Source organism: Chenopodium album, chromosome 10 (genome assembly GCF_948465745.1).
Source record: "Chenopodium album chromosome 10, dcCheAlbu1.1, whole genome shotgun sequence".
In the NCBI taxonomy this organism is placed as follows: Eukaryota; Viridiplantae; Streptophyta; class Magnoliopsida; order Caryophyllales; family Amaranthaceae; genus Chenopodium; species Chenopodium album.
In genome coordinates this window covers 50,360,760-50,431,708 of record NC_137843.1, presented here as the reverse complement: position 1 = coordinate 50,431,708, position 70,949 = coordinate 50,360,760, and the positions used below count along the sequence as shown (strand labels likewise).

The window sequence follows — 70,949 nt, the reverse complement described above, 5'->3', positions numbered from 1 at the left end:
TATAACATCCTAACATGATTTCTATATCAAAAGAAGAACAATTAAAGTACTTACTTCGATGCCTCGTATCTCTTTCTAATAACAAAATACACGCGTTACTAACTTCAAGGAAAATAATAAAACAAGCAATTAAATTAAATAATTGAAACAGGGATTAGGGACCAAACCCTCAGAAATTACAACCTTTCACGTCTAGGGCGAAGGCAACTTCGAACTTGGCTAGATGTGTCTAGAGCTAATGTATGTGGAATTTTGTAAAAGGGAAGGTTTAGAAAAAGAATAGAGAGAAGAAACTTCTAGCTTTTTTAGAAAGAGAATAGAGAGAGATGATTGATGTGAATAATGATTGTTGATTATGTCTGAAAATGGAGGAGATACGACCCTTATTTATAAAAAAAAAATAACTCGGGATCGAAGAAAATCAAATTCGGAATAAAATACCTCCTGTCGCCAACAACAGGAGTCAGCGCCAGACGACGAGCTCGTCGCCAGGTGACGAAGGTCAGCGCCTGGCGACGACTTTGTCGTCTCGCGCTGGTTTAAAAATCAATGCGCTTTCCCACGCGTAATTACCTTTAACACCGGTTGCAGGTAACTAAGCGTCCAAACAGTTTTCAAAATCAAATTTAATATTTTATTCTAAATAAAACCTCTTTTAAAAAATATAATTATCAATCCTAATTTAATTAGAACTAAATAAAACCTTCTAGATATTCCTAGAAGACTAAAATCAATCCTAATCACTTTAGGAATAATAATTAATAGGCCCTCCTCTAGATCATTGGGCCACTTTGAAAATCATTGGGCCTAATTTAATTTAATCCATAACTTCCTCATAAGTCATCGGAATTGGGCTTATAATATATCGTTGGAAAGCTCTTTTCGGGCCCAATCCAACTACACTATTATTGGACCTTTATCATGGACCAAGCTAAATTAGACTGGCTATTTTTCGTAAATAGGAGTAAGAAAATAAATATTTTAGAAAACAGAAAGAGAAATATTTTAATAAAAACGACCACATCACTGGACCTTTCCACACTCACTTCGTTCGATAATCAAATGACGTGAAAGGTATTCATCACTGGGTTTGGTTTTGGGGAGACACATTTGGATGTCTACAGAAGCCCCCACTTTGACTGAGTTTAGAGAAACACATGTTTCGAAAACAAAAGTCAAAGTAACGATAGGGACGGAGAACGATTCAGAACGTTCTGCGATCCTAAACATTCTTGTAACGCTTATAACTGCAAACTAGTGTTAGTTAAACAGATTAAAGAGTTAAGAAACGCGTATCTTGCACCGTCGAGCACACGTCTATGAGGGTAATCGATTTGTTGCTGTATTTGTTGTTATGACAACCTTCCACAAGCTAGGGAACACCATCTTGCTATTTTGATGTTGTGGTCGTGCTTTGCCACTGTTGATGTTCACTCGTCTCTGAACAAAAGAGCTTCTTTTTGAGGATTGTTCACTCGTCTCTGAACAATGGAGCTTTGATAGGATGTTCACTCGTCAAAGAGCTTCGAATGATATGCCCACACGTCTCTGAGCAAAAGAGCTTTTTGATATGTCCACGCGTCTCTGAACAAAAGAGCTTAAATAGGATGCCCACGCGTCTCTGAGCAAAAGAGCTTGATAGGAATGTCCACGCGTCTCTAAACAAAAGAGCTTAAATAGGATGCCCACGCGTCTCTGAGCAAAAGAGCTTGATAGGAATGTCCACGCGTCTCTAAACAAAAGAGCTTAAATAGGATGCCCACGCGTCTCTGAGCAAAAGAGCTTGATAGGAATGTCCACGTGTCTCTGAACAAAAGATCTTGATAGGAATGTCCATGTGTCTCTGAACAAAAGAGCTTTTTGATATGTCCACGCGTCTCTGAACAAAAGAGCTTAAATAGGATGCCCACGCGTCTCTGAGCAAAAGAGCTTGATAGGAATGTCCACGCATCTCTGAACAATGGAGCTTTTTGATATGTCCACGCGTCTCTAAACAATGGAGCTTTTTGATATGTCCACGCGTCTCTGAACAAAGAGCTTTGATACTTGAATGTTTGTTGCGATCGTTCGGTTGGCTGCGAACAAGAGCTTTGCTGAATGGTTGTATCCTATAAAAATCAAAAGATTGCCAAAAGACTTTACTGGTGTTTTTTTCTTTTAGGATTGACCTAAGGCTTGATGTTTTTCTTAGGGTTGACCTAAGGTGATTGACTGACTTGAGGTTGACTCAATATGACTGACACGCGTGACTCATGACTCGTGTGTGCATTATATTGTGATGTGCTTGACTCAAAATGCGAAAATGCAAAAATTTTCCGTCATTTTTGTGGAGGGTACCGACTTTCTCCCGAAAGAAAAGGATGCAAAAAAGAATCGAAGTGTTTGATGGTGAATGTTGAATGAGCTTAATCCGTTAACGTTGTCTCTCATAGTACAAGGATTGTAACATCTTAGACTATCCTAGTTGACTCGATAATGAAAGCATTTAGGTAACTTAGGCACGGAGGCTAAGTACTTCTTACTTAATGATGCAATGATGATTGATGTTGATATGACAAGGCATGCTTCAGCGTTGTGTTAAGATTTCATGACAAAGGGTTCGTAAGGGAAGTATACTTGGTCATGTATCTGTGATGTGTGTGATAGTGACACTAAAGCTAGGCTGCAAAGGCTAAGTGTATGGAATATATATTTTTTTGAAAAGAGTCAAATAATGGTGACACTTAGGCTAGGTAAGCTAATAATGTAGGGATCAAGCCCCCAAGTCTAGCTTCTAAATGGATAGGGATGAGCATTGGAGATCCCTTGATATGATCATGTATGAATGTAAATATGAATGTGAATGAATGCATTTTTATTACGGCCACACCTCGATGTGAGGTTGCCTACGTATCCGTTAGGAATTAGGCCGAATGTAGCTCTAGCCGAACCTCGCACAAGTATGTGTATACCTCAAAGAGGTTTTTTAAGGGTTGTAACGTGGTTAGGCTAAAGGTTGAAGAAGAAGGGGATAAAGGCTCAAGACCCTAGATACGCCCCCAAGGTGTACAACCTTGCTTTTGAATCTTTGTAATATTATGCTTGACGTTTCTCACTTTTGAGCTTTTTCTTTTTCTTTATTTTTGCTCTCTTTTTTTTCGCTTTATCATTTTTTATTTGGATAAGTGTGGGCAATCCCGATCATGTGGTCTATCACTCACTTGGCATTCATGTTTCTCATACACGGTACCAACCACTCGATAAGAGACGCAATCTGAGACGTATTCTTATCAAAGATATATTCATATCGAAGACATTGGAACACTTGCCCTTTTGTACACTTTTATTGTTTTTGCTATTTTAATCTTTTGATTCACTCAAACTTTTGTTCTTTGAAAATTGCATAAGTTACACACCATCCTATCCCAAGGTTAGGTAGATGTTGGTTGAAGAAAGAAAGGTCTATCGTTAGACGAGGCTCAAAGTGGTTTATCAAGAAAAGATTGTATATTTGAAGGGTGAAAGGTATAACATGGCTACAAGAGGTGCCTCTAATCATGGGTATACCTTGTGCTTAGTTCGAAATGGTTTTTTTTTTTTTGTGACAATGCAATGCAATGATCATATGCAAGGAAATAAATGCTCATTTTATCAAAGGGAGAAAAGAAACATACAAAATAAAAATCTAAGGAAAAAGGTGCCTATTGCTAGACTTATTGGGGAAAGGAAAAATGAAAAAAAGAAAAAGAGGTCACGAAATCTTGTCGCTGAGGCTTGCCTTGTGTCTTATGCTTTATCATCACTCGGACTTCTTGTCGTTTAGAGGTATGGAAAGCTTGTTATTGTCAATTAGATATTGGATGACTTCTTTTAGCTTCCAACAACTCTCAGTAGTATGACCCCTACCTTGATGGTATTTGCATTGTGCATCTAGATTCCAACTAGGTAACCTCTTCTTAGGTGCGAAATCTTGAATAGGTCCAATGGGAGTTATGATTCCTTTAGCATGAAGGCGATCGAATGTTGTGTCATAACTTATGCCAATAGGTGTAAAGGTTCTCTTTTGCTCTCGTTTGTTCATGGCAAGGACCTCATCCAAGTTAAACGTGCTAACGTTGTTTGAGTGGGTAGTTTTGGAAGAAGAAGGATTGTCGTTCTTCTTTCCTTTCCAGCCACTGTTATTATTGTTACTATTCTTGGCCTTCCTGTTGATAAGAGGAACATTAAGGTGATTTGAATCAATGAGTTCTTGAATGCGATCCTTGAGGGTAAAACACTTTTTGGTGATGTGACCATGGCCTCTATGATATTTACAATAAGAGTTTGGATCCCAATTGGGAGATCGTTTCTCAGGTGGTGAGTCTTGACTGGGGCCGACGGGATGAATGAGACCTTGATCATGAAGATAGTCAATAGCTTCATCATAAGTCATTCCTATTCGGGTGTATTCTTCAATGGTCTGTTTTGCCCGTGGCTTAGGAGCATTGAGTTCTTCATTAAATCCCTGGTGGGAATTTTGTTCGATAACTATCATCCGATTTGCTAGTCCTTCTACCACATTCAAGAGCATAGCAATGCCATCTTGCAGTTTTCGAACGTCTTCTTTTAGACTTGAAAAATTTTCCCCGGTATTATCTAAGAAAATTCTTTCATCCTCCTCAATCATGGCCACTTCATCAATAGAGGTTATATAAGCTATCTTGATCATGGGCTCACCTACAGGTGTGATAAGGAGTGAAGGATCGAAGGATGTTTGATCTTCTGCGATGGCTAGAATCTATTGTCATCGATCAAGTCTTGAATAGATTCTTTGAGTTTCCAACACTCCTCAGTGTCGTGACCCTTTCCTTGATGATATTTGCAGTGTTTATTAGGATTCCACTTAGGTGGCCTGGCTTCTAGAACTGGGTCTTTGATAGGTCCTATGGGCATGACTAGTCCTTTGTGGTGTAGCTTTTCGAAAGCTGTTTCATAACTCATACCAAGCGGAGTGAACACTCTTTTCGACCTTTGGATTCGTGGTTTAGAGGTGTTCGTAGCATGTACTTCGTTAATGGGAGAGGAAGAAGAAGGATGGTCGTTCTTCTTTCCTCTCGCACTATTATCTTTCAGAAGGTCATCTTCAATGTCAATGCCTATATTATACACAGCCTTGAAAGTATTCAAGTTGTGTTGGTATTTTAAGTGCTTTGCATATTTTTCTTGAAGGTTCTTGATGAACATCCTTAGAGACTCTTTTTCGGTAGGAACCTTAACCATATTAGCAGAAGTTTCCCTCCATTTGTTGAAGAAAGAAGTGAACCCTTCGTTTTCCTTTTGTTTTAACATCTCAAGTTGTCTGTGGTTTGTTTTGTCTTGGATGTTGCACTTATATCTATCTACGAAAGCGTTTGTTATGGAATCCCAAAAAGAGGTTTTCTCTTTTTCAAGAGAAAAGAACCACTGTTGACAAACGGTTTCTAAAGATAGTGAGAACAAGGAATGAAAAATCTTCCTATCAATTCCCTTAATATTCATTATAGTTTCAAAGGCCCTTAAGTGAAAGTAAGGATTGTCAGTTGGCTTAAACTTAGGGATGTCACTGGCATTGAACTTCTGCGGAAGAAGCTCCTTGTCCACTGAGACTCCTTGTGAGCTAATGCCCTGAAATCTATAGTCACTGGATATTTTGCTCAAGCTTTCTTGCATGAGCTCCATTTGTTGTTGCCTTGCAAGGTCATTGACTTAAAGAGCTATACTCTTCATTAATTCAGTTAGGTTGGCCACATCCTTCTTGAGTTCATTAACTTCTTCCTATTTTCTTAGCCTTTCTTTTCCGACTAATTGGTTTGTCAAAAAGGAGTACTTGAACAAAGGTGTTGTCCTTAATTAATCGCCCTTCTCTCCTTGACCAAGTGTTGTGGAAAGGGAAGTTAAGGGTAAGTTTTTCATTTTTGACTTAAGCTCTATTCAACATGTGATGGACGGGAAGGGATTATGAAAGAAAGGGGAGAATGATAGGTATGGAGAAAGTATGATAGAAGAATTTTAGGAATAAAGTGGACCCCCAACTCAAATGACGGAAAAGACGACTCATACGAGACTCTCTAGACATGGTCAAGACGTGACATATTAGGTGTGTGCTTTAATAGTGAATTTTAGTGACATACTTTGACTCTTATGTGAGACCATGGGACTATGTGCCTAGACTCAATTAAGGACTGAACATGATTATTGCCATTAATAAATCGATTAAACCGTTTTAGCCAATTGATTAAACTGACACATCGTGAAGACTCGAGCAAAATTACAGGCTATCGTCAGACGACAGTACCGTCGCCAGACGCTGATAGCCAACGCCAGACAATGAGATCGTCGCCTGGCGCCGGAAACTAGCGTGTAGCGCCACAGTCCAAATCTTTGCGCCAATCTGGAACATTGATTTGGGACTGTTTCCAGTATTTTTCTCTAAAAGGATTAGCCTAAAAGTCGTACTAAGTCAAGTTTGATCAATTTATTAGACTTTAATCATTTATTAATTAATCAATTAATTAAATTAGAAAAGTTCTTTAGTCATTATTTTATTTATTTACCTCATACACAAGTCAAACAAACGGTTAGGAAAAACACATAGAGTATGCACAACAAATAATGCACAAGTAGTCATATAGTCACGATATGATGCAATGAGTTTGCAACCTAACCATGGCTCTAGTTCTCTAAAGTTCTGGATATGGGTTAGTCAAAGAGGGTCCATGGTTATGAGTCCGGATGCACCGCGCGAAAGCCTTACCTTTGGAAGGGTTGGCGCGTGTGGATGGGACCCTGCGAGTTAAACTCGCTTCCATGGTTAGGTGAATTCAACAATCTTAGATGTACCCTTCGTTGCCAGGAGCGTTCGATTGGGTAGATGGAGCATGAATTCCCAGAGGGTTATGTCCATATGTAGAACACATATGGGTTTCAGAAAATAGGAAAAAACTCAATAAGGAAGTAAAACCGAGCAAACAGTACTAGAAAACTAGTCGAAACAAGAAGGTAGATTTCTGGCTTGGTAGTGGAAGAATTTGGCGCGAGAAAATAGAGTTGTCGCCATACGACAAGCTTGTCGCCAGGCGACAGCGCCGTCATTAGGCACCGACGTTGTTTTCTCAGCGCTAATTCTTACATGCCTCGACAGCTTTCTGTTATTGAATTTTTCATTTTTTTTGTAGCATTATTTTCGATTTTAATTGTGAAAGATATTTCCCTAGATTCCTACGTGTAAAAATCCTATGTTTTTTACTCATTACGAATGGTCTTTTCAATGAGAACCTTTTTATGCATATGCCACAATGTTAATCAAAATTGCGCACATGAAATACTTAGAACTTTTCGAGTCTCATCCACTCATTCTAAATCATTGCCAAAATAAATTTTAGGAATTAAAATAGAAATCCTCCCTGGTGGAGTCGCCAAAAAACTATAGGGAATATTTCAAGCCATCCCACACTTGAACCCCACTGTGATCATACACTTAAGCATGGTGGCGTCCAAAGGGAAGGAAGGTAGAGCAAAAGAGTCGCCAACAAGTTTTAGGAACTTGTAAACCGTTCACAGGGTGAAGGTTACACCCCTTAACGATCCAGGAGATCGTTAACTCCAATAGGTCTGGAACCATGACTGGAAGTTCGGGGATGAAGGTATAAATCCAACCTAAAAGAGATTGAACCTGCCCTAAATAGGCCTCTACTTTATTCTTCTAGTATTCATGTGCGCTTTCTGAATAACATACAATCAATAGGTTAACCCTAAACCTGTTTAATCTATGTTGGTTGAATATAATGCACAAACAACTCTATTATTGGCGATCACTTGAATTATAATCATATTAGTCTAAACAAGATTATTCATTATCTTATTAAGCGTGATTACAAGTACAAATTCCCTTTAAACATGCATAAAAAGCGTGATCAAGCAATAACAATAATATAATATCAAGCAACATAATAACAACAATCATCATCATATTAATAATAATAATCTCAATCTCATTAAAGCATAATAATAATAGCAAGATCCTAGGCATGATACTAACAAGATTAATAACAAACCCTAGCATATCACTAAACAATAAAGATCAAAGCTTTATTCCTAGCATGATACTAACATGATATTAGGAAAGAAATAGGAAGCATCATAATAATACATGATATTAGAAATTTTAGTTATCCCTAAACATGATACTAGGAAGCAATATAACATCCTAACATGATTTCTATATCAAAAGAAGAACAATTAAAGTACTTACTTCGATGCCTCGTATCTCTTTCTAATAACAAAATACACGCGTTACTAACTTCAAGGAAAATAATAAAACAAGCAATTAAATTAAATAATTGAAACAGGGATTAGGGACCAAACCCTCAGAAATTACAACCTTTCACGTCTAGGGCGAAGGCAACTTCGAACTTGGCTAGATGTGTCTAGAGCTAATGTATGTGGAATTTTGTAAAAGGGAAGGTTTAGAAAAAGAATAGAGAGAAGAAACTTCTAGCTTTTTTAGAAAGAGAATAGAGAGAGATGATTGATGTGAATAATGATTGTTGATTATGTCTGAAAATGGAGGAGATACGACCCTTATTTATAAAAAAAAAATAACTCGGGATCGAAGAAAATCAAATTCGGAATAAAATACCTCCTGTCGCCAACAACAGGAGTCAGCGCCAGACGACGAGCTCGTCGCCAGGTGACGAAGGTCAGCGCCTGGCGACGACTTTGTCGTCTCGCGCTGGTTTAAAAATCAATGCGCTTTCCCACGCGTAATTACCTTTAACACCGGTTGCAGGTAACTAAGCGTCCAAACAGTTTTCAAAATCAAATTTAATATTTTATTCTAAATAAAACCTCTTTTAAAAAATATAATTATCAATCTTAATTTAATTAGAACTAAATAAAACCTTCTAGATATTCCTAAAAGACTAAAATCAATCCTAATCACTTTAGGAATAATAATTAATAGGCCCTCCTCTAGATCATTGGGCCACTTTGAAAATCATTGGGCCTATTTTAATTTAATCCATAACTTCCTCATAAGTCATCGGAATTGGGCTTATAATATATCGTTGGAAAGCTCTTTTCGGGCCCAATCCAACTACACTATTATTGGACCTTTATCATGGACCAAGCTAAATTAGACTGGCTATTTTTCGTAAATAGGAGTAAGAAAATAAATATTTTAGAAAACAGAAAGAGAAATATTTTAATAAAAACGACCACATCACTGGACCTTTCCACACTCACTTCGTTCGATAATCAAATGACGTGAAAGGTATTCATCACTGGGTTTGGTTTTGGGGAGACACATTTGGATGTCTACACCCTCAAAGCTTGAATTATTGTAGAATAATCAAAAGGTCAGATTAATAAAAAAAAAGGTCACTCAAAGGTTGGATTATTAGAATCAAATTTTCTTTTTCTATTTTATATAAGGTCACTCAAAGAATGCTATACCCTATACTTTTTTTTACTTATTTTTTTAGGAAATGCAATATCCTATACTTCTTAATAAAATACTCCGTAGAGGATACCTTTTTTTTTAGATGATACATTTTTTTTATCACATTTGTCAATACATAAATTAAACTGTAAATATATCTAATTACGAGTATAAATAAGTAAAAATTATAAAAATTTGATATTTTGAAAATACTTATTGAAAAGATTCCAGTAAGATCTCACATAACTAGGAGTATGTTTAACCTTATTAAGTATTTATAAATCACAAAAGCTAATCAAAGAAACATATATAAATAATATCCGTATTGAAAGTCAAAATATATCATTATTTTTTTTTGAAAAATTGCCACCATTAATCCCAACTTTGTTCCATCCGCCGATATTAATCCTAACTTCCGTTTATTCCCTATCACTCCCAACTTTGCACCTACTATTTTTTTATCACCCCCAACCGGACATTTAACCTAATATAACAGGTTACAAGACACGTGTCAGCGTATAATTGACTTTTTTTTTTTAAAAAAAAAAACCCTAAAACCACCCATGCTCAGCTTGCTGCCACCACGACCACCCCAACCCCTTCCCCCCTCGGAGCGTCGGCAGCCGCCCAATCCTCCTTCCTCTACCCCGGTGCCGGCGCTTCCCCAACCACCTATCCTCTCTCCGGCTCTTTCCAACCTCGAACAACAACACAACCCATCCCCTCTCCCCAGCCTAGACCACCAGAACCCACCCACCTCCAATTCCTACATCCCTAAACTGTCCAAAACGAAACCCATTTCCCTAAAACGGCCACAAAATTGGCCACTAACGGCCGAAATCAGCCGATAAAGGGTTGAAATCAACCATTCAGCCCCAGCATCGGCCGATTTTGGCCATTTGTGGCCAATTTTGGTGGTCGATTTTGGGAGGGGGGTTGTTTTTTGGTGGGGAAATGGTCGTTTAGGGTTGGGATTGTTTTTTTGGTAGTGGTGGGCTAGGAAGGGAGTGCGTGTGGTGGCTGGGCTGTGATGGGCTGCACGTGGGGAGGGTGTGCGTCGGAGGTGGGCAGGTGCTGGGTTGCGCTACGCTGTCGGTGGTGGTGGTGTGGTGGTTGGGTTAGTTTTAGGGATTTTAATTTAAATTTAAATTTTTTTTACATTTTTCTTTTGTTTGTTTTTTTTTCAACCAATTAAATATTGACACATGTGCAAAAAAAATCTAATTCACAAATGTTAACCTGATTAACCAATTGCATATCATTTGGGAGTGATATGAAATAAACGGAAATTGGGATTAATATCGGCGGATGGAGCAAAGTTGGGATTAAAGCGAGTAATAGTGACAATTTTTTTTTTTTTGAATAATCAAAATGTATCATCTTAGGCCCCGTTCTCTTCACCTTAATTTTGCTGAACTGAAATTATTTTTACTGAAATGAAATTATTTTTACTGATTAAAACTGAATTTTACTGATTAAAACTGAATTTTACTGAACTTATTTTTATTGAACTTATTTTTACTGAACTGAACTTATTTTTACTGAACTGGACTTATTTTTACTGATCTGAACTTATTTTTACGGAACTGAACTTATTTTTACTGATTTACATAATATATCTACTGATTTAATATATAGATATATTAGGTAAAATAATCTATTTTTGTAATTTATATAGTTGGCATATATAATCTATTTTGATATATATGATATATTTACATATACTTGTATATGGTATTACGTATTAAAAGTCTAAGGCATCTTTTCTATCCTACTGGCCGGCCATAGGTTTTAGTAATTAAAATGCCTTTCGTTGCCTAATTTTACCACCAAATATACTAAACCAATAGAGCTAATAATCTAATAATAATAATAATAATAATAATAATAATAATAATATTATTATTATTATTATTATTATTAACAATAATAATAAAATCATAGCTTTATTATAATCATAAATTATTACAAGGATTGCTTCTTATTGCATATGACTATTTGAGTTTATTAATCAACATTCATATGATGATCTTCTTCCTCCATGTCCCTAACTGATTGCCAAATATCCTCTGCTATCTCATTTTGTACTGTATCCATTTGAGCTTTCCTACCTTCATCAAATATGGAGTATTCCGCTCTAGGCTCAACATTTGCAACTCTTTCTGAAATTGGTATCCCTAATTTGTACAGGCGGATAAAATTATGAAGAGTAAACGTTGATATGATGATTGATAATTGATATGTTTGAGACATTTGAGGCATGTTTTTCAAAATTTTCCATTGCCCCTTAACGTTGCCAAAGCACCTTTCAATTGTAGTACGCAATGAAGAATGACGATAATTGTAATGTTCTAGCATTCCTTGAGGTGGAGGACCATTGTGTAATTCCGGCATATGATACCTTACTTGCTTGTCTTTAATTGGACTCAAATAACCGAGTGTGTTAGGGTAACCTGAATCCACTAAATAATATTTTCCTGATAAGAAAATAAAAAATTTATTATAATAAATTTTCCTGCTAAAAGAAAATTATATTAAAGAATGACCTACATACCTAGAGGAGGGTGTGGAAATTCAAATTTAGGATCAGTTAAGCAATTTCTCCACACCGTTATATCATGAGCACTTCCTTGATATCTAACATTGACAAATGTGAATAACCTATTAAAAGAGCATGAGGCTAGTACATTCCAAGTTTTAGTTCCTTTACGTCCTCGAAATGGTTGACCCTCAACATCGGACACAACTGCATCAATATGAGTTCCATCTAAAGCACCAACACAATCCTAACACACGAATTTTTTTTTTTTTTTTATTAAACTATGCTTTTATAAATGCATTTATATAAAAATTAAATAACATACTAACCTTAAAAAAAAGGCCAATATAATGAGTTTTGTTGTACCTCTGGTGGTGTCTCAGCCAAATCTCGATAAGGACGTATTAAATCACATGACAATATTGTCAATGCTCGCAACACCCTTCTGAAATATATGCTAATTGTTGATATTGAGTGCTTAAATGTGTCAGCAGCTTGGCGTTGAGATGCCCCTCTTGCCAAAATAAATAGACCAATTCCTACTTGTTCAGCCACTTTTACAAACCTTCCGTCCGATAATAAATTTTTTTCTATCATCAATTGGACTAGTCTCACAAACATATCTCTATCCAATCTTAGCTGCTCTTTAAACAAACCAGGATGAACTGTTAACAACCTTGTTATATATGCTGATCCACTTTCACCCCCAATTCTTAAAGGTAAGCGATGAATTGGGGTGAGGAGTCTCAACAATTCATATAGTACCAAAAACAGTATGCATTTCTGAAGCAACTCATTGTCCATTCTACAATATAAAAGCAACAACAAGAAGTGAGATCTCAAATTTAAACAAAAAATATATAAGAATATATATATATATATATATATATATATATATATATATATATATATATATATATATAATATATAAAATATATATAAAAAATATACATATAAATAAAAAAATATAACCTTCAATATGCAGATGATTACAAAAAGTATTGTATATTTTTATGATTGTCCAATTCGTCCCACCCAAGTAGTATATATATATATATTTGTTTTACCATATATATACAAGGGTATTATTTGTTTTACCATATATACGAAGAACGCAAAGGAAAGAGATAAGAGATTGATTTGCCCATATCTTTTCCAATATCTCGTATATATCATATATATTTAACTTTTTTTTTAGGGAATATATATTTAACTTGGTTATATATATTGTAAAATTTGCATATAATGTTTTCATCGACAAATACATATATGGTAAAATTACATGAATGACAAAGTATATACCAGAAAAATAGTATTTACAAAAAATAACAAAGTTGTATTCAGGAATGTTAATATTTTGCTCCTTAATATGGATGATGAAATAAATGAGTACATATATATATATATATATGGTTAGAATAGTGTGTGTAAGATTTCACAATATTGTATAATTTTTTTTTTTTTGGAAAAATAAAGATCATAAATTATATGTCAAAGTATCTTTATAGTACTCTACAGTGCCTATAAAAACCTCTTTTTCATAGCTCTAGTTCATCCAAGTTGAGCTCCCAGCCTTCAAAACTTCATGGGTTCAAGAACCAAATTCACCAATGACAATACTAGAAAATTTTTGGAGATTCTTCTCCAACACAAAATAGATGGAAACTCAAAGTTAGATTGGGAAAAATTTGTGCGTAATTTGAATGCGCAAACTGGACAAAATTTTGCTGAGAAACCCTTGCAAAATCATTTTGCAGATTTGAAAGGAAAATATATAGCTTGGTATGAATTGAAGACGTGGATGGGTATTGCTTTTGATGCAGTGACTGGCTGCCCTCTCATCAAACAAGATGATAGATAGGCAGCGTTTGTTAAGGTATTAAACTTTGTTTTTTGTCATCTATTATTCAAATTATGTTAATGATGTATGGTAGTAATTTTAGTTAATGTAATTATTTTGTTATACAGAAACATAAAGGAAGACCCATACAATTCTTGAAGAGGCCATTGGCTAATGAAGATTTGTTGCATGCTTATTTCAAGGGCACATTTGCAACCAATAAATTGGCTATCTCCCCATCATTGGCAAAAAATGCATCACTATTTTCTGATTATGAAGATCAAGAACCCACAGGAGACAATGATGATGAGAAAGATGATCATTTAAATTTAAACTTAACCCCGAGGATAACAATATAAATCATGAGAAGGAGCCGTCTATAATATCACCTATTCTAGGAAAGCGTAAGAGTTTGGGGGAAACTAGTAAAATTAATAAAAAGAGGATGAATGACATTGATAAGTGTCTAGAGGTTGTGAAATCAACTATTCAGGCTGAGTCATCAAAGGTACAAAGCAATCCAGTACAAGAAAAGTTCAATCTCCTTGCTGCAACTCTTAAAGAGATTCCTCAAATGAAAGATTACACTGATGATTTTTATATCCATGTTTTGGAGTACTTAACTCAAGATCACAATGGGGAATTTTTCATGGCACTTGCTACTAATCATCAGAAATTGCTTTGGTTAAAGACAAGGGGTATAAATTTTCCTGGAGACTTTAATACTCCCCAATTTGATGATGAAATAAATGATGTGGACTTGGAAATAAGCAGTAAAAACTAATGTAGTGGAGATTATTATGCCTTATGTTTATGCTTCAATAAATGAGTGTTTATTTTAATAAAAACTTTGATCCTTCGTTATTCGTTATAATATGAATAAAATAATTTTATTTTATTTCTTTTGACGTTGTATGTTTATCTTTTTTTTTCTTTAAACATATACGGAGTATATTTTTTTGAACGGTTTTTTCTTTAAGGAGTTGCAGCTAGAGTATGTGAATACAATATTTTTTGGTAAATATATGGTACTTTGTATCATATAATTAAAATGCTTGTACAATGCTATTAAATTCCTCGTACAATATAATTATACATAGCTTTTCGTCTTCATTCCCTAATTAATGATAATAGTGTAGACAAAAGTGATGGAAAAAAAAAATTATATATGTCAAGAATATAAAAAAAATTTGTATGACAATATTTTGCTATATATGGAAAATTTAATTTACATAAAAAAAATCCCACTTAAAAAAAATCCTAGTTAATTTTGCTGAAATTATTTTTTTTTAAACTGAAATTATTTTTGCAGAACTGAAATTATTTTTTCTGAACTTACTTTTACTGAATTGAAATTATTTTTACTGATTAAAACTGATTTTTACTAAATGAAATTTCCTTAATTCATATCCAACGCCCAATAACCGTTTGATTGAATCCAACGGCACAAAATAGATGGCGCGGCACCGTGGCTTCCACCTTCTCTCTCCTCCGATCAATATCCAATGTAATCGAATCAAGCCCTAAGCTCACACCAAAACACTGACCAAAAAAGTTCAATCAATTGCTTACCAAATTCCCCAATTTAATCGCAATTAAATCCCTAAAATCTTCAGAATTCAGCGAAGATCAATCGAGGTAAGCTTAAAATCCAAATTCATCTTCAATGTCAACAAAAATGGCGATGATTTCATTTGATATTGATTTTGATTTGAATAGAATTTGATTGCAGAACAGTGCTGGAAGTAGAACAATGAACTTTTTGCTGAGGGGACAAAACCCTAGCTCCGCCGCAGCACCACCAGCAGCCGCCACTGATCAGCTCCCGCCGGTATCGCCGTGGCTGAAGAAAACTCCGTCACAAAGTGTTACGACATTAGAAGGATTGATTGCGGAAAATAAGTCGAATTCAGTGGATCATTCTAGTACAAGCAATCGTGATTCGTTTACTGTTGATAATGTTGATATGATTTCTTCTGCATCTAGTAAGGATTTTGCTCCTCTTGCTGATAAGCATGTTGATGTTATGGAAGATGAAGGCTGGATCACAATTCCTCATAGTATGTTGATTTCTCTTTCCTTTAATTTTCAGTTTAAATTGTTGAGTTTGATGATGATTTGTGTCATTGGATTTATTTGCCACCGATGATCATAGTTTGTAATTTTCGTTTCGTATGCACCGTGCTCTTTTATTTTTTTGCTCGTTCGTTCAAATTCCCATAACCTTAAGGAAATCAATTCTTTGGATTATTTACCTTAATCAATAGATTCTTCTTGATGTCTGCCTATTATTAATCTGTTTATTAGTAGTGAAGATGTCACATTAAATCTGATTTGCATACTTTTCAAATATGTTGATATGTTTCATAACCATTTGGTAAATGTTTTGGGGAATTTTGTTTCCCTATCTCTATTCCTAATGCAGCACAGATAGCGTATACCACTAGTGTATGTATACAAGAGTAAATTAGAAACAACAGTTTGTTGTCACAAAGAAGTTATGTAGTTTGGGAATTGAAACCCCTATTGTGCCGAGAGCTAGTTGTGTCACAGGAGAACAGAACATTACTGTAGGGTGTGGAGAGGTGACATTTATGTTAGTTTTGTTTCGAGATCATTGATCATTTTTCCCTGTTAACTTCTTCATTGGAAAAGCATTGAATAGGGTTTGGAAAGACCTTTCCATTGTTGGAAACTTATTGACAACTACATATAGGAAATAGACCATTGTCACACGAGGTCTGTAATTTAGCTTGTTGAAATGCAATGCTGAACAATTGCCTGTTAAAGGCCTTTTTGAATCTGTTTGTTGCTCAATACAACATTCTATCTGTCACGTGCTCAGTTGCTCACACAGATTAGAACTAGTTTAGGTACACTACTTGGTGAGTAATGGGAGTTTATAGCAGGTTCTGAACATTTCATTTGTTTCCAAGTTTTGGTTTGTTTTTACATTTCGTTTATTTGACTGACAACTAGAGCCACATTTTGACTTTCAATTTCTTGTCAGTCTATCTCTTTGAGTTTTTTATACTAATGTTAAAGGTCATATCCACCACGAGTACATTTGTCTTCTTCGCCAAATTCTGATACGCCCTTATGCTTTTGCTTTATATTTTGTTGATTTTGCAACATTTTGACATGCTGTTACCATGCTTAATGGGCTGGATAGTGTATGTATTTTTTTAAACGAGTCAAATAGTCGATTCAGATGGGTTCTATCTGGTTGCTTTATCTCTCTCTCTCTCATCTCTCTCTCTTTCTCTCTCTTCCTTTTCCTGGTCTGTTTGTAGATTGTAAATTGTTCTTAATCCACGTTGTTTCTAATACCTAGTACGGATCTGCAGAGAAACTGCCTGATGATTGGGATGGTGCTCCTGATATACAATCATTTCACTCTTTGGACCGCTCTTTTGTTTTCCCTGGTACCATCCTCTTGTGATCTTGATTCGTACTATTCTAATGTGCATTTTTATTGTTTGCACATTCTGTAAGCTGAGTGTGAGCCCATACCTGATAATGCAGGGGAACAGGTACATATATTAGCATGCTTGTCTGCATCCAAACAGGACACTGAAATCATAACCCCGTTCAAAGTTGCTGCTGTGATGAACAAAAATGGCTATGCACAAGGTCCCAAGGTCCAAAATAGAAATGTTGCAGAACAAGAATCACATTCTGGAACTCAGCCAATGGAGCTTGATGATAACGTAGATGCAAAGAATTTTAATAGGCATCAAGTAGATGTATCCGCCAGTGAGTCTTACCTTAGAATGGAGAATCATAGAAGACAAGTGCAAACATTGCTACAGAGATTTAAGGAATCCCATTTTTTTGTGCGAATTGCTGAGGCAGGAGAGCTTCTATGGTCAGACAGAAGCACAATAGAAGAACCTGATACAGTAGATGACACTGATAGTATGGATAACAATAAAACTGCTGGCTCAAGAACCTCTATAAGTGCAGTAATTGATAGTGGAAGGTTTGATGCCCGGGCTTCTGGTGGTGTGGCGAGAAATTCTATTAAGTGCTGTTCACTTGCTAATGGAGATATAGTGGTATGTTTCAAAAAATCTTATTGCATCTCCATGTCATTATGATTCCTAATTTCAAAAAGTATTTATCAGAAATAATGCTGCAATACCTTTATGTAATTTGTATTTCCTATTTATTGGATATTATAGAGGCTACAGTGTGGAGTTTGTGGCTGATGTTGTGTGCACAAAATTAGTAAATTTGTTGGTGAAGTATTGCTGTTCTAGTATAAATGGATAAAGTTTTGATAATATGACTGTAAATAATATTGAGGAAATGGAAAGTTTTTTGGTTTTAAAAGAATCTTCTCATATAAGGGCAAATTTCTGGTAATAATTTTTTTGTTTTTAATTTTATTGCATGTGATAATACTATTTTCAATCCTTTAACTATGTTTCTTTTTGATACTAGACGATATTATAGTTTTGTTTTGCCTGCAATCGAGTTTGTATGAGTCTAATTGTCTGGACATTTCAGGCTGCAGCAGGATGCTCTATGATAAATGTTAAACTTGAATATTGCTGCTTGAAATATAGGCAGTTTTCTACCTCTATTTCGGTTGTCGTGCTTTTTCTTTACAGTTTTATGTAGTGTTTTTAGGCTGCTAAAGATAGACTTATTTTGGTCTGTATAATTCTTATGCTTGAGGCAGAATTTTCTTGAATGTTTCCTATATGTGCTGGTAATTTTTGTCTTGGTATGATTACCGTCCTATTCATGCTTCCCTCTGTGTGCTTACATCTTTTCTGTTATGTTTGTATGGATTTTATGTTGCCTACAGTTTAATTTATTCTTCGTTTGATCTGAAATTGACATTTTGTTTTCTTATTCTTATCTCACTTATTTTCTCTTATTCCCATTCTTGTTTGGAAGGATGCAGGTTCTTTTACAAGTGAATGTTGGTGTTGATTCTTTGAGAGATCCTACACTAGAGATTCTTCAATTTGAGAAACATAATGATATACCTACGACTTTAGACAGTGATTTACCAGTTAAAGAAGAGCATAATACCTGTGGGGAATTGTTAAAATGGTTGCTTCCTTTGGACAACTCTCAGCTTCCTGTAAATCGACCTTTATCCCCACCTTTGCTTAATTCGTCCCACAAAACGAGTTTTTCTGCTTCAAGTGGTTCACAGCTTTTTTCATTTAATCACTTTAGAAGCTACTCTATGTCATCTCTACCACAAAATACTGCACCTTCTGCATCACCATCAGGTTCTACTGCTTCTGCGAAACCAAACGTTGATTTAGAAGATTGGAATCGTTTTGGGTCTCAAAAATCCCTGAAGAGTCCAAGAACTGGATGCCAAGGTCGGCTGTCCTTCCGAGGAGTTCCGTTAGAGCCTGAAAGGTTCTCTGTTTGTTGCGGATTGGAAGGCATATATATACCAGGAAGAAGGTGGAGAAAGCCGCTTGAAATCATTCAACCAGTTGATATCCACTCATTTGCTGCAAACTGCAATACAGATGATTTGCTTTGTGTTCAGATAAAGGTAAGTTGTCAATTTTAACAGTCAAGCTTTTGTTTTTATGTGTATAATAAATGGGTTCACCCATAATGTCATTACAGGTGGTTTGAAAATTCTGCTTTTGTTTGCAGAATATATGTCCAGCACATGTTCCAGATATTGTTGTATACATAGATGCTATAACCATTATCTTGGAGGAGGCATCAAATGAAGCAGGTCCACCTTTGTCTGTTCCAATTGCATGTATTGAAGCTGGAAATTATCATAGTCTTCCAAATTTGGCCCTGAGGTTCTTATCCTTTGAAGCTTTTTAAATTTTGGCTGTTTAGGGAATAGATTCACAGTGTCTCTTAATTTGCGGGGTGGGGTATTGAGATAAAAGAAAGGGAAAATTGGTAAAAATAATCCTTACTTTCTCGTATTCGCTTTAAATAATTCCAACTTTGGATTATTTTTAAATAATCCAAACTTTTGGAATCATTCGCTCAAAATGGTCCCTGGTACGGTAACCTATTAAAGAGATAATTTTTTTTAAGTTTAGGTGACACGTGTCACCACATGATTGGTTGAAATGTTAAAAAAAAACGGCAATTTCACCAAATACCACTGAGTTTTTTAAAAATTCACTAAATACCATGATGTTTTAACAAATTCACCAAATGCCACCGAGTGTTAAAAAAATTTCACCGAATGCCATTAATGACTAACGGCCGTTAACTTCGTTAGTCATTAGGATTTATATCATGACACGTGTCACTATATGATTGGTTAATTTTAATAATTTATTTTAATTAATAAAAATAACATTGTATCTCGATTTTCGTGACGATAATTGTTCGGGTAAAGTTTTGGGGGTCATTGACCCTTTTTATGGGTTCAAATTAAGCTTGGAATTGGCAAAAAAAATAAAAACGTAAGTAGCTCGTTTTATGCATCAAAAAATATCTCAATTAGCACGTCGTTATTTTTTAACCGTGAAAATTGATCGAGTAAGGTTTTGATGGTCATTTTTATGTTTTATGAGATCAATTTAAGCTCAGAATTGGCAAATAAATAACATAGATGTCCTGTTTTGTGTCGAGAAATATAACAATTTTCATATCGTTTTTTTAACTATGTAAATTGTTCAGTTAAGGTTTTGGCGGTCATTTGGGCTCTTTATGGATCCAAAATAAGCTCCGAATTGGAAAATAAAAATGTTAATGCCCTGTTTTGCGTGTAAAGGGGAGCTGACCGACGCAAGGGAGGCCGGCGCGTGGGTGGGGAAGAGGAATTTGGCCGCCATGGTGGTGGTGGGGAAGGTGGTTCACGGGTGGAGGTGCTGGACAGTTTTTTTTTTTTTTTTTTTTTTTTTTTTTTTTTTTATAATTTTATAATTTTTTTTTTCAATTTTCTTTAATATTTTTATCTTAAACTTTTAAAAAAAAAAAACATTTAACTAATTACGTGATGCCACGTGTCCCAAAAACTTTTATAACAGGTTAGTAACCGGTTAGGGACCAAAGAAAGCGAATACACCCTAAAGTTTGGATTTTTTAAAAAAAAATCCATACTTGGGATTATTTAAACAGAATACGTGAAAGTTGGGATCATTTTTACCAATTTTTCCTAAAAAAAATGTATAAAAAATGTATTCAAGTGTTGTAGTATAGGGCTATGGGTAGAACACTATCCTTTAATAAGCACCTTGTGTGGCTGTTCTGTCTTGTGGAGCCGGTTTATGTGACAACTTTACCCGTTTAAAAAATTGCTCTCCTGCTTGTGTGAGTGGGCCTTGGAAGTGGACCCATCGTGATGTGCCCCAACTCACATCCCGGTGTGGTTGTTTAGATTTACATTATTTTGGTTTCTTATCTTATTTCTCTCTGCATTAACGTTATGCTGGAATTTCAAATTCAAAGGACTATTGTTTCTGGCCTTTCTTGCTGTAGTGCCTTTAATGAGGCTACACATACACTCTGGGTAACTAGAAGGTGCATATATGTTACCTTAGCCCGGAAATAGGCAAGAGGTTTGTTTGATTTTGGAAAATTTGTTGAAAATTTGTCCGAGTAACCCAAGTTAAATGCACTACCTATTTCTCCCTCCCACAGTCTTGCCACTGTAACCACCTACTCTCTCTCTCTCTCTCTCTTCCATCTCCCAATTTCCAACTCAGGTACTCTCTGATCACCGGTTCTTCTCTCATCTCCTTCACCAAGTCACCATGGCTTTCCTCCCTACAATTGTAACCCTCTCTTTATCGTGATCTCCCTTTTTTTTTGTTTGTTTGTTATGGTCAATAGTATGTTGGTTTAGGTTAAAATTTTGGCAGATGTAGCTATTTTTATTTGATAAAGGACCTTGCTACCATCACTAGTTTGTGAGAAGACATGCATAATTTTATGTATTCCCTACGTTTCCTAAAGTTCGACACGATTATTGTAGACTCTTGTGTCTTTGACTGTTTGGAAAAAGTGAGTGAATGTACGAAAAAATTGAATAAAGTATGAGAGATGGAGTTTAAAATTGGGTGGGTCTAGGTAAAAGATTAAGTGGAAAGGGGGAAATATTGCAGGGTAAAGGGGATAAGTTAGTAATATGGGGTTGTCAAAATTAGTAAAAGTGAGTTGAACCTTTAAGAATGGAGGTGTTATTTGTGACTTGAAATCTGGTAGGGCTGACTTTGAATGCACGTATCTCTAAATCTATAAGTGATCTTGAGGTGATTCATGTTGAATGTAATAGCTTGTTTCAAGAGCATTCCAATGACTGGTCATATGCCTAATTCCTATTAGATAGTTATGGCTGTTTTACGAAGAATTGACAAAGCTGGAATTTGCTGGTGCTCAACCTGAGGGGCGCGTGGTCAGAAACTTCAGTTTTTGAGCCTTGGCCTTTTGGAAGGGGCACGGACTTGCTCCTTGTCGAGTGAGGTGTTTTTTAGTCTGATACTCTGATTTAAGCATGACGTGTTTTATGGAATGTTTACTAAAACCATATTTCATCTATTATGGTTATTTGAGTTACACTTGGGAGTACTTAAGGGTTTTATTAGGGTTTTCTTATGTTATAAAAGGACCCTTTAGGTGATCAATTAGATTACACCCTTGAGAGCCATTAAAATTAGGGCTCCTTGTATATTCTCGTTGTTTTTCTCCATTATAGTGAAGAAGCTCTTGAATACCCAACTGTCTAATTTGACCAAACCACATAAATCCTTGTGTCCTTGTGATCAATTAGATCACACCCTAGAGAGCCATTAAAATTAGGGCTCCTAGTATATTCTCATTGTTTTTCTCCATTGTAGTGAAAAAGCTCTTGAATCCCCAACTGTCTAATTTGACCAAACCACATAAATCCTTGTGTCTTTGTTGTTCATTTTCTAATGTTTTTTCTCTTTCCTATTTTTCATTGACTTGTTCCACATTAATCAAATACTACACCACCCTCTTTCCTAACAAGAGCCAGGACGAGGTTAATTATATTTATTAGTTGAAGAAGCTTCATATTTTTAATTTTTTTTCTTTTTTTAGTTGAATGGTAGAATTGATGGAAAATGTTAAATAGAGAGGAAAAACAGGGGTTACAAAGATGAGGGAGATTTATTAGATGGGTTTTGGGGATAATTAGTGGATCTAGGGATGTTTAATTATTGAAATTGACGTGTGTGAGTCATTGTAGGCATGTGGTGGACATAAGGATACAATGAAACTTTCTTTAGTTCTTTAATTAAGTCAATGATCTTCTCAAAGCTAAAGAATAATAAATCTTTACACTCTTTCAAATCAGTAATCATTTTCAGAGGTGCATAAATTTTGTGGCCCATAAGTTTGACTTGTAAATCTTTTTCGTTATCATCAAAGCAGGGGCCACAGGAAGGGCTGGTTTAGAGTATCTGCACTAGCTGTTTTCAAGCTATAAATAGCTTGAACATGCCCTCTCCTTGTGCTCTGTCTATTCTATATAAGCTGACTATTTGTGTAGCAGACCCAGGGAAACAAAGGTGTTTTGTTTTTCCCTGGTTGACACATGATATATTCTGACATGCATCTAGCTGTGAACGTAAGGGTTTTTTTTTCTCCTTTAATGTAAATATTTTAACAGCATCTCAGCCTTTACTTTGAGACGCTCATATTTTCTCTCCTTCCTTTCAACAAGTTACCCCCGGCAAATTTTGATCAGATCCAAAATCAACCCTATAACAGTTTTCGTCTTAAACTAGGATCCCAAATTTAGAAACAAACCAACCTGAAAAAAGTGTGTCAAATCCGACCTGGCCCTGCCCAAAATTTTAAGTTGAGTAACTTATTTGATTTCAAATATTCCCCCTACACTTTGTGTACCAACATTAAACAAAGGAAAAAGAAAAGTTATATTGTAATTTTGTGCCTTATTGTTTAATTAATGTGAATTTTTATTAAAAAGAATAATAATAATAATAATAATAATAATAATAATAATAAAAATGTTGTGAATGATTATGTTGGTTTACCATTTTTTTCACTTGGATTTTGAAAATTTCAGTAGCTTAGTAATAACAACTCTTTAAAAAAAAAATTATGCATTTGCATTAGGTTGTGCAGTTTTAAAAAAGATTTTACAATAAAAAGGAACACCAAAATTTTGCCAAAATAGATATTACCTTCTTGAAAATAGATATTTTTGATATGGCTATGCCAATTTTATTGTTAGCAAATTTATGTTTGGAAAACCATCTCTTTGCAGGAGAGGTGAAGAACACTCTTTTATTCTCAAGCCAGCAATTTCAGTTTTAAAGAAATCTAAGGTACCTGATGATAAACTTACTAAGTTGCATTCAAAATCTGGAAGCAAAGCAACAAGTATGCGGCTACCTCCCGTAGCTGTTGAAGAAACAATGAATACATCTACTTCTCACAAGTATGCCATACTGGTATCATGTCGTTGTAACTACTCTGGTAATCCTTGTAACTCTTAAACTTGTCCAATTTGATTACTTCTGTTAATGGTTCTTTTAGTTAGTTTGTGTAATTTCTATAGAATCAAGACTATTTTTCAAGAAGCCCACTGATTGGCGACCACGCATCTCAAGGGACTTTATGATATCAGTTGCATCTGAAATATCAAATCAGACTCTTGATTTTACTGGAAAAGTCTCTCAGCTGCCGGTTCAGGTCTTTTGTCGACACCAACTATAAATTATCTTTGTTATATTCGAGTAAGAATTGCATTGGCTGATGATTTAAAACATTTCAGGCGTTGACCCTTCAGGCATCAAACCTTACATCTGAAAATCTTATGTTGACTATACTTGCTCCAGCATCCGTTGCACCTCCACCTTCAGTACTGTCACTAAATTCTACACCATCAACACCAGCTAGCCCATTTAGGGGAATTTCTACAACTCAAAGATTAAGCACAGTAACTCGTTCTACGGAGAATAACAAACAAAGTGGTGCACAGTCTCTCTCTTCTGATCAGCAAGGCGTTCCAGTTTCTGATGTCATTCCAACAACTGCTCTGAGCTGTACTCACTTATGGTTGCATAGTCGAGTTCCGTTAGGGTACATATTAAACTGCTTTTATGGTTTTTATCCTGATTTTGATTACCTTATTAAGCTGTAATGTAAGTGTTTGGCTTTGACCTTGGTGTATGGTGGTCTTATCAGATGTGTTCCTTCTCAATCCACTGCCAAGATCAAGCTTGAGCTGCTTCCATTGACTGATGGCATAATTACACTTGACACTTTGCAGATTTATGTTAAGGAGAAAGGTAATCTTTATATTTATATAATTAAAATTGAAGTCCTCTCTGTGACTATAAATCTTCTTGGCCACTCTATAATTTCTGCCAGATTGCAAGCTTCTGCTGTGTGGTGCTCCCTTTATATTGCATACCTTGTATCTTTGGTTCATTTGGAATTCTTTGTAACTTTAACTTTGTGTAATTTCTCAATGTTGCATGAACTGTCAAGAGAGACTTGATCCTGTAATTATGGTGCTGCATTTATATGACTGGGCCTCTCTCTCCCTCTCTTTCAAACCCACAAATGCCTGCATTTTTTGCTCCTGGGGATTAAGAGTGTAGGTTTTAAGTTTTGCATTGCTAATTTTTAACTTGGATGAGCACCATGGGACCAACTGACAGCTCTTTTTCAATTGTAACATATATTTCATTTGACCATTTTTGGTGATAATATGATTTATACAAAGGGAAAAAAATATACTCCCTCCTTTGTTCTTTTTTTACTTACTTTCCATTTTAGGTCGTTCTTTTATGTTCAACTGATTTTGCTTCATTCTATTTATAGCATACCCCTGTAACCATGTTACTCCTTCAATATCCACAATAATTACACCATTCCATACTCTATCTTTGCCTTTTTTTTTTTTAATACAAACCCACTTTTTAACATTTTCTCTCTTACTTTATCTTACTCCCACTCGTATTCTTTTTCAAATTCTTAAATTGCTAATCTATAGTAAGTGAGGAGAACATAAAAGAACAGGGGTAGTAGTTAAATAGGATCTTGTTGTATCCATCTTGATATACACTTTTAAAATCCAAAATGGAGACCTCCAATTTAGTTTTGCTAGTTCCAAATGGTTGAAATCTATCTTTCAATACCATGGCGACCTTGTGTTTTTGTTTAACATTAATCATGATCTTAAATAATTTATTCCATCAAAGATTCTGCTAAATAATTGTTTTGTTTGAAAAATCTAGATGGTGACCTGCAAACTTTTAGATGGCTAAATTCTTTATTTTTAAAAAAAAGAAATCATCTCAATTGTCCATGAATTACCACCCCTTCCTCATCTATGCCATGCCAGTCACCCAACCCACCTTCCCTATTAAAACCCCTTCCTCTACCCTCTTCAAATCTATTTTACTCTCCTCCTGCATCACCTCCACCTCCCTTCACTATCTATCTCTCTTTATTATCATCCTTGAACCTCCTTAGGATATCCTTCCTATACTTGCACCCCACCAACTTCGTCTTCTTCTTTCAACCCTCTTCCTCTGCTATGGTGGACTCTTGATGATACAATCACACACATCAATATCAAGAATTGACGGGTTTTGTGGTTGCAAGGTTTGTTGAAGTTGTGTTGGCGTGATGGATAGTGATACTTGGGTTGGTGGAGAGGAAGGATTCAAGAAATGATTTTTATCAGACTTTACGAGGTAAGGTCATGGATACATATTAATCAAAATTGTAGGGTCACCATGAAAATTCAGGGAAAAAAAAATTCACCATTTGGAATATGCAAAATTAGAGGTCACCATCTAGAATTTTCTGTTTTTTTAGGACCTTTTATGCTTTCAGATGCATGTGACTAAGCCCCTTGTGCTCAAATGTGTATGAGAGGCAAAATGTGCTATTTGTCGAGGTTTGTTTGATTTGACCCCAAATAATGTGCTTTACACTTTGTTTGGATTGAAGGAAATGGAGGTAAAGGAAAGGAAGGGAAATGTAGGGATGGATAATCTTTCATTTGGATAACAAATGAGAAAAGAAGGGAATCGGAGGGGAGAGAAATAGAGGGATTAAATTGCAAGAAGTTAATCTTTCCAATAATGGATAGATTGGGAAGGAAAACTCATCATTTTACTCTACCCTTTCTCTTCCTTTCCCTTTCTCTATCCAAACACAATGTTAGTGTCTATGCCCACATTACATTCTTGCACTTTTTTTTGTTGAAATTCTTGCACTTTTTTTTGTTTAAATGAAGAGTTCGAGTAACATAGTTTCATATATTTCTGCAAACAAGAAGAATTTCTATAAAGTTACATTCGTTAGGCATAAAAAAAAGGGGTTTGGGGAGGGGGATTCTATGAGCTAGGTGTTTCCTCAAAATTCTTGAAAAATGGAAAATTCCATATGCAAAATTTCCTTTGCTAAAGTTTTTCTCAAACTTTTATGTTTTTTACTCGTATGTTTTTACCACTGCTTTAAGACTTTCTTGAATTTTATTCTTGGTTATCTTCAAACTCACTCGACTTTTACTTGGATGCTCATTTTTTTTTCTCACTTTACACACCTATTTTCAAACTCTGTCAATTGATTACCTTGCTATGTCCCCTTTTCTATATCTTACAGTTCTTTATGACGATTTGTGTAAACCGATCCCAATTTGAGACTAAGGCTTTCATTTAAAAGAAAAGAACATCTAAAGAGAATGGGTGGCTTTTGGGAAATGTGAATATCACTTCTTTTTTTTTTTTTTTTTTTTTTTTCGGCTTTGAGAAGTAGAAAATGAGAAAGTAAAGGGAGTATTAAGGGTATTTGGAGAGTTATGTGATCAATGGTGTTTAAAGGAATGTCTCTTAATATGGAGTTTCAGCACTTGGTCTTCCTCGCAATGTTAAGGTGCTCCTCATGTCCTCATGGAAGTTGTGGCATCTCTTTTAGGGATGAAGGAATAGGATCATTTTCAAAGCATTGCGTCTTTCCATATTTGTGTGGATGCTCTATAGAAATCCACAAAATAGCAACATAATGACATCAATGATTATATATATATATATATATATATATATATATATATATATATATATATATATATATATATATATATATATATATATATATATATATATATATATTTCATGATTTTGAATAGATTAGCTTAGTCTCACGACAGTCATGCTAGACAGATTAAAAGGTCAGTGTTATATGCTATTACCTAGTAAGTTACAACTTTCTTCTAAGAACCCATGCCTTATTGATTTCCTATGATAAATTTTTTCAATCATTATGTTTTTTACTCACACGTTTTACCACTCCTTAAAACTTTCTTAAATTTTATTCTTGGTACACTTTTAAAACTCTCTTAAATTTTACTTGGATGCTCTTTATTTCTCTCACTTTAAAAACCTTTTTTCAAACATTTTCAACTGGTTATTTTGTTATGTCCTTTCTTCTCTGTCGAACGGTTCCTTATGATGATTCATGTTAGCCGACCTTTTGAGACTAAGACTTTGTTTTTGTTGTTGTAGTACATTTTGTTAAAATGTTCTCACCCTAATCAAGGTTTTTGAGAAACATCTATTGAAGATAAAAGACCATAGTAAACTAGTAATGAATTCAGCATTAACAAGCATTATTATCGGTTTCCTACAGTTTAGATGCCTTTCTATTTTACCAAGTTTAGTTGTGTGTCTTTGTCTTGTTTAATATTCCTTCTAATGACAAAACTGAGTTATGTTTTGAGGTCTTGTGATTGAAAGATCTCTAAAGGTGGTGGGGGTGATGATAGTCATCTTTGAAAGAGAGTATAGATCAACTTATTATCTCTTTTTTGTTTTTCTTATGTCTATTTTCCCCAACATGGTGAAGAGGGTGGGAGAAGCTTATGACATAATTTAAATTTTTAGGTGTTCTACATAATCTGTTGATCATCTCAACTAAGAAGGCTTGTAAACCTTAGTAATGTTTGGTTGTTTTGTTTGGTTCAAGGGATGTTGCTTATGTTCAGTTTTCAATATCTCTCATTTGTTGGAATTCTGCTTTGTGGGATAAAATTCATTTGGCTCATTTCTGGTGTTGACTAGATAGGAAAATTGACTTTTTTAGAAACTTATCTTTGACGTAGCAAAATCATATTGGAATGTTTATCAAAAAATCTTGTGATTCAAATTGATAAATCAGCTCTTCCAAGCATTGATCTTATAGGGTTAACAATAGATGTATATTTGACGGATTGATTTCCATTTAGTTCATTTGATGTAGATATAAATCAAGGTTTTTCAATCCACTTGTGCAAGCTCAACTCAACATGTCCAAACCTCTAGTTAAGCTTAAGTTGAACTGGGCAATATAAGCTTGATGCTTGTATGCTTATCAAATTTTGATAAAGTTCAATTTTGTCTCTCCAAATTTCTAAGCTGTTTTGTGTTATTATTGGCCATTCAATGGGAGCATAGAAGAGATTGTTGTTCTTCTGATATCACTCCTGTGTTTTTTCCCCATGGATAGGAGTTTGAGCTTGTCGATAATTTGAAATTACTTCTATTTCTTTTAGAATCCTGCTGCAGCTATCCTGAATGTCACTCTCTTGCCTTATTGGCTTTCCCTTGGCCTTCCGTTTTGAATTGAACTTACACTTTCATTGCTTTGGAATATCTCTGGACTTGGCCATGCCTTTGTTGAAGGCCAGGTCATTCCAAAAAACTTGGCTGTTATTCATTCTGAAGTTTGTGGTGAAAAGTAAGGCAAAATTCTGCTTTAGCATGATAAAGTTACTCATATAAATAAACTAAATTTTGCTTCAGGGTTGATTTTTGTGGGAAGAGGTCAAGCTCACTTGTTGGCTTATTCTTACAATGCTCCTCTACTGTCATCTGTTTGGAAATTTCAACACAGTTGGAAAGCTATTTAATCTGTTTTATAACACTAACAGTTTGTTTGGATACTTGGATTGGGACTTGGGAGGGAAAGGGAGGGAAGAATTTTTCAATGAGCAAAGTGGAGAGGGGAATGGAGGGGAGGGAATTGGAGAGGATTTTTACCTTCATTCTTGAATAAACTAATCTCTCCAAAATAGGAAAGCGTTTGGCAGTAAAATGGGACACAAAACTATATAAAAAGGAATCAACAATTTTACCCTTGTTGAAAAACTCTCTTCTTCACCCTTGACTGACTCATCATCTAGCATATTAGCAAGACCTCCACTTTGGATGATCCAATTTTCTCTCTATTCCTCCTCTCCCTCTCTCATCTGTGTAGATCATAATAACAATTGAAAAGCCATTACTATCATTACAAGGGTTACAATGATAGACCGTGAAAACAAATAAATACACATGATCAGGAGAGAGTGACATTTTCTAGATATATCGAACTGGTCAATGGTGTGCAACGAGTCAAAATGCTCAGCCACGGTGGGAAGAAGAGATAGTGGAGCTGCAATTTCAGATGATTGAAGACAAAGGCTGGCAAGGGTAGGAAGGATCTTTTTGAAAGCTTTTGCTGTGAGGATGTGTACATATAAAAAGGGTAAGGCTTAGGTAGCTTTTGTGTAGTGAATGAATTGTGATAGTAGTGATCTAAAGTTACCTTGGGAGATAGGTAGCCTCAAGCCAGTTTGTAAGAAACTTCCTTGTTCATCAATCAAAAAGCCTCCTGCATTCCCTCAATCTGATTTTCATGTTTAAATACTTTAGCTTATTGTGATTATTGGTAGTAAAATCGTTACATGGTGATTCAATGGAACTGAGTCAACTTAGTTGCTGATTGATGTTGGATAGGACTTCACCCTATACTAGGGACAAACTAGGACGAAGTTCCCTCATAATCTCAATTTTTCATATTATTACCCTTCTCTTCCAAGATCAGAACAACTCATCCCTCATCTTCTTAGCTATCCAAACAGGGGGAATTCAGGCTGCAAGTCTATTTTTGCTTGTAGCTAGGATCTCAAATTGGACAAGTTTGCATTTTCGGAATTTTTGCTTGTTCTGGATTTCTCTTCCTAAGGCAGCATCTCAATGTTAGACCAAAACCTTGTGTTTAGGCTTGTTTTCAAGTTAAAGAAGAATATGAATTAATTTGATAAAAAAAAGTGCATCAGCACTGCTTCTTTTCCAGACTCGATAGGATAGGCTGATAATTGGGGAACAACCTAGTTGCATAAGAGAGATTGTTGATTAGCCCAGAAGTTAGTCAATCAAAAGAAGCTGCACTAGAGCAGGTCAATTGTCAAAGAACCACATCTGTTGACAATAGGGGCGGGGGGAGGGGCTCGCTCTAGCTTAGTAGCTCAATTCGGTTTTGGAATCCATCCCTGAGCAGGATCCTCCATAGTTAGCCAAGATACAGTTTGGGAAGATGTTGATCATAGGCATTCCTGGCTGGAGTTAGGTAAGAGAGAAGCAGAGAACATCCAATGAAAAGATATGACTAGTGGAAAGAAGAGATAATGGATTGTATGAATCAGATCAAGGGAGCCAAGGAAGATGATCAATAGAATTTGAAGACCCTGCAATCCTTTTGCTGTATCCCCCTTCCCTCGTCTTCTTTGTTATCCAAATAGGAGAATCCTCCCTCCCCTCCCCCCTACCTTTTATCCCTTTCCTTCCTCAAATCTTATCCAAACAAGCCATACAAGTATGGCTTGCTTTCATTGTTTCAAATTAATGAACAATTACTATTTAAAAAAATATGAATCTATTAACCTATACTAAAAGCAAATCCTTCCATAACACTTGTCATTACTTTGGTGAAAATTTCCTGCCTTTTTCACTTATCTCTTATTTATTTATTTATTTATTTATTTATTTATTTTGCAAAATCTTTAAGTAAACTATATATAGCTAAATAAAATAATGCTGAATATATTTTATATACCTTATATTTTGTAATATTATTGTCAAAAATATTTAACAACCGTGCATTGCAAGGGATTTTAGCCTAGTATCGTTCTAAAGGAGCAGGTGTGCAATTGTTAAAGTGCTCCAGAGTAGAAGTGGGATTTGTATGCTTAGTTTTAAAAGGCGCACCAAGGCGCAAATGGTCCTTGCGGCCTAGGCGAAGGCGCTCGCCTTTTGTATGCAAGGCGCATGTATCTATATATTTATTTCAAATTATTGTTTACTTTGATTGTACTTAATACAAATTAAAAAGATTCATAATAAATTAAATAATGATATATGTAAAGCTAAGGTTGTCTGAACTTGAAAAAAAAAAAGGTAGTCTGAACTTGAAAAAATGTCCATCATTCTTCAATTTATAACTTAAATCTTAGTTATTTTCCTTGAGGCGCAAAGGTGCGCCTTACCAAAGGCGCTTTGAGGCGCACGCCTTCCGCAGGTGACTGAGCCTCACCTAGTAGCTAAAGCCCATTTCCCGGAGCTTGGGAGCGAGGCGCGCTTTTTAAAACCAAGTTTTTATGTAAGAGAGTGAACAATATTCTAGTCAAATGTTATACTTATATGATTGAACTATTTGTATTCTGCCTTATCCATTGATGGCTTGTTTATGGAGATTTGCAGAAAGTAGGTTCCTTGTTTTTTCTGTTCATGGATTATCATGGTCCAATTGTTGGGCATTTTAAAAATTTCTTGTTAACAGTCCCTTCTTTTCTTAGTTATTAGGAGTAGAAAGGAAATGGAGACTAATTTTAACATGGGTGGAAATTCCCTCCATCCATCATGAAACAGAGTTTGATGTGCATCATCTTTTTAGTAACCTTGTTTCATCTTCGGGTTGGTGAGGTTGTCAGTTAGTACCACGTCTTTGGTAAATTGACAATTTAGTCGATCCAGCCTTGTTTTGGAGGTTTTTACCCCCTTTTTTTTCCTGGTAAGCTATCAATTTATCATGTTTATCTGATTTGCACTTACTAGTGACTTAATTTTGAATGTAATTTATCTGTATATGCATAAAAAAAATTCAGGTTACAGTTTTTTTGGTGATTGGTTATATAAGACAACCTGCATCTATATGTCACGTTTATCTGATTTTACACAATTGTTTTACTTTGTTTTGAGTGTAAGATATCTGTATACGCAATTAGAACTTGCAGTTTGTGGGCTTTTTTTTTTTTTTAATTATTATTAATATGGTTATACAAAGTACTCATATAAGGTTATGGAGCTTTTTTTTTTTTTTTTTTTTTTTCCTGATACCAGGTTATGGACCTCTACAAAGATTGAAAAGCATTGTTTTCTAATTTATTACACTAGGATTTGTCTGAAAAAAATTTATTAGCAATTAGTATCATGTAAAACAGATCCCTCCTTTCAGTTTATGTTTGTCTGTGTGTGTGCAATTATAAGAAAAGCTATTCTAGCTGGATACATCCTAAATTTTATTCGAATTTGCTCTTTGCAAACAGATGTAACGTATATCCCTGAGAATGCACTGAAGATCAACTCAACTTCTAGCATAGCTACTGGAATCATTTAAGCCAGAGTCTGCTCACTCACATTCTTTGTATTTGTATGATCTCTTTAATGAAGAACTTGAAATCAAGGGGGGTGTTTCCCTCCAGTTATACATCACCGGCTTTTTATTTATGTCGATGTAAGACGTATATTTGAGGTGCTTCTGTTTCTACCTCAAGTAGATACTATATTAGTGTCTTGAGTTTGTTTCTCAGGCAACCATCAGCATGATGGAGATATGGCATCTGTTAATCCCTCTGGTATAGATTTTGCTGCTTTATGTAGATGCTTTGTAAAATATCAAGTCCTGATTTGTTTCGTTAAATTGCAGATGTTACTGGAATGGTGAGTTTTCTGAGACAATCTAAATTCTTTGTGCGGCAATCACTGTACTTCCTGCTGCTTTCTCGCTTTTTTGTCACTAAATTTTCAAGAGACTGGCACATTGTATCAACGATGCAATTCACGGCGTTCTTGTTAGAACAACTAGATAAATTGATGCAGTTTATTTCACTCTCTAAATACATCAGACTCATTTTTCTAAGTACTAAGTTTCGCCCTCCCTTATTAGAACAACGATGTTTTGGAAGTTGCTAAAAACGGACATTACGTTAGTAAGGGGGCATTTTTTTTGCTGTAGTGTATAATTGGATATTCTTCTTTATAACTGGAAAAGGTATTAAAATTATCAAATGAAGGGTACGTCCGTTTTTTTTTTTTTTTTTTTTTTTTTAATTTTATAGGTAGGAGTTGAGAAAGTACTTTGAGAGATTCCCAAAGTGTAAGAGAATATTCCTTTGCCTCTGTTAGTCTTTTATACTGTAGTAGGACCTTATCCAACATTATAACTTGGTTGTTCAGAAAAAATTCCTCTGGCTTGTAGGTCTTGTAAATTTGTCCACAGTGAAAAAGAATGGAGAGATCAACTAAAGATTTTGATCTTCATATATGCATCAACTTGTTGTTAGTTCAATGGTAATTGAGACTGTACTTGGTAGATAAAGTATGTGTTCGATTCTCCGCAATAACAATTGGGAGGGGGTTTGGAACCACACTAACTAATATTGAACCCAAATTCAAATTATCCCAAAGGGTGAACCAACAATGCCTGAGGTCGACCTCAACCATTAACTACTGATTACCTTGTGCACATAATTAGTACTTTCTTTTAAGAAATGAGTAAATATATTTTCAGCCCATATGCACAATTTTTTTTTTCTTCTCATTTTTCTTGAAATGAACAATTTGATTTATTTATATGCACTTCTTTCTCCTGTATTCTTTTTCTCTTTTTTCGCGGTTAATAAACTTCACAAACTTTTAAATAAAACGGATGTTCAGTAAATTACTGAACATCCGTTATAAGTGACAGTAAAATGTGCAAAAGTTACACTAAAATGCACAAAAGTTACCTTGACATATATAAGAGTTATTTATGCTTCATTGATAAATTTGACAAAAGTGATACTAAATTTGACAAAAGTAACACTAAATCTGACAAAAGTGTACCGATGTACAGTAAATTACTGAAAACCGGGTGTATACAAAAGTTTTCCAAACTTTTAAATAAAACGGATGTTCAGTAAATTACTGAACATCCGTTATAAAGTGACAATAAAATACGCAAAAGTTACACTAAAACGCACAAAAGTTACTCGACATATATAAAAGTTATTTATGCTTTATTGATAAATTTGACAAAAGTGACACTAAATTTGACAAAAGTGCACCCGATGTACAGTAAATTACTGAAAAACGGGTGTATACAAAAGTTATGTTGAGATTTAGTTAAATGAACAATTTGAGTTATAAATTTCGGATTTTTTTTTCTCTTTTTATTGAAATTATGCTTAAGTATATAAGGTTGAATTATTATTTTTTGGCTAATTTGTTGAAGAAGAGCAATTTTTTTTCTCATTTGCAGACATTGAGCAAATATGTCCAAACTCTTGTTCTTGTTTACTTTCTAGTCCAATAATGAACCATAAATAGAATAAAGTAAGCTTATATAACTATATTACACAGACAACAACAATAATAGTTCCAAATATCAACCAAATAAATTTTTAAATTTTCCATACAAGCATTATTTTTACTCATATAAATAAAAATGAACAAATTTAAATTTTTATGTCTCTAACTTTTATACAAGTTTTGCTCATTTATGTCAAATAAGCATATTTTAGCTTGTCAAAAAAAAAAAAAGCATATTTTATAAGGTACAACCGATTATGGACGTGTTCGGCAAAATATAGCTGTGAAGGTAGCTATTAACCGTCAACAAGCTGTAGCTGTGAACATAGATAATTTAGGTATGAGTGTTTGGTAAAATAGTGGTTGACTAGTTACTACATACAAAAACCAATATTTTATATTTAAAACTATAGATTAAATTTTCAACAGCTACCTCAAAAGCTACCTTTACTTTCAAAAACTAATATTTCTAACTTTTCATAAAAGCTATCTCCACCACTTAAAGCTACCCTAATCACTACTTTGCCAAACACTCACATTTTTTGTTAAATAGTGGTTTAACTTGACCAAGTCAAACCACTAAAAACTACTAAACGCTAGCACTGAACACGCCCTGTATAGTGCATGAAACTTATTAATTTGTATACTTACTATACAAAATATGACATGCCCGAGTATATATTAAAAAACAAAAAATAATCATAGCAAAAATGGAAGGATCACATCACATGAGTCGTGATAAAATGAGCACATAGACATTAGTATTCATCAGTATCGTGTATAGTGAAGCAACACATCATACATATACATACATAATTGTACTGAAACGGCTACTCCTATTAAAATACACAAAATTTGCATTAAAAAAAAAAAAAAAAAAGTTAAGAGTTGTCATTTGCAAAATTGCAAGCTATCCTCGACTGCATTACCAAGAAAAGGACATTGGCATTTTCAACAAAAACCATCCTTATTAATTCTTCCGCGCAGTAATTTTTATTTTAATAATAGAGGTAGTGTAATCATTAATTAATTATAATAACCACGAGTATTAATTAAAGTTAAAAAAACTATAGTTTATAATAATTGAGAATGTACTGTAATGTTTGCAAATGCATGCATAGCGCCGGTGGAGTGGGCGAACAATATGACGCCCAACATGGCGTAATGCCTACCGAAGCTTGATACATTAACCCCTTTTTTTTTATTTTTTTTTTACCTACATTTTCGCTATTCCCACATCTCGTGGACCAACTTTGTCCTCCTATTTCCTTCCTCCAACAATACTAGTACTCGTACTAGTGCAAAAGTGGGCAATTCTAAATTTCTAACAAGAATTGATTAATTGATCAATATATACTTCTATACTTCTAGTTAAGGAATATTATTAGTAAGTAATCCATTCATTTCATAATAATTAGCATACTTGTCAATGCATTATTTTAACTCTCTCTCTCTCTCTCTCTCTCTCTCTCTCTCTCTCTCTATATATATATATATATATATATATATATATATATATATATATATATATATACTCCATTCGTTTCATAATAATTACAACACTTTGACATACATGTCAATACACACCTTTAGACAATTAATATTTATAATTATATAATACGTAGTATTAAGAAGTATAAAAGGTTAATATAAAGACTAATCCAAAAATATTTTGCATGGCAACATATGTCTTTCATATATATTGGTAAAAAGTATGGTCAAAGTAATCATATAAATAGGGCAAAAGTCAAATTATTGCAAATTATTATGAAACAGAAAGAGTATAATTAAACATTAATAATATTACAAAAAGTTGATATTATGAAAATTTATATTAGCATCTATTTAAAAAAAAATCTATTTGATAATTCTTATATTAATTATACGTTAGCTAAAAATCGTAATCAGAGTTAACATATGTATAATAAAAAAAAATGTTAAGTATGTTAATTATTATAGAATGAAGGGATCGAAGTATGATACAAAACATTTCATGGTTTTATAATCAATTGTTTTTTTTTTCTTTTTTCCTTTTCTTACTTTTTGTTTATTTATTTAGTTTTAACTCTGAATTTATGATTAGCTTAAGAACGCAATGACTTAGATTTAATAAACTTAAAACAAAGGAAAAATTGTCGGGAATAATCCCACCTTTGGGGTATCCGCCCAAAATAATCCTACCTTTGGGTTATTTTTAAATAATCTGATCTTTATAGTCAATCCGCTCCCAATGGTTCCCACCGGTCAACTAACCTGTTATAATAAGTCACCTGACACGTGTCGGTCTGCGATTGATAAAAAAAATAAATAAAAAATTAATAAAATTTTAATTTTTTTTAAGAAAAAAATAATTAATTATTTTGAAAAAGCCCCCACCAGCCAAAACCACCTCCCCACCGCCCGTTCCCGCCGGCCTAGCTGTCGGACTCTCCTGTCCCGCAGCACCGACCGCCCAGAAGCTCTCCTGTGGCGTCGACGCCCTCCCTCCCCCTATCCCAAACCACCAACCTCCCTCCCACCGCCACAAAAGCCCAGTAAGAACCATCCTCCAACCCTCGAAAACCCTTCTCTGTCCCGATCCTAGGCCCCTTCCCCTTCTCCGATCCCTTTTTTGGCTACCTCCCCTTTCCCACGCCCCAATTTCGGCCGTAATCCCCTTCTCACACCTCGATTTCGGCCCTTCTCCTCTTCCCATGCCTTGATTTCGGTAATGGTTGTGGTGGATTAGTGGCGACGGAAGTGGGTAGGGGAGGGTCAGAGAACGATGACGGGGGTCTGGGGTCTGTCGCGGTGGGGCTAACTGCTCTGGGCCTCGTCTGGTGGTTGGGGTGGCTAGGTGGTTGGGGTTGCTGTGGGGCTAGGTTTCGGTTACAGTTTTTTCTTTTCTTTTTTTTTTGAGTAAAAAATTAAAAATAGTTAATTAATGTTAATTATTAATAATCATATCTAAAAACAAAATTTAAATTAACACTTATTTTTTGACCAATTACGTGGTAATATGTGTAAATTAAATTTAATAAAAAAAAATTACCTACTCAACCGGTTACAGGTCACTTGGGACCATTGGAAGCGGATTGGCTAAAAAGATCGAATTATTTAAAAATAACCCAAAGGTGTGATTATTTTGGGCGAACGCCCCAAAAGTGGGATTATTCCGGACAATTTTTCCTAAAACAAAATCTTTGAGCCTTTAATGGAGATCCACAGATCCATGATGGTTGATTTATCTATCCTGACGATTGAGTTAGGACAAACTTTGGCATTTAGGCCTACAAGACTGTCCAAGAGTTCACCTCATGACATATAATCTCATTAAGACGACAATGTAAGAGAGTTAGAAGTGGTAGGAGATAGTGAGATACCTACCAATATGTGCAAATTTGCATTGCCTTATAAATCTCATTTTGATGTATGCAATAATGAGTTACCTAAATCTCATATATTCAATGAACACAATGTTCACTTATACTATTCCCTCCGTATTTTTTTAAGTATTACAGTTTAAGCGGCACATAGTTTTAGGCAATTTAATTGACTTAAATAAAATAAGAGGTAAGTGGGGTAGTTGGAGTATTAAAAAATTGTAAAATAAAGATAGTGGGGTTAATAATTTATTGAAAAGTAATGAATGTGAGAGGAGAGATATACATAGTAATAAAAAAAAAGTAGTAGTGGGTTTGCGTGGGAACCATAAGAGGAGAGAGATATAATATTCTAATGTAGCTTTTTGCCAAAAAAAAGAAATGTAATACTTATTAAAACACGGCCGGATTTGATAAGTGTAACACTTAAAAAAACACGGAGGGAGTAGCATAAGCATTGAAAAGGGGTTTATCGTGTAAACGATAAGTTGATCACTAGTTTTTGCCTCGTGCTATGCATGGATTCATAATAATAAGATTTATTATTAATGATAGTTAATTAAAATGGAGTTACTTGAAATTAGATAACTTATGTAACACTTTTTATTTTTTGCAATTTGAATTTATTTAACATCAACCCTAAAAAATTTTATGTGTTATAGATATGTTTAAAAATAAAAAAAAATTATTCAAAGAAATTTAGTTTTATTTTTAACATAATTTTCATTTAAAAAAATGTATAGCATTTTGGAGAAAAAATTTTCACAAAATTATACCAAGTGTTTTATTCGGTGATTACTTTATATATAGTACTAGGTTAATCCCGTGTGATGCACGGTTTTAGCAATAAAATTTTTGCTCATATGTGTGTAATTGTGTAATAAGTACTTTAAGCAAAAACATCATAATTGTGATCCCTCTTATATAGAGTTAACCAAACAATTAGGCCCTCAATTCTTACATTTTTTACTCTTTAGGTACTCAAAATTTGTTTTTTCACTCTTTGGGTACTCTAACCCAGATTCCGGCCAATTAACTAGTCACTAACTCACCGTTAACTACAGGTTATTAAATATTCATTAAATTTAATCAAAAACAAAAATGCATTGAATTAAGTACTAAATATTAAATTTTTTAGTTGTATATTAAACTTAGATAAGCCAGATGAACAAAATTGGGGTTTCATAAAGTTTTCAAATTATTCTAACATTACATGTAACTCTGTAATTAAATTGGATCATCAAATTCATACTATTACAAAAAAATTATTAAGTGGTTATTTGATTAATGAAATATTTTAACTGGTATCATCAAAACTATTATTTGTACTCCATAATATCAATCTAGTAGCAAACAGTTTTGGAGAGACTGAGTTAAGGCAAAGAGATCTTCATTAACTTTTAGTACTATCCCTGCAAGAGCCCAAAAAGTGGAGGATTCACACAAATGGCGTAGCTAACATACGAGGAGTAAGTATAGGAATAGTGCTAACTTCCCCTAAGGATAAAAGATTGCTCAAGCTGTAAGGTGCAATTTCAAAGCTATCACAATGAGGCAGAATACGAAGCATTGATCACAAGGTTGAGCGTTGTTACGGACATGAAAATAAAGAACCTAGAGGTAATCTCTGAACCTTTGCTCATTGTCAATCAAATTAATGGTGAATATGCAACAAAAGACGCCAAGATGATTGCATACCTGGAGGTAGTAAGAAACCTTATAAAGGAGTTCGAAGAATTCAAGATCGCACAAGTGCCTAGGAATTTAAATACCGAGGAAGACGAACTAGCTAACCTCGGATCCAACATCAATCCTGATGAGTTCGGAGCAATGCTAGTGGTATGTATCATGTCCCTAACTATGGAGAAGGAGTCAACCATGAACATCTACAAAATCCAAGCAAACTCTGCTGGCGAAGAAGACAGTTGGACCAAGCCCTTCAAGGAGTTCTTCACTAAGTAAGTAACATAAAAACGGAAAGTAGCTGCACACGTATTCACCATGAAAGCATCCAAGTATTGCCTCATCAGCAACGTACTCTTCAAAAAATCAGCAGCTGGCCCATACCTAAGGTATTTAGAAAAACGAAAAGTGCAACAAGTCCTACAGTCCTTACACAACGTGGAGTGCGGAAACTAGGAGGAAGGAACTTAGCCAACAGAGCACTCATAATGGGATATTTCTAGCCCAGCATGAGGAAAGACGCAACAAAATTCACTAGGAAGTGTCTGGCATGTCGGAAACATGCACCACTGACTCACCAACCATTCGAAGAACTGCATCTAGGGATGTTAATGGGGCGGGGCGGGGTGGGGCAGATGTTGGCCTTCCATCCCCATCCTCGTCCCCGCCTCGGCAGGTACAACTCCAAAACCATCCCCACCTCACCCCCCACTTGGATATCCACCTCACCTAATCCTTGCCAAAGACTAGCCTAATCCCGACCCAAGACCCACCTAATCTCTGCCTCTCAAATACACAATCCTACATAATTAATACGGATTATAATAAAATAAAAAACATTCTCAATATTACACATGTTTTTGTTTATAATATAAGTGTAGTACAAAGTATTATAATTAATATTTTATTTCATTTAATTATTTTACTCTCTCTGTCCCCAAAAGTTCGACTCTTTTGGCCTAATTTTAGTCCCAAAATGATCGACCCATTTGCATTAAAAGACCCACCAATTTACAACATTTGTGGAAAATTAGCTTCCCCAGATAAAATTTTGTTTTTTCATGTACTTTTAATACTTTCTCTCTCTACTTTTTTACAAACCCCATGTAAGTTTATCTTTACACTATACTTTTACCTCTTTTTATTTAACTTTCTTAATATCCGCGAAATCAACCCAAAAGGGTCATTCTTTCGGGGACGGAGGGAGTATAAAATAGTATAAAAAGTATATAATTTTGTTTTTAAAGATATAAAATAGTATAAAAGCATACTTCTTGGCAATGACGAATTATTTCTCAAAATGGATAGAGGTCGATGCATACAAAGACATCAAAGACAAACACGTCATCTCATTTATCAAGAGAAACATACTATGTAGGTTCGGTGTACCCTCATAAATCATTACTGATAATGGATCCCAGTTCAGCAGGAAGACAATAAAATTTTGCAAAGAATGGAACATATCGCTTATCACATCCATACCAAGGTACCCTCAAACAAATTGACAAGCAGAGTTAAGCAACAAAGTCCTCATCAAAAACATGAAGAAGAAGTTAGAAGGTGCCAAAGGGAAGTGGGTTAATGAGCTACCATCTATATTGTGGGCAGATTGGACAACACCAAAAGGCACTACAATACATACCCCCTTCTCACTAGTATATGGTTGTGAAGCAGTGATCCCTATTGAAGTCGAAGTCCCAACTGCAAGGTATGGCTGATGACTGAAGACAAAAACCAATCAGAACTAGCATAGACACTATTGAAGAAATCAGAGATGATGCCAAGATGAGAATGACAGCTTATCAAAAAGAAGTTACAAGAAGTTTCAACAAAAATGTGAAGGTCCAAGTCTATAAAATAGGAGATTGGGTGCTTATAAAGATATACGAAAACACCAGGGAAGTAAATGCGGGAAAGCTAGCACCAAACTGGGAAGGGCCATATGAGATCACAAAGGTAGTAGGCAACGGGGCATACAAACTAAGGAACATGGAAGGAAAGGAAGTCCAACGAAACTGGAATATAATGCAACACACCTAAAGCTTTATCATTTCTAAGGTACGTAAAAGGCCTAACAAAGACAGCCAAAACGCGATAAAAGGTATGACCTCTCTCCAACTATTTCTATCCTTTGAAGAAAACACATTAAGAAAGAAAGACTTCCTAGAAGCAATTTTATCTACAATAATATACACAAGGTCAACATAAGAAGAGCACTTTCTCTTCTCTAAAACATAGTCACTTTTGCTTATTTGAATTATGAGTACTGACTTAAGCATCAGAGGGCCGTTGGGGAACTCACGGCCACCCTGACCTTTTCTTGTTTTGCAAGGACATATAAGCAGTACAAGCACAACAATATAGCAGCAGTACAGAAAAGTACAACAACTAAATCCCTACAGCAAAGACATGTAAGAAGAACTACACCCCGACTGTAATACAACTGGGATACATTGCAAGCAACATGGACGGACAGAGTAGTAAACATAAAGAATAAATTACTTAGTTGCACAAAGCAACAAAAACACAAAGCATCTAGTTGCACAAAAGGCAACAAAAACAAAACATCCAGTTGCACAAAGGCAACAATATTACGGATACTTAAAAATAAAATAGAAATTGTTCAAAAATGATTAAAGAAACAGCACTACAAACTAATTCTCCCCATTCTTGTCAACGGGGACTTTCTCTTCATTAGGGGCAGCATCGGCTTCTGCAATAGTCACAAGAGAGTTCACTTCTTCATCAGTATAACTCAGGAAAAAAAACCAGGAACAAGAGCGTTCTCAAGAAAGGACTTCTCAAAATAAGCCTTTTCAACATTGTAGTCCCAAGCCTCATGCTTGCCCTACTGATACTCCTCCATGAACTCTTACCGAGCCTTGCCAAGGTAATAACCAGCCATATCAAGAGACTCACTCGCAGCAGCTTTCAAAGCTCCCTGCATCTGCTCTAACTCAGAACAGCACTCCTTGTGTTTAGCACGTTCCCCCTTCAAAGTGCCAGAAGTAGCTTTGAGCCTGTCAGATAAGGAATCACGCACTTTCTTTCTTCATGGCCTCAAAGGCCTTGCTAAACTCTAAAACCTTTCCCAGCACCCCTAAGCAAGATTGAAAGCACTACGAACACAGCAAAGCCAAGTTAATAAGCATCACATAAAACCCTTTAAAGAAAAAATTTTGTGAGTATAACCATTCTTGGAAGGAAGTCACAGCAGCCTCCAGAGAAATGTTAGCAAATGTCTACGAGGATTGATGTTCTTTGAAAGAGGGAAACATCAATGTGTCCATATAAGGAGCAAGAGCGTCATAAGAGAAACTCTTAGCCTCAAGGTCAACAGGGACCTCCAATTTCCTTTAGATCCCTAACGCGTGAGAAGGAGGAGGAAACGGAGCTTTCTTCACACTAGGACTTTTCTAAGAAATGTCCTCCCTAGCCTTTGAAGCCTTTTGCTTAATGGGCTCTAGAATAGAGGAAGAATTAAGAGCAGCATATGACCTTAACGACCTAGTAGTGTCTACCAAAGCAAACATCAAAGCATTTAACAAACACAATAGGGCATTCAGAAAATAATAAAGCACTCAACACATGAACAGGGAGGATATACACAAATCGACCCTATACAGATTTAATAGCAGCAACACTACACAAAAACATACATGCCAACCAAAACAAAGAATTAATAAACATAAAACATACCTTGAGACATGGCAGGGGCAATTTCCATGTCAGAATCCTCTTCCTCAAGATCTTCAATATGGACAACTGCTTCAGGCTGCGTCAACTTCTTAGTGAATGATCTCTCCTTAATAGTTAATTCGTACAAACGATCAATCAAGGATTGTGACTCCGGATGCTCCTTTAATTTGCTCACTGCAATTACAACACAAATAAGGCCAAATCAACAAAAATAAACCTACACAAAATTTTAAAAAATAAAATACCTTCAGCCTCAATAGTGTCAATAAAAAAAGAAGTGTCTTTGCCCAAAGAATCAACCCTCACAAAGAAAACTTGTTATACCTCTTCTTATCAAAAGTCTTCTCCAAATCAGTCACCAAAGGATCAACGTCATCTTTCAATCGAAGAGTTACCCCGACCCTTACCATTTGTCCTGATAGTGTAAGGATAGCAAAGGTCCCTCAAATCCAATGAAATACCCAACTTATCACTCAGAAAATCGAAAATCCGAAAAATTCTCCATGTTTGGGGCAACAATCGGCAAGGTGAAACCCAAACCCTAGATAGAAATTGACGAACAAGGGGAAAAAAAAAGGAAAAGTGTGCCCAATTACAAAGGAATACTCAAAGAAGCACACCCAACTAGAGGCAGTCCTGTCTGCCCTCTCCTTAGAAGATGGAATCTTGACTACAACCCCATCAGGAAAGCATAGAGCAGTACCAATCCTCTTCACATCATCCTTCATCGTCAAGTGCGAAGGATAAACATCCTTGATAGGGAACACGTTTTAGGCAGTGAAGATAGGCTTCTTCACACCCTCCTTAGCACCAACAAACACCACTTTCACCATATCATCCATCGCAAAACAACAAGCAAAAAAAAAATTAAAACAGAGAATACAGAGGAAGAGAGAGAATTACATGAGAGAGAAATTCAAAATTGCAGCGAAGAGAGTAAAGTGATTTGACGGAAGCCTGCACAAGCAATAAAAAATCTAAAAAGTAAACCGCCAGTTGAGATTATCAAGGCACTTGCCTTAAAACCGTTCCCCTACTCTTATTTTTGTTAACCGTTGCAAAATTTTCCAATTTGAAATACAAAGAATTTTGGTAATTTTCTTCTTCAGGACTGAACATAAAAATTAGGGGAAATTGTTGAACCCGTATTTCTAATTAGCCCACAAAAATAGAGTTGTCATTAAGAGACCCAAATACGAAGCCAAGGGAGGAGAAATCAAGCTAAGCGGTTTGATTGACACAAGTATGGAAAGTGAATCAATCAGCAACTCAGTAAGGAAGCAATACCAAAAATACATGAAGACACAAAGGAAAGAAGAATAAGCTATGAGTATCTTCTTCATTTGAATATATTCTAGAAACCTATGTAAACCCTAGCAATCCTTAGGTATAAATAACAAGAAATACATGTATAGCCACATTCTCACTCTAATACTCGAAACTATTTTGCAAATAACTAAATAATATTCTCGTCTTTATTGATCAAGGAAGCGGTCCTTACTCAATATTGCCATCTTAACCCTTATTTTATTATTTATCTCAAGTTCTTTATATTTCTATTGTTCTTCTTTTTTTTTCTTTTTTTTTTATTGCAGGATTGATTATTAATACCCCTAAAACTTAAAGAAAGTTCTTAGAAACCATCCCTCTAAGTTTTGTCCTAAACAATTTATAACAAAAAGTTCTATATAAAAGGTTGTTTCTTATAAACTTTCCTTAGTTTTATAATGATCCGAGGAATCGCTCGAGCCAAAAACTATCAATAATCAATCAATCAATCAATAACTATATACTAAAAGACACACCAGCAATGACATGTGTCATTTCCTGATGTGTTCTTTATTTTTAAATTTTTTTATTCTTAAAAATTCCATATATAAAATTAATTGTATACATAAATAAAATATTTGATATGCCTTTTATGCATAACCTGCCAACTAAAAATCAAAGTATAAAAAAAAAATTCTTATTAACATAAATAAAAGATTTAATGTATCCTTGCATAATATTATATATAGTAATCAAATTTAAAAATATTCATTTGACAAATAAGTTTTTTTTTTTTTTTAAAATTTTTTTTTTTAATATAATAAATTCATCATAATATTTAAGTAAATTTACTTATATAGTCAGTTTAGTAAAAATCAGTAATCTTAAAGAAGAAATATAACTAAAAATCAGTAAAAATAATTTCAGTTCAGTAAAAATAATTTTAGTTCAATAAAATTAATTTCAGTTTAGCAAAAATAAAGTAAAGTGAACGGGGCATAATTAAAAAATATATTAAAAAAGTTCCGTACATGACACATGATCTAACCTAGTTACAATATATATTTGAAAGAGGAAGGGTTAAGGACATTTGGGGGGACACCACAGCCTCCCTCATTGACTTATATACTGCGTATATTATACTACTAAGGGCATTTTCTCTTCAGCTTATTTTCAGTTCAGTTCAGTTCAATTCAGCTCCAATAAGTTCAGTTCAGTTCTTATCTTAATTTCCTTCTCTCATAAAATATTCAGTTTAGTTCAATTCAATTTAGTTTAGTTTAGTTTAGTTCAATTCAGTTCAGTTCAATTCAGCTCCAATAAGTTCATTTCAGCTTAGTTCAATCAATCAAAATAGGCCCTAACTAATATTATACTCCCTTAGTCTCCTTTTATTTGCACGATTGATATGTCTATTTTGTATAGTGTTTTACCCCCGTCCCTTGGTCATAATTAGTAGTGCTTTTGGCTCTTTAGAGCCAATTTTATTACTAATTGGTGTTTTCTAGTGTTTTCGTAGTTTTGGTTGAGTTTTGTACGAAATTGCATCTTTGAAGCTTTTTCCCAGGATTATTGCAGTACAACTACGAGCATTGGAAGGCACGACTGCTTGCATTGGACACCGAGTATTCAATACCCGAAGTGGAGATTCGAATTGGGCCAAGAATGAAGCCCAATCCAAGTCCAGCATATAGCCGGGCCCGATCGAGCGGATGCCCAGAACGAGTGGGCGAAGAAAAAGGCGGGCTCGATCGGGCGGTGCCTCGCCTGATCGGGCGCGTGTTTTTGAGGAAAAGTTTAAGCGTCGTTTAAGTTGTTTTAATTTAGGGTTTTCGAGCTTAGTTTTATATACGCTTTTGTTAAGCGAGTTTAGGATTCTTTTCTCCCTTCCCTGACTCTCTCTCTCTTTCTCTCTCTAACTTTTCTCTCTCTCTCCTCTAAAACTCTAGTATTATTTTCTCTCTTTACAACTCTTTGTTTAATTCCATCTCTTGTTTCCTTCAACTTTGGTAACGATTTCTTCTCCTTTAATCTTAGTTATTTATTCTCTCTCTTTCATCATGACTTGTTTAATTGCTTTGTTTAGTTTATATTTAATTATGTGTGAGTAGTTTTCTTTCTAGGGTTGTGGGGATCCATAAATAATATGAAGGGGTAATTTATTATTGTTAATTGTCAATTCTTGATTAATTTCCTAATGATTGATTTAATGCTATGCGGTTAGATTTGGCCAGATTTAATTCGTATGAGTTTAGCAATATTGATTCGAGATTCGAGAGATGAGAATTGATGTTTAGGCTTAGTTTCAATAGGCGGACTAATTTATATATGGTTAGGTCGAGATTCGAGAGATGAGATTTAATACCGGTAAAGTAACTCTGTGATTGTAATACGTAGCGAAAGCCCTTTATGATCTGATTAATTGATGCATTGATGATTGATTGTTATGTTTTACCCTGAAATATTATTTATTGGTGAACCTATGCCCTAGGCTTTTATTTCATTGATTTTCCTCCTACTTTTATTCCTTCCCACTTATACTCTTAGTAGTTTAATTCCCTTTTATAATAACAAATTGGTTACTTGATAATTTAGATTATATTGATTAATTAGGAATAAATTAACTCGTTTCCCTGTGGTTCGACCCTTCTTCCCTATCTGCATAGTTAGTGGATTCAGGTATTATTTTTGATTGAATGACTACGACTTTAGCCTGTCAACGATTGACCTAGAGCTGTCTATTCGGGTAAACGAGTCGGGTTAGTGTGGGTCGGGTCAATACGGGTTAATGTCGTAACCTATGCGGGTCGGGTTCGGGTTGGGTCATGCTTGAGTCGGGTCACGTCGGGTCATACATCTTATCGGGTTTGGGTCGGGTTAATTAAAGGTTGGGTTACATTTGGGTCGGGTGAATAATAGGTCGAGTTAAATTCGGGTTTTTACGAGTTAGGGTCGTTCTCGGGTTTGAGTCGGGTTCGGTTCAAGTCAATTATTTGGGGGTTATAATCAGGTCGGGTTATTCTCGGGTTCGGTTCAAGTCAATAATTTGCGGGTTATAATCAAGTCGGGTCATTTCTAAGTTGGGTCATTCTCGGGTTCATGTCGGGTTCGGTTCAAGTCAATAATTTGCGGGTTATAATCAGGTAGGGTCATTTCCAAGTCGGGTCATTCTCGGGTTGCGGGTTATAATCAGGTCGGGTCATTTCCAAGTCGGGTCATTCTCGGGTTCAAGTCAGCACTCAATAATTTGTTGGTTATAATCGGGTCGAGTCATTTCCAAGTCGGGTCATTCTCGGGTTCAAGTCGGCAAGTCAATAATTTGCGGGTTATAATCATGTCGGGTCATTATCGGGTTGAATTTTGGGTCGGGTAAGTAATAGGTCGGGTAAAATTCGGGTCGGGTCAATAACAAGTCGGGTTGAATTTGGGTCGAGTCAATAACAAATCGCGTTGATTTCGGGTCGGGTTTGTAATAGGTCAGGTTGAATTTCAAGTCGGGTTAGTAACAGGTCGGGTTAAATTCGGATCGGGTTGAATTCAGGTCTGGTTAAATTCGGATTTTGACTGGTTAAAACGGGTTTGGGTCAATTTTGTTTCAGGTCGGGTTCGGTTCAGGTCAATAATTTACGGGTTACATTTGGGTCAGGTCATCTCTAGGTCGGTTCATGTTGGATTCGAGTCTCAAATACTCGGGTCAACTCAGGTCTCGGGTTGGTTTCAGGTCAGGTTCGGGTCACCATTTTTTCGGGTTCAGATGAGTCGGTTAATAATCGGATTCGGGTCAGTATTTCGGGTCGGGTCAGCTTTTGACAGGGTCTACATCGACCCACTATTTGTGAGAACTTTTTTGAGTCAAATATTACAAATAATAAGGAACGAAAGGATTAGTAAAATATGTCATAATTATGACGTTTAGAAAGGTAAAGTATTATATGAGTATCATAATTTTACAAATGATTTGGCTATAAAAAATCCGAAACATTCACAATATGTTAAGAATATTATTATGGCCATCATTATTCACAATCTTTAAGTAGTAAATATTTTAGTTGCTTCATTAATTAAAAAAAAAGTGGAATTGCGTATAAAATCACGAAAATGCAAAGCCCTCTCAATGTGATTGTTGTGAACACAGTGACACAGTAGTACGGGTAGTCGGGTAGATGTCTAACGGGCAGCCTAACCTCCGGCTGCCCGTATTCTTCGGGCAACTTGATTTTGCTTTTGTAGTCTTCGATACCATTAAAAAAGAAGAGAGAGAAAAGGATTGGTAGAGAGAGAAATGAGAGAGAGAAACAACTGATAATTCAGAGTATGTTTTTTTCTTTCTTTGCGCATTTTTTTTATTTTTAATTATTTATTTCTGGGGTTTTGTTTGAATTAGTCACCCCTTTTTCCTATGAACTCTCACAATTTCTGAGATTTGCTGTACAGCCATTTTTCTGGGTGTTGTCCTTTCAAGTGAGAGTAAGAGTATAGCTCTAAAAACCCCACAATTTTTTTTTTCAATTTTAAGGGCTTATCTTCTGATCTGAATCATTTCTGTTTCTTTTTTCAGCTCTTCAATCCAATTTTTCTGGTAAAATTTCATGTGGGGTTGTGTTATTTCATCAGATTTTGGGTTTTTGAGTTATAAATCAGTAGGGTAAGAATTATTTGGGGCTAAAATTATTGGGTATTTTGTAATTTGAGTCTTTTGGGTGGAAAAGGGGTTTTAGGGATTTTGATGAATTTGAAAATTTAAGGGTTTGTAATTCATAGGGTGACATGGGATTTGGTAGTGATGTAGCTAAAGTGGAAACTTGGGATGTCGAAAAATCAAAAGGGGGAAAAAAGAAGAAAGATGAAGATGATTCTGGTGAAGATACTGGTTGTTGGATTAAGCTCAGATTCATAGGAAGCTGCATTACTTCAAGATCCAAAGTTGATTCTTCTGTCAGTGGAACAAGTACTAACTATGGTAACTTCCCAATTTTTGCCAAATTTGTAAATATATTTTTTATTTATATGATACTTTATGTTGTTTGTTTGTTTGTTCCTATTTTTGAAGTATTTTGTAATTTAAGTTGTCACTATAGCTTTGTTTTTATCATGTTTCTAGGTTGTTCATTAATTTGTTGCAGGTTCATATGTGTTTTTAGTGGTAGGGCAAGCATTAAGCTTTGTTCAATTTTGAAATTAGCTTGAAAGGCTATCTTGTCTAGAAATATAGTCAATTAATTCCTTGGGCTTTTTCGAGTTTATTTTCAGTCAATTGTTGCTTGCTTCTAGGTTGAGCTTGGGTTGATACCTTGCTTATGAAAGCTTTAAAATGTAGTATATTATGGGTGTAAGCTGTCGATTAGTTTTATTTCTTTATTTATCTCATGTATATTGTGTATAGTGTCTTAAGAGTCTTGAAAGTTGAATTCTGCCTATGAAATTAGTGGATTATACCCATGAGCAATGTTTTTGTAGAAATTGTTATGTGCTATCAACTTGTGGAACTCACATTGACATCATAGGCGTGTGTCTAAAGCTCGTGTAGCATCTGTTTAAAAAGTATTGTACCTTGTTTATAAAGTGCACTTCCATTGATGCAAGTAGCATGTTCTGCGAAGGTCGTCGTAGTATTGATGATTAGTAGGAAGAAACTGATTAAAATCTCTGATTTGTTTCAAGATCCAATGAGTAGGGGACTTGACCCATTCATTAAGTAGTAAAGGATTCATCTGTATTGTGAATTTGTGAAGGCTGTGACTCTGTGAGTATGCGTCTTATGAAGTTGATTTTTTCATGAAAAAGGAAATTTATTATTTCAATGTCTTTTATTATATTAAAAAATTTGTTGAAGAATAGTGAATGGAGGTTTATTTTCTGAAGTGTCTTGTCTTCCAAGAAACTTGGTGTAGTATTTCTATGGCTTGTTAGTTCATATGGTCAGAGAATTTGCTATCCAATACCCAAGAAACATTGAACTGCAAAATTCGTGGTGAGGCTGTGGCGCTGTGCATATGCATCCTGTCTTGACCCCTGTACGTGGAATTGTAAAGTCAGCTGATTTCAAATTGTTGATTGAGATCCTTAAACATAGCAAGTACTCGTGTTGGTCATCGTTCAAATTCTCTCTTCCAGCTGCTGGACATTACTTGCCTCCATCTTCTACATGATAGAGAAAAATGTGATTCTTGTTCGCGTTACGTTGCCAAGAAGTTTTTTACCCTCTCCATCATTAGCAGAATAGCAAGTTATATGATGTAATGCTGCAATTAATAGTCACTGAGCACTTTGAACTTGTTTGGCAATCTCTTTCTTGTACATGGCTGGTTGTTATTTTGTCCTTATTGCTTTTAACCTTGTTAGGATTTTTATCCTATAACTTAAGGGTTCTAATTATTCACATCCACATTTTTTTTGTAGAAGGCCACTGCAGGTGCCTGTCATTTTTTTGTAAACGCATGAATACAGATTTTAATATCTTAGCATTATAGGCAAATGGTCTTTAAATGCAAGAGAATTAATTTTAATTACATTAGAAAGCAAATTTGTAGTCTCCTGGCTGTGGAATTAGACTTTTAGTCTCTGTCCACTGACTTGACACAGGTTTCCCATTATTTTATTGAACATAGAGAGTGCCATATATTTTAGTGAAGAAGCTTGGAAGTGAAAGAATAAGTAAGAGACCTCATAATAAATGATTAATTGTATATTCTTTTTTTTTTTTTTTTTTTTTTACTTTTTTTTTTAATCCTTTCTTGAAATTGTCTGGACTAAACTTTTGTTGACTCCAGAGTACTGTTCTCTATCTTTGAGCCTGCTATGATTATGTGGATTTTCCTAGTAGGCATGACCAACTGACCAAGAGCTGTCAAACTTCCTCACTTAATCAGTTGGCACATTTTGTGACTAGATATCTTGTTTCTGGGATGGAGTGATTCTAATTTTCTGAGATATAAGATTGGCAGCTCATTTCTAGGAGGATGTTCTTTTATGTATTTTTTAGCGTCATTATGGGCTCATGGTTCTGGACCTCTTTCTTGGCATAGTTCTGAATTTCTGATAGAATACTTCATGATTATGATGTCAATGGTGGGTGGGCTTATGCTTCAGGACTCTGCCTTGGTTTAGTCTTAGTAGACATACAGCATGATCAGTGTACTGATTTTACCACTAAGTATTCGATGTCTGAGGTCTTCTGACAGTTTGTATACCCTCCTCATCTAAATATCTAATTAATTAAGTTTTCATCTTCCCATTGAGAATAAAAATTAAAGATTTTGTATTGAATGTGTGTCAGCTGAAAGCAAATCAACAATCGATGCAAGCAGAGATCAACCGGTTACTGCAGTTGTCTCATCAACAACAACAAGTAATGCTGAAAGCAGCACTTCAACATCCAAGCTAGAAGAAGAACTCAAAGTTTCCTCCCGACTTCGTAAATTCGCATTTAACGACTTAAAATTAGCAACTAGAAACTTCAGACCTGAAAGTCTACTTGGTGAAGGTGGTTTTGGGTGTGTGTTTAAGGGATGGATTGAAGAAAATGGCACTGCTCCAGTGAAACCTGGTACAGGTCTTACTGTTGCAGTAAAGACACTCAATCATGATGGACTTCAGGGTCACAAAGAATGGCTGGTTTGTTTTGCTGACTATTTTTTGTAAAATATTATTTCTGCCTTATATCTTTACATGTATCTTGAGCTGTATTATCCCTTATATTTGTATGTGCCTTTATATTTGGCAGGCTGAAGTGAATTATTTGGGTGATCTTATTCATCAAAATTTGGTCAAACTAATTGGCTATTGTATTGAAGATGATCAAAGGCTTCTAGTCTATGAATTCATGCCCCGAGGAAGCTTGGAGAATCATCTTTTTCGAAGTATGTAACTACTTTTATGCAATTTCTCACATTCTTCTTGATCTATATATTTTTGAATTGATATGCAAATTAGACAGTTATTACTCTGAAAGATGCATAGACATAGGATGAGTGAAATTTAAAAATTTTTAGAGGCATGAACTGTCTCATTTTTATTTTCACTTGTTGACTGCCAATAAATTCTTTTTAAGTTTCTGAGTGCACATGTTTCAGTACTTTTCTGTTATTAAGTATCCTGTATTTGATGATGAGTATATTACTTAGGGGCCGTATGGTTCACATGGGGTAAACGGAATGGAATCAAGAAAGGGTAAGACAGAGAATGGAAAGGAAAATCCTTTGATGTAAATTGTTGTTTGGGTAATATTTGGTGATCAAGTTTCTCTCTATCACCATTGCATCACCACTATACCACACGTTCATACATCGATGTCGCCCTTCCCAGCCGTTGCCCCACCATTGCCGCCATTTCTTGCCCCCTCCCCAACGCTGTCGCTGCCCCCCTTCTCCTTGCCACCATGGCAGCCCCTCTTCTCCTTGCCACCATGGCAGCCCCTTCTCTCTCCTCTTCTTATTGTTTCATCACCATCATTGAAACTCAAATTCAAGGTTTTAATGGTCAAATTTGAATATGAAAATCTAGATCTAGTGTTTTCATAGTCAAATTTAACCTTTGAAAGCTATAATTGAAGATAATAAAAGATAATTTCTCATTTTAGCCTTTTTTTTTTTTTTATAAATTTTCTAGCATTATAGGCTTTTGAATGGTTGTTTTTCGGTGGAAGGGGGTTGGGTTTTCATGGTGGTGGATTTTTACGGGTGGGTGGGGGTGGTGTCGTGCGGGTGGAGCGTGGTTTTGAAGAAGTTGTGGTTGGTTTTGGGTGGTTGATAGGGGTGGTCATGAGATGGTGAAGGTGGTATTCGATAAATGGTTTTGGTGATTTGCTATGGGTGGTGGTGCTAGAGGTGGTTATGAAGGTAGGGGTGGTGGTGATGGTGACTTTAGCAGTGGTAGTTGGACAGTTGTGGTGGTTGTTGCTGGTGGGTACTATTGTGTGGTGTTGTATGGGTGGCTTAGGAAAGGGAATGAAAATACCATAAGGGAGTGGGGAATCATGGTAGAGGGAAATGGGGGAAACAAGAGGAGAAAGGGAATGAAAAAAATGACCTAACAAACAACAAGGGAATCAAGCTAGTTCATTCCCTTACCCTTTCTTGAAGACCCCATACCAAACGGCCTCTTATAGTAGTGGGGATCTGGGGAACTTAATATATACTCTTGTTATGGATTTTTCTTTTTGTTGTTGATCTTATAGTATAGTTAGGCTCACCACTTCTTGGGCTGGAGGAATTGTCTGCCTCCTTGCTCCATTGCCTACAGATATTATAGTCTATGTAAATAATGAGTACCCAACCATAATTAGCTTGCTTGGAATAAGCCTCATGTCAATAATGAGTGCCCTGTGTAGATGACACTAACCCATTCAAGTCTAACTATGGTGCTGTCTACAACATCTCCTCTTTTTCCATACAAAAGAAACTAAGAATTTTTGCTTATATTGGACTGGCAATGAGAGCCAACCTATTATAAAATTTCCTGCATTCTTGTCATTCTGTTCTCTCTTTCTAGTTGATGTTGACAAGGGAAGAGTCATCTGGAATGAGACTAGTTTCTGCAATAATAGATGAATTTTGGATTGCTGGTGTTTCTTAAGTTTAGGCCTTAATCACTGATTCTCTGGGTGGCCTCTCAAGGCTTCAAGGGTCATACTTGATTTGTCTGGCTAGTCAAAGACCTGATGGCTCACAATCAGAGTTGTGGTGTCAGTTTGCATACTCTTCTCAGTATGTTACTGTTTTTCATAGACTATCTATAATACAAGGTGCATAAGTCATGCATCTTTTTTTCATGTTACATATCGTCTTTCTTGGACCCTTTACATGAATTGAGCCGTTGATTATTTGGTTGATTAGGTAATATGCAATAGATCATGCAGTGTGTTATGGTGTCGGGAAAGGTCAATTGATTTCCAGGTACTCAAGTAGTAATAGTTTCTTTTGTGACAGGTTAAAGGCTTCCCTATTGATTTGTTTGGATGTTGTATTTTGAGTGCTCGAATTATCATATGATCTATGCTGGATGAGACTTTACAAAGCAAGTAAAAGGCTTCCAGTTGACATTACAGGCTTACACTTTTGACTCCAATTGAGATCATCATTATTTTCTATTTTTAACATTTTTTTAATCATTCTAAGCTGTGGCATGCAATAACTTTTATTGATTGTTATTCGCGTGGTTCAAGCTTTAGATATCTAAAATCTTTCTTTTTTGGGTATGGAGAGAAGAGAGAGAGGGGGGGGGGGGGGGGGAGGGGGTCCAATTGTCCTGTCATGTCTTGTCTACGATTGAAATGGTTACAAGGGATCAAAATAAGAAGCAATTAAACTCACTTTTCTTTCCATTGGCCAGGGTCATTATTAACCTTGCAGTCTCAGTCTCAATACATTGATTTTGTATGGGAAATCTTGAATTTCCATGGAAGGAATCACTAATTATGATCATGGGTCTATAGTAGATATGGATTCTACCTGTCCTAGGCTGGTTATGCCGTCTTATTCCTGTAATAATATACTTATTATTCCTTATGGGAAACCAGACGAGTGCTTTCTTCTTCAAAAATCACAAGGAAGAGTTGTGGATAGTTTAATTAGTCATTTTGATTTTCTCGATCATATTCAAATCTAGGAACAGGGATTCTTTCAGCTTTGTTGTCATAATTTTCAATATTGTACATTAATGAAGTCATTATGGGACTTTCAGGAAGTCTTAAGGTCATTTTGGGTTTCTTCTATGGATCATTGGGCATTATTATGGGATGTAAATAAGACAGAAGGATATGTTTGGAATATAGGAAATCATTCAGTGGGGAACATCACTAGAACAGTCTACTTGCTGATGTATTCTGGTTTTCCTTGAACTACAATGATCTAACTAGATCATTAATTAAGGTCGTAGGAATGGAATTAGTTTTAGTCGGAATTTTGGGTTATCATCGTCTTATTTAGTGCGAAGTAATTTCTGTTTTCCAATATTGAAATATCTTTTGTTGGATAAAATTTTAGGAAAAAACATCTTATGCGGTTTTTAACTTTTGTACTCTAAAGTGAGGGAGATAAATGTGTGGATGGGTATATAGCATCTGTTGTTCTTGGGAGTTGTGTAGATCTGTAATCATTATATTGGTATCTCCTGTTATCCTACATATTGGAGTATCATTTGTTGGAGAATTATTTTAGGTAATGAATCTTATGTGGCCTTTTGAACTAGTACTCTAAAGCAAGTGAAGATAGTAGTGTGTGGTGTTCTATCTATATTGGGAAGATTATGTTAGGTTAGTTGACTTAGTTCAGCTTCTGTTTATTTATGAAGGCATACTAGTAATAGCTTCTGTTTAGCACTTCTAGGCGGTACTGGTGTAATCTGCTGTTGCCAAAACTCGATTCATCCCGTGTGGTTTTGATTTCAAGTTATCTGCTTTGATGATCTCACAAAGCCTTGCCCTTCATGTTGATGTTATTGTTATTTGACATCACTTTGGTGCCTCTATTGTTAATCTTACTAATCAGCATAAAATATATTGGGAAAGAAACTCATCTGGAATTCAATTTGACAAAAATCATTTCCTTGATAGGAGTCATGAACACAAGGCACCTATACCATTGACCTGAATATGGAAGAAGCACATGAAATGCTCACAATTCTTTGAGAAATCTTGACTCGAACATATCTTTCTAATTGGCAATGTGCAGAGTCAGATTCCTCAGTAAGAGTTGGTCTTTGTGTTGCTATTTGGCTAAATTTATTCCAAGGCTATCTGATAGCTGCAAGTGCACCTTACAGTTGCAATTCATTCAGTTTTTTGTTAATATTGTGGCTGGATCCCTCTTTGTTCTTTTGTTCCAGGCTTCCAGTTTTCTTCATTGTATTTTGAAATTTCCTATACTTGTAACTATACTTGGTACATTGAAGCATGTACAGCACTGTCTTTCTGCGGTGTCAAGAAATTATCTATCTGAGTACAACAAATAATTTTTTTTTTTTTTTTTTCTATGATTTCCTTAGGCTATAAAGGTTTCTAATTAGGTGTCATTTACCTCTAAAAGGTTTTAGGATATTGATGATCATCTATCACAATGATAATGGATGTGCTTCCTCTCATCTCCTTGAGAAATGTAGTTATTGGTGTGATTCAATTTACACGTGATTCATGTAATCATTTATGTTGTTGAAATTTGAAGCTGAAGTTCCTTAGCTGAGATTTGTTAAAAGTAACTTATTTAGAAGTTCCTATAGGCTTTATCAAAGTTATGATGCCTAAAACCAAGAGAATAAAAGAAAAAAAATTAAAAAATTAGAGATGTTGGTGAAAGTGGTGCCAATTTTAAATTTGAAGAATGGCTTGGGCTGGAATGGAGTAAGACATTATTAGAGACATAAGGAAATTGCAAATATTTTTACAGGCAATAGGGTCATGTGTTGATATGGATGATGTAATGCCAATGATTAATGATACGGCCATGTTATTTATTATGCAAAGGATAATTCTCATGGTATTTATGCAAGACTAAGAGGATAATTCTCATGTTGAAATGCCATTTACAGTATTGGCCTTTTATGTCTTCTTCAGTTACTATTTATACGTTCAATACACTTGAGGAGTGTAATAAAAAGGAGTTATCATAGATTGCATCATTTTCCTCATTTATAATCTTAGTTTGTATGATGCCATTGCAGTTTGAGTCTTATCTTTAGAAGTTTAAACTATGTTTTAGATCGAGTTTTAAAATATTTTACTGATGGTCAATTGTATTAACCTAGAATACAAGTTTTGATTTGCAGAGTAAAATATTATTCTAATTCCTGTAACTATAGTTGACCTTCGTAACATAATAAACTGTTTCTTTAAATTCACGTTGCTTGTTCTCACCTCTCTTTGTGGAGCCTGTCTTCTCTCCACAGTGTCACTCCTTTTCAATGTTGCTGACTTTGTGATATTTTTTCAGGATCTTTACCTCTCCCATGGTCCATTAGGATGAAAATTGCTCTTGGTGCAGCTAAGGGTCTTGCCTTTCTCCATGAAGAAGCTGAAAAGCCTGTGATTTATCGTGATTTCAAGACCTCAAATATTTTATTAGATGCGGTACGTTATCACACTCAACAGTTTTGCATTTATTACATGGAAGCTTCTATGTTTCTCTAACTACTACCAACTTACTGCATCAGGAATACAATGCAAAGCTGTCGGATTTTGGACTTGCAAAAGATGGTCCTGAGGAAGGTAAAACTCATGTGTCTACCCGCGTGATGGGGACATATGGTTATGCAGCCCCTGAGTATGTGATGACAGGTAAATATTTGAATGCTGGGTGTTACTTTGTCATCCATGAAGATTCTTATGGCATTATGCTATTTTTGTATTGTCTAATTATGAAATATTTATTGTTGCACTGGTTCATGTTGGATTTGCATCTCTTTCAAACCTTCTTGCTCTCATCTGCTGTAAATGCTAAGCTTTATCTAAGGAGGGGCACATTAGGAAGTAGCATGAAGTCAGTTAATAGTGGCTTTAAGGAAAAGATAGCTAGTTTGTGAAAAGAATTCAAGAAGAGGATTAGGGAGAGAGAAAGGATGTTGAATATCGATATCTGTTTTCGTTGGCTTTTAAATTGGTAGTTAAGAGAGAACCAAGCCTCTCGAAAGCTTGAATATCCTTCCCCCCCCAGTAATTTTAGGTCATCAGTCAACCATCTTCTTTCCAATTCTTTTAGGGTTTCCGTTTTTCCTAAACCCGCACATTTTTTTTTTTTTTAATATGGTGCTTCTAGTTTCATATGAATTTTCCATGGCACTTCTGCTGCTGTGAGTGGAACATCATCATTTTTCATAATTGATAAAAGTTAATAGTCTCATGTAGTAGGATATTCAGTTTACATCAGCTTGTGCTTTTATTAGAATTTGGGATATTGGTTTGTATTATTATACTCTTCTTTTTTGGCCTTCCATTTGTTACTTTATTCTCTTGCCCGGGGAGAGGGGAGGAATTGTTTATTTCCCTGGTGGTTTTCCTCACCTTCCTAGTCTTCCAAGAGGGAAAACTGTATGCACCATTTTCTTTTCAGATATATGGCTAATGCCCCCTCTCCTTTTCCCTTAGTTATTTCTACTACTCTTAGCTGCACTTTTTCATCAAGAGGTTTTTTCTTATTCAAGTTGCCGTATGCTGTTTGACATGAATGTGCGGATGATTGTACAGCAATTGGAATTTAATTAGTCAACAGAAGATTATTCTTGAAGTAGTTGATGGCATTGGATTCAATATTGAGCATGTTCTGCTGTGTCCTAATCTAATTTTTATTATTCCTGTCCTAGGCCATCTGACTTCAAGAAGCGATGTTTACAGCTTTGGAGTAGTGCTGCTGGAAATGATTACTGGCAGGAGATCTATGGACAAAAACCGACCCAATGGGGAGCATAACCTTGTTGAATGGGCAAGGCCACATCTTGGAGACCGAAGAAGATTTTATCGTCTGATAGACCCTCGGCTTGAAGGTCACTTTTCCATTAAAGGTGCTCAAAAGGCTGTGCAGTTGGCTGCTCATTGCCTTAGCCGGGATCCAAAAGTCCGCCCTTTAATGAGTGAAGTTGTAGATGCCCTGAAGCCTTTACCTAACCTGAAAGATATGGCTAGTTCGTCCTACTATTTCCAAACCATGCAAGCAGATCGAGTCAGGGCCAGCCCAAATGCTCGTAATGGTCAACCTATAGGTCCCCACCAAAGGAATGGGCAGCAACCAGGTCTAAGGAGCCTCTCAATCCCACATGGTTCACACGCTTCACCATATCATCATCATCAATACCATCCATCACCTAAACCAAGTGGGAAATCCTAACCTCAGTTCAGTCGGTCCTCTTCTTGCTCTGCAAGCAGTTCATCATTCTTTTCTCCCCAGCTTCTGATCGTTTTCATGAAGTCATCAGCTAATTAAGTATGTGATCCTGATATCAAGGTTCTTTGCTCCTTGATCAAAGATGAAACAGGATAGGGAGGAAAAAAATCACCAAAAAAAAAAAAAAAAAAAAAAAAAAAAGAACAGAAAAAGAGGCTACAGAAGACAATGTATGAATTGTGCAAACTAATATCTTTCAGTCAGGCTCTGTAAAGGAGTTAAATGTAAGAAGAGGTGAAGCTTTGTGGGCCAGAAATTTCATGTCAAACCTCATAATGTTACGTTAGTCAAGCTTGAAAATATGAAAAATGAAGTTTCTCCAATTGTTGCCTCGATTATCTCCATTTTGTTATATGCTTTTCCATCTTCAAAGATCCCTGAAATTGCTGTATAGATCATGCTTTGATGTAGAAACAATGAATCAATGAATTAGGTCAAACTTGTGTTGTGGGCTCAGAGCCTCAGAATCCTGTTCTGTGGGTTGATCCGGGGTTTTAAACCAGTTTGCTTACTATTATCATTGCTGAAATATAGATGTGCTTTGTTTCTAATATGATGAAATGTTTAATTTAGGGTCTGTTCGGGAATATTGTGGTTTTGATGGTTTCCAAGCTACTGCGGTGAAAAAAACTTCCGTTTTTTTGAAACTACAACAGAAAAGCAGAAATAACTTTTTGAGGTTGTGTAGTTTTAATTTAAATGAAACGCTTTGGCTTTATATGACAAGCAACTTCTTTGCCTCAAAAAAAAAAAAAAAAATGACAAGCAACTTCTTATCAGTCCTTTCCTTTTTCTTCTCTTCGTTCACCCTCCTTGGTAACACCATCTTTTTCATTTCTACTGATGTTCTACATACCAGATTTGAATTGCTTTACAGTTTTCACTATCTTCATTTTCCTAATATATCGCATAAAAATACCAAACATAGAGGGACGAAGGTAGTAGCTATTAATCATTATTTAATAATTAAATATCAATAAAATCAGTAATTAGCATTTGAGTTTGATTGATTAGTAATTAATACTTTGCATTTTGACAATACTTATGGTTTACCTCAATTGGTCATAGTTTAAAATGTAGATTTTTTATACTTTCTCCATTCTTTTTAAGTTGATACGTTTATTTTATTTACCAATAAGTAAATATTATGAAAATTCGATATTGTGAAAATATATATGGAGACAATTTTAGATTTCTAATAAGTCTCAACACAAGTACATAACTATACTTTATCATAATTATTAGTCACAAAAGTACTCATGGTAAAGCTCCTTAATATATTTGCTGTCTTGTAATAACTGCCATTCTGAGTTTGGAGCTTTCAACGCCCGTGATAGTATTGAAAGTTTCAAAATGTTCAAAAGAGCTCTTATTTGGTTTTAGTAATTGGATTAGAAATGCCTTATATCATGACATTATTCAAATATCACCCCCCCTATCGGCCCTATGTACATACAAAGTATGAAAGTATATGTTATCAAAGTCACATTTCTAAACAGCCTTTCGAGTCAGTTGCTCCACGGATGTGCTCTCAAATATCTTATCAGCATTACCAACTTCAAACCCATCACGTCGATGGAACTCCTTGACCTACAATAATTCATTCAAAAGTTAGGCAAAGCTATTCAATCCTGCATCACTATGAATATACACTATATTAGTGGATAAACTCCATATGTTTTGAAACATAAAAGAGGGGCTGTCAATACCTCTTCATCAGGTAAATTTTTGTACTGAGGAAGCACAAGCCTTTCAGCAAACTCTATGTATGAACAAGGAACTGATTCTTTCGTACCATCGGAGAATTCGAAAGGTACTGAATCAGCTACTGTTGAACTTTGCAGCAGGAAACCATCAGGACTAACTGGTGCAGGAACAATGATATTTCTCAGATTTGCATTGTTGAAGTAGTGATCAAATATAATAAATTCATAAAAGAATCTTTGCAATTAACCTTAACTAAACCAGCTTTCAAAAAAAAAAAAAATTAACCTTAACTAAAACACGAAAAATGGACACTGCTAACAGTCAGAGTGACACCATCCCCTCCCATCACTAAAGTGACAAAGTTCATCACCTTGTTACTGTTGCTACATCAATCCCTTAATAAAACATAAGCTACATTTTGAGTTGGGGTCATATTTAGGGAACACCATCTTAAATACTGTATATTTGCTTCATAAAGGTTTACATCTTCAACTTAGATTGTCTTCCTTTGAATGTCCCACTATTCATGAACATAGGTGTATAATAATATCAGCTCCCTGTGTTGTGTGTAGTACCTGAAATCAACCTTTTGCAGGACAAAGTTGCAAAATTCAACAAATGGAGAATGTCCTCTCTGATAGAGATAGCCTTTAACTTATACTGCCTCTTTGAGTACAGCATATGCTGCGATTTGAGGCTATAATATATCTAGTACGCACAAAGGAACATAAATGACACTTCAAAATTTCTCCAGTGCTCTACTAAGTTAGATTTCGACCAAATGACCAACAATCTTAACATAAATTATGATAAACCAAATAGATTGCTGATACTATGCAATCACAAGCTCCAAACCAAACAATGCATTTTATTCTCATTCTTTATTAACACGGGGAGATGGGGGGGGGGGGGGGGGAAGGGGTTTGTAAAGCAGGGACCTGATTTGAGATGTATAAATAAAAATTCGTATAACATGTGAATGTACCGGAGTTTTGAGTAAATTAAGAAAAAAAAAAAAAACCTTTTAAAGTCCCTCCTTCAGAATTCAGCTTGAATCCATTCTCTTCAATGAACTGATTCAAGCGATTGATGTTATTCAAATTTGACTTCAGTTGGTGAGTGGAAATAGTGACATGATTCAAGGCATATCCATTAACTAGTGTCCATGCAGCATATTCGCTTTCTCTGCAATTTTAAAATTACAGCACATGAATTTCAGAGAGAATACAAGTCACAGAATGTGCTTCCAGACACATACTACTTGAAGACAATATGGATTTTCTAAAAGGGTTATATAGCAGTTGGAAACTTGACACTCAGCAGTGATACGCAGGGATGGTCTTAGGATAAACTCCACTTGTAGATCAATTCAGTTCCAATCAAGAAGATGGACTCAGAAAGTCAGAAGACATTTTACCTAGCTAATTGTTGAAATTCGGAATGCAAGGGTTTGTCCCAGGTCAATGACCCGTGTGCACTGGCAAGAGCTGCATATTTACTTCCACTTCCTGAAATCCCAGTATACTTTCTGATTATTTCCTGTAATTGCAAATAGCAAACGTTAAAATAAAAGTCTCAACAAGGATATCTTCTGCTAAGGGAAATATATAACTGCTGGACAAGGTATACTTGTGATACTTCTACTCTATCTTCTATACAGAAACAAACTCTTTCATATACCATACAGATTATGTTCTTCATTTTAAATAAGAGCCTCACACTTACAATTGTGTCCAAAACACGGATAAAGAAAAATCAGTGTATTGACCACATTCTGTTAATAGCTTATAACACTTCGGAGCTAAATTTCCATGGTGAGAATTCACAGTTATCCCACATCAAGCAAAGCTATAGTTTAGCTTGAAATTGTGCTAGACACACACCAAATGGAGAGTGTACCTGAGCTTCAGAACTCATCTGGTCTACAAGAAGTTCGGAAATAAACACCCTAGGCAAAGGTCCATTGACACCACTGCCTCCCTCATAGGAAACTGTGGCAGGGGAGAACCAATAAGCTTTCAACTTCTTTCCAGGAAATCTCAGCTCATCCTTTTGGATGTACCCAAAATCAAGAAAGACCTTAGCCATTGAATCGATACCATGACCATCCACCTGCAAGATTGGTATCAAAATGAGGTCCTTGCACAAATTTGGATTCTCATTTTGCTAGTCATATGTTATCAACCCAATATGCAATGTTACATGTTACTAAGTAGTTTTATAACATATAAATTACAAGTATGAAGAATAAGAGGGAGCCCAGGTTAATCTCTGAGATTAACAAGCCTTTCCCTATTGCTACAATTGAAGAGGTGAAAATGGCATACCCCAAAAGTACGAAAAGCAAAATGATCATAACAAATCCGATCATTTCCAGCTGAATGAACAAGCTCCAAGACCCGTTTTGCCGTTGGATTCCTGTTCAAATAGACAGTCTCCATACTTTGCAGCACATTTCTGAAAAATGATTCTGATCCCTTTACACATACAAACACCCAATATACCAAAGTTATATTTCCAAGCAAAAATTAATATCAGGACTACTAAGATGATTTTAAGTGTTATTCAGCGACTATTAATCTATATCTTGTTTGTAAATTTCATTAATCATAGGAAAAAAAATGAAGATTAATAAAAATCATCAACACTATAAAATACTAACAGTAGTAGCTAAAACCCCCCACTAACAAGAGAAATTACTGGTTGATATCTTTGATTTACAAAACTCACAAATCACAACAGTCACAAATCAAGTGGCATTTATATATTTAATCAATCCAGTCGAACTGATTGAATATCCGATCATCATGATTATATATTTGATTATACATAAGAAGTATTTTTAATTTTAATAACATATATTTGTACAAGTATTACAGATTTTTAAAGAACATACCATCATCTTGATTTTTTGCATGTGAATAGAGGAGATTAATTTGATGGACCTTCTATGACAATCTTGAAATCAATCTTTACTAATAACATTTAAATTAAATCCTAGAAATTTTTCCATTCAACTCTAAAAAAAAAAAAAAAAAAAAAAAAAATCATCTTCATAGGTTACATCAATCTGTAAAAGCTTAAAAATCATGCCCAACAGTTTCTCAAATATTATCATATAAATACAAGAAAACCCCACATCAAAATGACAGATTTTTCCCAAATCGTTAGAATCAATTTAAAAATAAGTGAATTAAAAAAATGAAATAAAATAAACCCAGTTCAATATTTCAAATATTAGAAAAAAATTACCTGAAAAGAAGGAGAAACATGAGACCCATTTTGTGAATTTGATGAAGAATCATTATTTACAGAGAAATTTCGTTTATTAGTCAACATGGGTTGATGTGAAGGAAGATTTGGTTTTAAAAAAATAGAGTTTTTGGAATCGGATTGAGGAAGAAACTTTGAAGTACGAACTGCAGTAGCAGGGGAGGAGAGATTGTGGACTCTGGTGATAGAAGAAGAGATCATGGTGTTTGGAAATTTTGATGTTAATAATAACTTATGCATCTCAATTAATTTTGTAATTAATTTTGTTATACTAATGTTGTACACTTCATAGGATTTTTTAATTTTTAATTTTTTTTTAATTTTTAACAAGACAATTCATAGAATTTGGATATTGGATAGTTGCGTTACGTGTTGTAATTTCTAGACTAGATTAGATAGATGACTTGTATAGTTGTATTGTATTTGTATCCATTGTCCATGTGTCAAAATTTTTTAAAAATATGTTTTTGGCATATTTTATGACTTTTTATGTTTTCATTTGTAGTTAGTAAATTAAGGAATACGGTCCTTAAAGTATCGTATTTGAACATTTTTGGTGTGCACATTTAGTCCCTTAACTACCCAAAGCGGTGTTTCTGCCCAAATAGTTTAGGAACTAAGCCTAGTTAGCAATAGTTAAGAACAAATTATACCTACATCCACGGGTGGGGGAATTGAGAGTTTTTTCACTATAATGGAGAAAGAACGAGAAAATAATACAAAGAATCGGGGGAGAGACAAGGAGGAGAGAAAAGCATACACATAAGCCCAAGTGAGGTTCCATTCTAAAAATATATGACAATAAAAGGAGTAGCTCACTTAGGTTATAAACTAGCGGTTCTTTTATTTAATTTTTCCATGTGGGACAATCACTTACACTTGCAACTTAACAATCTCTCCCTCAACCCTTAGAGCACTCCCAGTGAGAAGCTTGTATGGAGGAAACTGGGTGTAGACAAGAACCTCTAAGGAGATCGCCAATAAACAGGTCTTGGTCTCACAACCCAACACAACAACGTCTAAGAAACGGGTGCGAGAGGCGTAGCCGAACCATCAGCTCTGATACCAGAGTTAGGAATCGGGGGAGAGACAAGGAGGAGAGAGAAGCCCACACATCATCCCAAGTGAGGTTCCATTTCAAAACCATATGACAATAAAAGGAGTAGCTCACTTAGATTATAAACTAGTGGTTCTTTTATTTAATTTTTCCATGTGGGACAACAACTCACACTTGCAACGTAACAATTATATTAATATGTGTAATTTATTTATTTATTTTTTTTATTTTCATTTTCTTTCATAAAAATAGTTTAGGACTTTGTCAGAATTAATTAAATAAAGGGGATATTATAGGGTGAAGGAATTAAATAAAGGGGTAGGGTGAATTGACAAATAAAGTGATTGAAAATTAAACTTACCTCTTTATAACATTAGAACCAAATAACAAGCAAATCTTTATAATAATTTAACAGTTTTTTTCCCAACCTTCCACTACAACACTTTAAAACCTCAATGCTTTACTTTTGTGCACGTTTTTTCTAGCATTTTTTGACGAAATTTTCGTCCGAAGAAATTTTATCTAATGGATTTTATTCTGACAGAAATTTCATCGGAAACTCATTTTCGACGGAATTCCATCAGAAAATGCCATTTTTTGGATAATTAACTTTTCGACACACATTTTTCGATAGAATTCCATCGAAAATGTTTTTTGACATATTTTTCGGTATTTAAAACAGAATAAATCAGTCAGAAATGAGTTTCATTCTTGTAGTGTATTAGAAAGATGATTTTTATAAGATATGCTCAAATAAACAACATTGAAAAAAAAAGCTATCACCATATTAATTTATCAAAATTTAATTTATAAAATAAATTTAGTAGCATTGATCAGACGGAATTATATGCTGGAAGAAATTTTATCCGTGAAAAATGTCATTTTTCCACTGAATACTTTTCCGACAACCAATTTTCGATGGAATGAAAAACTTAGAATTATCGACGTATTTTTTCCATTGGAAATCATCTGTTTCCTAGTAGTGTCAGAAAAGATGTTATAATATCTCTCTTTATAAAAAGTAAAAATAATAAAGCAATTATTAATTTCTAATTCACCCTATACTATCCCCTTAACTTAATTAATTAATTCTAACAAAGTCACTAAACTATTTTTAGGAATATAAAATAATACATATTAAATTAAGGTCCCTAAACTATTGTTGACTAAGCTTAGTTCCTTGGTTAGAAACACCAATTTGGGTGGTTGAGTGACTAAAAGTGCACACCTAATAGTTAAGGGATCAAAAGTGCAGAAATACGATAGTTTAGGAACTGTATTCGGTCTTTACTCGCAAATTTAGCATTATAAACGAAGTACTTGACAAAATACTATCTATGATCTGAAATGCTATTTGTCATAATGAAATTACGAGTAAAGATCAAATACGGTTCCTAAACTTTGGAAAAAAATTGACTTTGTCTCTCAACTTTCAAAAGTTTGATTTTGGTCTCGCAACCACCAATGAGTAATTATTTGTGGTGGCTAGTGCAATAACTCAGCAAAGTTTGGGGACCTCATTATATATTATATTATTGACATGGCCAAATTTTAGAGACTAATGCTGGTTATTGGACCAAAGTTTGGGGACTTTGGATTTTTTAATTCAATTCCTACTATATATATGGTAATTAACCATATATACCCTTATTTAGGGACTTAGAATTTTTTTATTCAATTCCTACATATATGGTATTAACCATATATACCCTTACTTAACCAATCTAATACTATTATTTTATTACTCAATTAAATCTTGAATTTATTTAATTACTGTAGGCGTCATTTTGTAGCATGTGTGAATGTGCTTGGCAATCATAGGAAGTGGAATTTGACATTATACGATAAAGGACAAACAAAGTAGGGAGCCGCCAACAAGTTTTTAAGGAACTTGTAAACGTTCACAGATCATTTATGGCATTCACGATTACAGACAGCGAAAGGCAACAATGATTGACCCGTAAATGTTACACCCCCTTTCATAATCCAAAGATTACTGATTCCATATGGTCTGGAACCACGAAAGGAAGGAGGATCGAGGATGATGGTACGAAGTGAGTCATAGAAGTCAACTTCAACCTTATTGACCTCTACTCGATTCTTATAGTGAAAAGTATTTCATGTGATTTCAAAAAGACATACAAACAAAGATTCAATTTGCTCCAAACAAGATCAAGCTATCAGTTGAATATTAAACCATACATTATTTTAAATATTAGTGATCACTTGATTAAACAACAAGATTAAAAAGGAACTTAAACCGGTCGTCTAAATTATCTTGTTAAGCGTGACTTTCAATTACATATTCCCTTTAAACATGCAAAAGGTGATCAATAATACAAACAATAATATTGGAAGCAATTTAACTATTATACACAACACTTAATACATGAAGAACTAATAAAAATTGTTAGAACCATAATAGGAATAAAGAAAAGCATGATTCTCACCTTGATTGCTTTTGTTTACGACTATAAAATAATAAACACGTTAGTAACTTAATTTAAATTAAATTAAATGAAAGTAGAGTTGATTTGGTCCAAACCCTTAAACAATTCTATCTTTCATGCCTAGAATTAAGTATTGAATTTCGGGTAAATTACAGACTCTTTGAAGTGCTTAAGGGAAGTATGATGAAAGTATAATGATTGTGGGGAAGAAGAGAGAATTCTGGTTGTTGCCCCCCAAAACTCATGAAATGAGCTTCGTATTTATTGAACAAATGTGAGGGATGCAGTCCGGAACCCTAGAATGAGGCGACGCTGAAGAGAAAAGGTGCCGTGACATGGCACAAGTACTGTGTCACGGTACTCAGCGTACCGTGACGCGGTACTAAATTTTATCATTTCAAAAGAAGAAAACACATTAAGAAAAGGATTTGGGAGAATATTGGTTCCGTGTCACAACACTTGTCTCGTGGTGCGGTACCTTGTATCGTGCCACAGACATGGTACACGTGCTGTGGCACGTTCCTACCAGCTTTGAAAAATACTTTTTTACTTAAAACATTTCTTATTTTGACAAAACACTCGATAATTATATGCCGTTTCTATCATTGCGGACTGATTTTAAGTTTAGGATTTTGTGATTTTATCAATTGGGCTCAAGGAAATGGATTGATAGTGGTTTGGGCTAGAAATGAAGTTTAGAAAAACATTAAAATAAATCTCTAGATTTGTTTATAAGGTACTTATGGCGCTCCCACATCGAAAGTTAAGGACAACGAAGCTATCCTTGGTGGTTGACAGGTAGGACTTCTTGTCCTGCACCAAAGCAAATCCATGTGGGTTAGGTCCAGAGAGTACAATATCTACTAGTGCGCTCATGTTGACTTGGGGTGATAAATTTGTGAAAATGTATTGGATCAAGTGAGGATTTTAAGCACTCCAAAGATTAAATACTCAACCCGACTAAATACTGCGGTGAAAAGTTGCTCATCATCGGGTTTAATTTTGGGGAGACATTTTTAGGTATCTACAATTACCCACATTAATTTTATTAACTTTATGTTTTTTTCTCCTTAACTTCTTACTTTCCCAATTTTCAAAGCTCGACCTCCCTACATATATATCCAACCCACTTCCATCAGCACCATTTGTGCCACCGAAACCACCATGTTCCCCACCGTTCCAGTGCCATTGAAATCACGCAAAGGCCAAAACCCTATAAACTCCCTACGAAACCACCAAAAACCCCACCAACACCATTGACGAACCACCAACTTACTCACTACTCCCTTAAAAAACCAGCAAAACCATCACCACCCCTACCGAATGCCAGCAAAACCTCAACCACTTTCATCAAAACCATCAACACTTACACCGAGAGCAACCAATACCCCAACCACTCTCAATGAAAACCGCCTACATACACCACCACGACTCTCACCGAAAACCACCACCGCTAGATCTTCAAGCCTTAAAAGTTACCCATGCCTCCGAATTTATAACCCATAAAGTTAGAAGCATTCTATTCTCCAAACTTCAAGGTGGTGGTCGTGAACTTGACATGGCTAGGATAATTTTTCAATTTTTTTTTTAATTCAAAACTAGTTTGTTTTCAATTTAATTTTTTTTTTTTTAAATTAGATTGGCTCATGAAGTTACTCGTACTGCAATATTAATCGACGATAATGCCTCCAGCGTTACTTACAATGACATAATTGCCATAACTTGATCTCACACCACTATCCATCTACAAGTCTTGAACATTCAAGGCATCACCAATTCACCACACACACCACCACATCTCCACCTTGAGCACCAGCTCCACCACAACTACTTGGCTAGTCGCACCACCCATATCATGACGGTCGACCACCAACATTGAACTTTTCGTCCACCTAAATTAAATGAGCCAACGTGGTCCGCATACATATCATAGACACTTAGTGGGGACAATATACTCTCGACGCAGACGAGTTTGGTATTCATTGAACTGTTTTTTTTTTTTTTTTTCGAATTCAAAAGTGGTCGGCTGCCTATAATAAGCAATTGTAATATGCAAATGTACTAGGGGTGTTAAAAAATACCCGAACCCGTTGACCCGCAAAATACCCGACGAGTTTTTTAAAAAAAATTTCATTTTTTGCGGGTTGGGTACCCGACCCGCTAAAATAGTAGATTTGCGGGTCGGGTAATGGGTCGCCTTCTGAGTGTAACGGGTACCCGTTAAATAACCGAATTTTTTTTATTTTTTTTCCTTTTTTCTTGGCTGGAAGATTGGAAGTATTCAAGGCGCTTTAGGCCTTGTTTGGTAATTGACTTTTGGTTGGCTTTTTCATTGGCTTTTGGCTTTTTCTTTTGGTCAAACAGCCAAAATATATGTTTGGTAAATGGCTTTTCCACCAAAAACAAAAAACTAGTCTTACTAGATTTTTGGTTTT

The 70,949-nt window shown here is 35.1% G+C and overlaps 4 protein-coding genes across 6 annotated transcripts; 2 read left to right on the top strand and 2 right to left on the bottom strand.

Moving 5' to 3' along the window:
- Positions 1-11,443: 11,443 nt before the first annotated feature.
- Positions 11,444-12,779, bottom strand: LOC145565331 (protein ANTAGONIST OF LIKE HETEROCHROMATIN PROTEIN 1-like). Its single transcript, XM_081625372.1, has 3 exons — positions 12,342-12,779; positions 11,991-12,222; positions 11,444-11,913 (listed from the first exon to the last, which is right to left on the bottom strand). The coding sequence occupies exons 1-3, from the start codon at positions 12,777-12,779 to the stop codon at positions 11,444-11,446; spliced, it is 1,140 nt and encodes a 379-aa protein (XP_081481498.1).
- A 2,536-nt stretch (positions 12,780-15,315) lies between these two features.
- LOC145564044 (uncharacterized) lies at positions 15,316-33,836 on the top strand. 3 transcript variants are annotated; one of them, XM_081624400.1, is made up of 11 exons: positions 15,316-15,453; positions 15,548-15,875; positions 17,163-17,240; positions 17,341-17,873; positions 18,731-19,345; positions 19,453-19,610; positions 24,029-24,240; positions 24,323-24,456; positions 24,539-24,846; positions 24,952-25,055; positions 33,125-33,836. In XM_081624400.1, the coding sequence occupies exons 2-11, from the start codon at positions 15,569-15,571 to the stop codon at positions 33,193-33,195; spliced, it is 2,520 nt and encodes an 839-aa protein (XP_081480526.1). In that variant the 5' UTR covers positions 15,316-15,453; positions 15,548-15,568; the 3' UTR covers positions 33,196-33,836. The 3 variants fall into 3 exon arrangements, with proteins under 3 accessions (XP_081480526.1, XP_081480525.1, XP_081480527.1); XM_081624399.1 differs by having other exon boundaries at positions 15,535-15,875; XM_081624401.1 differs by having other exon boundaries at positions 15,345-15,453; positions 15,553-15,875.
- Positions 33,837-49,401: 15,565 nt separating this feature from the next.
- Positions 49,402-60,179, top strand: LOC145562500 (serine/threonine-protein kinase PBL34-like). The gene is made up of 7 exons (XM_081622800.1): positions 49,402-49,633; positions 49,719-50,120; positions 52,437-52,774; positions 52,884-53,019; positions 58,084-58,220; positions 58,304-58,427; positions 59,450-60,179. Exons 2-7 carry the CDS (start codon positions 49,928-49,930, stop codon positions 59,968-59,970), a joined length of 1,449 nt encoding a protein of 482 aa, XP_081478926.1. The 5' UTR covers positions 49,402-49,633; positions 49,719-49,927; the 3' UTR covers positions 59,971-60,179.
- A 1,105-nt stretch (positions 60,180-61,284) lies between these two features.
- Positions 61,285-65,321, bottom strand: LOC145562501 (2-oxoadipate dioxygenase/decarboxylase, chloroplastic-like). Its single transcript, XM_081622801.1, has 7 exons — positions 64,987-65,321; positions 64,062-64,211; positions 63,634-63,846; positions 63,152-63,273; positions 62,756-62,919; positions 61,737-61,891; positions 61,285-61,617 (listed from the first exon to the last, which is right to left on the bottom strand). Exons 1-7 carry the CDS (start codon positions 65,245-65,247, stop codon positions 61,519-61,521), a joined length of 1,164 nt encoding a protein of 387 aa, XP_081478927.1. The 5' UTR covers positions 65,248-65,321; the 3' UTR covers positions 61,285-61,518.
- Positions 65,322-70,949: the final 5,628 nt, after the last annotated feature.

Coding starts and splice junctions, on each gene's coding strand:
- LOC145565331 (XM_081625372.1), bottom strand. CDS start 12,779: ATGGACAATGAGTTGCTTCAGAAATGCATACTGTTTTTGGTACTATAT. Junction 12,223..12,341: donor TGGCTGAGACACCACCAGAG/GTACAACAAAAC, acceptor TTCGTGTGTTAG/GATTGTGTTGGTGCTTTAGA. Junction 11,914..11,990: donor ATTTCCACACCCTCCTCTAG/GTATGTAGGTCA, acceptor TTTTCTTATCAG/GAAAATATTATTTAGTGGAT.
- LOC145562501 (XM_081622801.1), bottom strand. CDS start 65,247: ATGCATAAGTTATTATTAACATCAAAATTTCCAAACACCATGATCTCT. Junction 64,212..64,986: donor ATGTTTCTCCTTCTTTTCAG/GTAATTTTTTTC, acceptor GTATGTGTAAAG/GGATCAGAATCATTTTTCAG. Junction 62,920..63,151: donor GAATTTCAACAATTAGCTAG/GTAAAATGTCTT, acceptor TTAAAATTGCAG/AGAAAGCGAATATGCTGCAT.
- LOC145564044 (XM_081624400.1), top strand. CDS start 15,569: ATGAACTTTTTGCTGAGGGGACAAAACCCTAGCTCCGCCGCAGCACCA. Junction 24,241..24,322: donor ATGTCGTTGTAACTACTCTG/GTAATCCTTGTA, acceptor TAATTTCTATAG/AATCAAGACTATTTTTCAAG. Junction 24,847..24,951: donor CATAGTCGAGTTCCGTTAGG/GTACATATTAAA, acceptor TGGTCTTATCAG/ATGTGTTCCTTCTCAATCCA.
- LOC145562500 (XM_081622800.1), top strand. CDS start 49,928: ATGGGATTTGGTAGTGATGTAGCTAAAGTGGAAACTTGGGATGTCGAA. Junction 52,775..52,883: donor AGGGTCACAAAGAATGGCTG/GTTTGTTTTGCT, acceptor TATATTTGGCAG/GCTGAAGTGAATTATTTGGG. Junction 53,020..58,083: donor GGAGAATCATCTTTTTCGAA/GTATGTAACTAC, acceptor ATATTTTTTCAG/GATCTTTACCTCTCCCATGG.